The sequence below is a fragment of the Mytilus californianus genome, unplaced genomic scaffold (genome assembly GCF_021869535.1).
Source record: "Mytilus californianus isolate M0D057914Y unplaced genomic scaffold, xbMytCali1.0.p SCAF_3, whole genome shotgun sequence".
NCBI lineage: Eukaryota > Metazoa > Mollusca > Bivalvia > Mytilida > Mytilidae > Mytilus > Mytilus californianus.
In genome coordinates, this window is record NW_026262679.1 from 37,266,817 (window position 1) to 37,338,905 (window position 72,089).

General features: G+C 31.6%; 2 long non-coding RNA genes across 3 annotated transcripts; both read right to left on the reverse strand.

Annotated features, from left to right (window-relative positions):
- Positions 1-16,360: 16,360 nt before the first annotated feature.
- LOC127734493 (uncharacterized) lies at positions 16,361-20,673 on the reverse strand. The gene is made up of 3 exons (XR_007997627.1): positions 20,385-20,673; positions 19,115-19,224; positions 16,361-16,480 (listed from the first exon to the last, which is right to left on the reverse strand). It is a non-coding gene; the product is annotated as an uncharacterized LOC127734493 (long non-coding RNA).
- Positions 20,674-26,168: 5,495 nt separating this feature from the next.
- Positions 26,169-59,608, reverse strand: LOC127734492 (uncharacterized). 2 transcript variants are annotated; one of them, XR_007997626.1, is made up of 7 exons: positions 59,505-59,608; positions 58,912-59,032; positions 57,143-57,273; positions 31,622-31,763; positions 30,696-30,768; positions 30,287-30,350; positions 26,169-27,046 (listed from the first exon to the last, which is right to left on the reverse strand). It is a non-coding gene; the product is annotated as an uncharacterized LOC127734492 (long non-coding RNA). The 2 variants fall into 2 exon arrangements; XR_007997625.1 differs by having other exon boundaries at positions 30,696-31,763.
- Between the last annotated feature and the right edge of the window lie 12,481 nt (positions 59,609-72,089).

Genomic DNA, 72,089 nt, shown 5'->3' on the forward strand with positions numbered 1-72,089 from the left:
TTTACGTTCATGATATGAGGAAACTGTTAAAAAAAAAGAAAAAGATCCACAACTTTTAAATTCAAAATTTTGATTACAGAGAGATAACTAAATAGGCTAAATTTCTGAAACTTTTCCTTGTAAAGTAGTTCGGAAACATATGCTGTTAGGAAATTGACAGACCTAGCTAAGTGGAAATATATTTTTCTTAAAATTTGTAAGGGTTGAACAAGGGGAAAACGCTATCATGGGACAAGAATGAATACTTCATAGTATTTTGAAATAAAATGTGAAAAGATAGCTGAGCTCGTAAAAAACAGCTTTCAGAAACTAGAGACTCTAAAGAGCATGTGTCGTTCACCTAGGTCTATGTGCATCTTCAACAATGGGCACTCTCCAACATTGAAGACAAGAATATGATTCATGACTAAAATTTCGTTTTTGTTAATCTTGTATTGCTGATATTTTTTTTTCTGTTTACAGTTTCTCTCTATATCTTCTATGTAGTTTTTGTATTAAACACAAAAAGTGTAAAAATCGTCATTAAAATGGCAATAACTCAAATAAGGTGTCGTCTGACAATATAAGTCATAATAAATTATTGGTGAATCTTGTCTTGCTTATCATTTATGCTTTTTAAGTTTATATCTATCTATTGTAGCTTTCAAGATATAAGGCAAAACGCAAAAAATTGTAAAAATCTTTATAAATAATAAAAACTTCAATAAGGTTAGTCGATTGACGATTTCGACCATATTTGACTTATTTGTAGATATTGTCTTGTTGGTCATTTTGTGATCTAAAGAATTTTCATTTTACCCCAATGTTCTATTTGTAGCCATGTCGGTCGTGTTGGTTGGCAGGCGGGGTCATCAGACACATTTTAAAACTAAATACCCCAATGGTGATTGTGGCCAAGTTTGGTTGAATTTGGCCCTTGAATTTCAGATGAGAAGATTTGTAAAATTACTTCTCTAGACAGTTGGCATTTTCATTTTGGAATTATCTGTGCTCCTATTCTTACCGGATTGTTCGTTTATTCGTACGAGGCATAATTCGTGCAATTATTTATCTAGGAAAACTAAAAGAAGCTAGCATTATCCTTTACCTTCACGTTCCACTATAAAGATGATGTCCTTTTGCTGCTTAAGTTAGATGACTACGTTTATTGTATTTCCCAAAATTAATTCAAAATAAAAGATACCATGAATATAGTAAGTTTTACAGGTATTCAGGTCTACTTCATAGCTTTTTTTATTTTAAGAAATTGATCATGAGTGTTGGTTGAGAACAAAACTTTACGACAGAAAAGTTGGCTTCTTTTTTCTCACTGTGAACTTTGCTTTATTATGTAGCAACATTCCAGCAGCATTTATTTATGAAGTATATATTATATTATCTCCAAGTTGAAATGAAGGGACTCGGATTTCCTCTAAAATTATCCGTGACAGAGGGATGCTGTTTACAGACCGGGAAAATATTGAACAAAGGTTACTAAAGGGTAAGGTTGGATTGCTCTATTAGAAAGTTCAACATATACCTTCATGCTGTGGTTGATAGTTATGGAATATATCTGTGTCATAGGTGACCACAGATTTGTTCCACTTGTCTTTGTTACAATCTACCATAGACACCGTGTCTCAATTTTCCTTGTTTATGACATCCCGAATGCGACTAATCACCAGATTTTACTTATCGTGAAGCATCATGACTGATGCCACTAGTCATCAGGAACTGCTTACTCTCACCTGGAGAACCAGAGTTGGACCCCGGTTTTTTGTGGGGTTCGTGTTGCCTTTTTTTAGTTCTTTGTAGTGTTTTATGAATCTTATTCTTTTTGGTCATGGTGTTGGTCCTCTTTTTTCAACTAATGGTTTTTCAAAGCTCCCTTGATATCTCACCCTTTTTTTGAATTTTTAATCAATAAAACAAATATATATTTGTGAAATCAACTGTTATTATCATATGCAAATATCATCTGAATTTCTTCATTCAAATGAAATGTTTCATATGCAAATGAATCTGATAAATTGCATTGCTGCATCAAATTTTTATAATTACTGTAATAATCTGGACCGATCATTTATGGTCGTTTGCGATCAATGATGATGGTGTACTCTCAATCTAACTGTAAAAGGTTTAAACCCAGATTGTAAACCAACGTTATATTTATCTCTGGGATTCGTGATGATTTATCATTTTTTTAAAGAATCTTACACTGACTATCTTAGTGAAAAAAAAAGTCTTTTAAGATTGTGAAGAAGTGGTGACACTGTATTATATCATTCCTGTCAATTTCATGCAGATTATTAAAAAAAACAAATTTTTTGATAGAATGTTTCACTTTTATCACCTTCATCAAAATTATACAATATAAAAACTTTATTTATATTTTCTTTACTTTACACTTTTATCACCTTCATCAAAATTATACAATATAAAAACTTTTATTTATATTTTCTTTACTGTAAATTTACACTTTTATTACCTTCATCAAAATTATACAATATAAAAACTTGATTTATATTTTCTTTACTTTACACTTTTCCACATTATGGAATGATGGTCTGCATCTTCTCGTTGGTAATGTTTCTTCTACAGGAAGCATAAACTCAGATTTCAATGAAATCCTTTTTCACCGAAAACCAAACGTATTTCAAAAACAAATACATAATGATATAATGTTTTTATCTTTTTATTGACAACATATTTATTTAGTTTGAACAAGGAATTGTATATTTAAATATACATTACAATTCCTTGGTTTGAATGATTAGTATCTAGTATATCATCGCACTTCAGCGTCCCCATCGCACCTCCGAGTCCTACATATATACATCCACTTCATTTTAACTTTTTTGGATAGTTGTCTACTTGGCAATCATACACCAAACAGTCGGTATTCGAATGGGTACTAACTGTGTGACCCTGATATGTGACTTCTTCTTGTACTTATACGTAGTATACAGTCAGTCAGTCTACATTTAGTTTGCACTTTTATGTTGTCCACATCTATGATCAGATGGAATCATAGTTCTTTCACTATTAAATAACATGCCACTGACCAGTCGACTGTATTCTGTTGATCTGGCGACCTTCGGATGGTTGTTTCTTCAGAAAGTCCGAGTTATATTACACAGATAAAAGAACACACTTCATAATGTCATTTTCAAAGCTATAGACAGTGTACTGGCTTCCGAAGCTGCACAAAACTCCTTACAAATATAGATTTATTTCGTCTTCAAGCCATTGTTCCACTACTAAACTATCTATTCTACTTACTAGTACACTTGGTACAATCAAAAACCTGGTAATAAATTGTTCAAATAAGGCCTTTGAAAATAGTGGAATTAATCACTTTTGGAGTGTCAAAAATTCGTTGGGAGTACTTGATAAATTGCATGCTTATATTGGTGATTTCGAATCTGTTCAAAGTTTTGATTTTTCTACCCTATATACCACGTAACCTCATAATCTTATTAAGAAAAAATTCACACACCTTATTACATGGGCATTTAAAAAGTCGGAATGCGAATATATATGTTCAAACTCTTTTAGGTCATTTTTTAGTAACAACAAACAAAAGAACTATGTCAATTGGACCTGTTTTGATACTATAACTGCCCTTGAATTTTTACTATATAACATTTTTGTTCGCTATGGAGATTCCGTATATCGTCAGGTTATCGGAATTCCCATGGGGACTAACTGTGCACCACTTATTGCGGACCTGTTTCTGTATTGTTATGGGTTACAATTTATGACTAAAATCAGCAAAGACCCATCGAAACAATTTCTGATTAAAAAATTTGATAACACTTTTAGATATTTAGATGATATATTGGCTCTCAATAATGACGACTTCAGTATGTACATCAAAGAGAATTATCCTGCCGAACTGACTTTAAATAAAGCTAATACTAACAATGAACACTGCCCTTTCCTGGATCTTGATATCTTTATCTTTAACGGGAAGCTTAATACCAAAATTTATGATAAAAGAGATGATTTTTCATTTCCTATTGTTAATTATCCATTTTTAGATGTTGACGTTCCCTTGCCGCCATCTTATGGTGTTTATATATCTCAACTTGTTTGATTCGCTTGTGTATGTAACAACGTATTTCATTTCAACGAAAGAAATCTCTGTATTACTGAAAAATTATTACACCAGGGTTTTCGATATCACAAACAAGTCAAAACATTTACTAAATTTTATTATCCGGGTACAAGGACATCATTCGTAAATATAAATCAACATGCAGACATCTTATACGTTCAGGTATTTCACATCCAATACTTTATGGTAATATTCTTTACAAAGCACAAAAATGTCGACATTCACCTCAAAAGCTAAACAAACCTTTAAACAGACTTATTCGGAAAGGATATAGTTACGATACTGTTGTCAAGTCATTAAGGATTGCATATCTTGGTATTAATATTGATTCACTCATAGGGTCTTTGCATCGGAAATAAACACATTTATTCTAAAACCAGTTGTTGGCATGATACGGGTTATGTTCTTCTCATATATTTTATGATGGGGGTATGATACTAAACCCCTAAAGTAATGGGAGGGATTGTACTTGATTTTCATATGATGAAGACATAATCTTTCAATCAGTTTAATTGAGGTCTGGAGCTGGCATGTCAGTAACTGCTAGTAGTTCTTTGTTCATTTATGTATCATTGTCATTTTGCTTAGTTTATTTTGTTACCTATTCTGACATCGGACTCGGATTTCTTTTAAATTGAATTTTTACTGTGCGTTTTGCTATGTGTTTCTTTATTCTACATTGGCTAGATGTATAGGGGAGGGTTGAGATCTCACAAAACATGTTTAACCCCGCCGCATTTTTGCGCCTGTCCCAAGTCAGGAGCCTCTGGCTTTTGCTAGTCTTGTATGTTTTTTTAATTTTAGTTCATTTATATGTTTTGGGGTTTAGTGTGACATCCATTTTCACAGAACTAGTACACAATTTTATTTAGGGGCCAGCTGAGGACCACATCCGGGTGCAGGATTTTCTCGCTGCGTTGAAGACCCATTGGTGGCCTTCGGCTGTTGTCTGCTCTTTGGTCGGGTTGTTCATGCCAAGAAATCCTCGCTAAAAATTCCGGTCGACCTCCCAAGGCATCCATTAGTAGTTAAAGATTTGATTTCATTCAATAAATTAATTTATGACCCACGTGTACGTCTCACTTAAAACACAGCCATATACCAAATGGTCAAAATTAATCATCCATGTAATTTGCTCTATGGGATGTTTGCAAAATTTCAACGGAGGCAATTTCTTGGCATGATATCAAATAAAAACAATCAAACCATCAAATCTTGCTTTACTGTAAAAATTGTATTATTATTAATTAGTGTTCAAAATTGGTTCACATTTAACTAACTACTCTTTCTTCTGTATATCCTTTAGGTGCCTGACTGGAAACAATATGATATCCATTGTCCAATCAAATCTTTTTATATAGTAAACAGACTGTTACTCCGCCTATCCATTGAATTTAGGTCATAGCCAGAAATTAGTAGTACTTTTGAAGTCCCCTATAACAGTAGAAAAATCAATAAAAAAAAAAAAAAAAAAAAAAAAATCGGGAAAATTTCCCGAAATTTTCATTGTACTAATGAACTCAAAATCGTTAACTTTTTTTTTGTAACTTTTTTTAATTCCCGCATTTGCGCAGAAATCTACTTCCTTCTTCCGGTCTCGTTTGTCATGAGACTTTGAGTGAAATATATATTTATCAGTCCAGTAAAATATAGGAAGGAACACAATAACAATTTCATTTCTAATTATTCTTTGATATGAAAAAACGTTACCTGATGATAGCGTTTCTTTGTTTACATTGAATATGACGTCATAACTAAAATCCCTAACAACAGAACCAAAATCGGAAACGATACGGTATTTCCGTTTCTTTTTTAAACGATTTAGAACTTAAAATATGTTTGAATTAAAAAAAATAATTTATATAGACTTCGTCCCCTTTCACAGTTAATGCCTGCCTCAAATTATTCATAATATGTAAATGAGAATTGTACCACGTGATAATAGTTTGAACTGGACTGGCTTGATATCATTAAAATCTTTAAAACACGGATATTATAAGTTGCCCGTCACAGAGTCCTTGTTTAATATGAGGCAGGCGTTACCTGTAAAAGGGGACGAAGTCTGTATGAATTATTTTTTTTAATTCAAACATATTTTAACTTCAAAATCTGTTCAAAAAGAAACGGAAATACCCTTATGTTTCCGATTTCGGTTCTGTTGTTCGGAATTTTAGTTGTGACGTTATTTATGTTATGACGTCATATTCAATGTAAACAAAGAAACGCTATCAGGTAACGTTATTTCATATCAAGCCATTCAAGGAATTATTAAAAATGGAATTGGTATTGCGTTCCTTCCTATATTTTACTAGACTGATAAATATATATTTTACTCAAAGACTCATTCAAACGAGACCGGAAAAAGGAAGTAGATTTCTGCGCAAATGCGGGAAAATAATACAATTCATAACAGAAAGTCCGTTGGCAAATAGAAGAAAAAAAAGATTATGTTTGGCAAAGGGTACCGGGGTAATCCTCTTTGTGTTCAAAATATACATGAAATATTTGCCACTGCCCCTTGTCTCGGTTCTATGAATGTTTACCCTGAGTTTTCTATCTGTTACATGCCAAGAAATCCTCGCTAAAAATTCCGGTCGATCTCCCACGGCATCCATTAGTAGTTAAAGATTTGATTTCATTCAATAAATTAATTTATGACCCGCGTGTATGTCTCACTTAAAACACAGCCATATACCAAATGGTCAAAATTAATCATTCATGTAATTTGCTCTATGGGATGTTTGCAAAATTTCAACGGAGGCAATTTCTTGGCATGGGAGAAAGGAAGAAAAGACCATTCACAATTTGTCTTACATTTGTTTTTCTCTCTTTCAATTAAATAAAAAAAATATATAAACCTTTCAGATGTAGAGTTCATAAGAAGGAAAAATTCCCTGTGGAACACCCCACCCCCCTTTTTGTGCTCTCTATTTTCAACCCTCTAATCTAATTAAAAGTAAAACTTTGATTTCTAACCGATCTATTCATGTACCGGACCGGCAACTTTTTTTATTTAATAAGAAAATCTACAGTGCCGTTATACACATGCATGTTGATTGCTTGGAGTCCCCGCCCGAAAAGAAAGAACTGTCTAAATCCAAGATACTATATTCCTGAATCACGTGATTTTTACTACGTGGAGCTTAAATTAGAATAAATACCGAATATGGAAAGTGAAACTACAATTCATAACAGAAAGTCCGTTGGCAAATAGAAGAAAAAAAAGATTATGTTTGGCAAAGGGTACCGGGGTAATTCTCTTTGTGTTCAAAATATACATGAAATATTTGCCACTGCCCCTTGTCTCGGTTCTATGAATGTTTACCCTGAGTTTTCTATCTGTTACATGCCAAGAAATCCTCGCTAAAAATTCCGGTCGACCTCCCACGGCATCCATTAGTAGTTAAAGATTTGATTTCATTCAATAAATTAATTTATGACCCGCGTGTATGTCTCACTTAAAACACAGCCATATAGCAAATGGTTAAAATTAATCATCCATGTAATTTGCTCTATGGGATGTTTGCAAAATTTCAACGGAGGCAATTTCTTGGCATGATATCAAATAAAAACAATCAAACCATCAAATCTTGCTTTACTGTAAAAATTGTATTATTATTAATTAGTGTTCAAAATTGGTTCACATTTAACTAACTACTCTTTCTTCTGTATATCCTTTAGGTGCCTGACTGGAAACAATATGATATCCATTGTCCAATCAAATCTTTTTATATAGTAAACAGACTGTTACTTCGCCTATCCATTGAATTTAGGTCATAGCCAGAAATTAGTAGTACTTTTGAAGTCCCCTATAACAGTAGAAAAATCAATAAAAAAAAAAAAAACCTGAGTTTTCTATCTGTTACTATCTCTGTACATTAACCTCAGTTTCAGGTATAGAGATGTGATTTTTTTCTGTGACAAGTGCTTTTGACCATCCACAAGAACTTGCGGTCATCCGATGTTCAGTACTTCAGTACTTTGATTTTTTATAGTTATGCAAAATTTTCTCATATTTTTTAGTGAAACCATTTTGTAAATAAACGCATCGTTGTCGGAATAAAATTTAAAATATATCTTTTCCTTTTGTCTTGGTACCTCTTTAATAAATAAACATTTTTACAAGCTGACAACACTCTAACTTAATAGTTGACGCACACCAAAGCCATGCACCTATAGCAAATAACTTTGTCAGAAGATAAATAAAACAAATTAAAGCAAAATGATTTGTCCTTTTAATCATTGTAAATAAGAACAAAACATTTGATTATACATATTTAGCACTAGTCTTTACAATTGTTAATTACTTTAAATAAAAAGATTATGATTGAATTTGTTTAATGTTTAATCAGTTGTTATGTGAGTTGGCTCGTGTCGATCGTTTCACTGATATTCGGCAATATCAAAGAAAAACCGACACGTGCTTAAACATTGTTCAATTACTCATTTATTTTTTGGTTCAGTCTTTTTTTTTTATGAAATTTGGAATTTATGCATTAAATATCAATCTCTACCGTAATATAAAAACGATGTACATGAAACAGCACCCCTTCTAGTCCTTAGTGGCATATTATAAGTCTTTAATGGTTTTTAGACGTATCGCCTGTTTTGCAGCATCTGAGCTAATTTTCCCGGGGCATGTTTTTCAAGAGCGTGAACGACTATTTAAATTTGAGGGAGGGGGTTCAATCTGATTTTTGGTGGTACATGTACCACGCAAGCATCAAATAAAGGCAAAAAAACCTACTCAGAATTCAGGGGCGTTTCCAGGATATTTAAAAGAGGGGGCGTAGAATAAAATAACTGGCCGAGCCGAGCGTGACGAAAACATTTTTGGACCTTTTTTTTGCTAAAAAACATAAAATAATAGTGAAACACTAATGTAACGGTTCCTGACTTGGAGCATGTATATTTTTAAATAGTTGAAGTATCAGGGTTTGACATTTTGTATGCCGAATTCTCTCCATTAATTGTCTAATGTATATTAAAACGATTGGATGGGTCTTAACAGCAGTAGACCAGTACCGAGAAATTCAAAATTCTAGAGTATTGTTAAGGCGTTACCTAACATTTCAATAGTCCTAGGCCAGGATTTTGTGAACGGGAGACGTATTAAATTAATGTAAAATTTGTTTGCGTTATTTTCTTTTTCGTTGTACATTCTTCACTTTCACATCGCTAGTTCCAGGGGACGTTTCCAGGATATTTAAAAGAGGGGGCGTAGAATAAAATAACTGGCCGAGCCGAGCGTGACGAAAACATTTTTGGACCTTTTTTTTTGCTAAAAAGCATAAAATAATAGTGAAATGCACTAATGTAACGGTTCCTGACTTGGAGCATGTATATTTTTAAATAGTTGAAGTATCTGGGTTTGACATTTTGTATGCCGAATTCTCTCCATTAATTGTCTATGGTATATTAAAACGATTGGATGGGTCTTAACAGCAGTAGACCAGTAACGAGAAATTCCAAATTCTAGGGTATTGTTAAGGCGTTACCTAACATTTCAACAGTCCTAGGCCAGGATTTTGTGAACGGGAGGCGTAATTACGGTTGCCCTGTTTAAAGGGTCCATGGGGAAGCTCAGAAGCTCCTGGATTTCAACAATTAAGCATCGAATTATGAAGTAGCCAGACTGATAAATATCTCTCTATTTTAAATTAAGTTCTGATTTCGTTGAACGACACACATAATACAAGAAAAACAAACACTGAGGAAAAGGTTCTTTCGTTCTAAATATTGTAGGCTTAAATGTGGAATACATGATTAAAATGAAAATTGACGCCATTATACTACAGTACTAAAGTAATTTAAAAGCAATCATGTCACTGTCTAGTTCCGATAGGTGGTAAGTAATTTTGCCATGAAGTTCAAACACCATATTTATTTATGTACCATATACGGCATATGGTACATAAATAAATATGGTGCTTGAACTTAATGGCCAAATGTAGGTCAATGTCACTTAGTTACTCTGAACGCAAAACCTAAAATGAACACAGAAATACTGACGGACTCTCATTTTCAATGAATGGTTAGACTAGAGTGGATTCAATAGAACCATTTTACGCGGATTTCTCATGGTGTAATCGTTAATTATTTTATCATAATCGAGTTGAATGTCTCTGTGAACATATAGAAGAAGCAGAGCATTTAGACGATCCTCCTTCATGGTGCTTCTCAAATCATTCTTTATCAACTTAAGTGATGAGTTAGCTCTTTCGGTGGAGCTTGACGTGACGCTTGTCAAAGCAAGTAAGAAGAGAACTTTCATGATGTTGGGAAATAAAGCATGCCCTTACATCAGTTAAGGTTGATGTAATTTACTCTGGTTTGTCCGGTTGGTTTTTCCCAAACAACTTTCAGATTCTCATCTCTTACCTGAATGATTCGGGCGAAGGCATATCAGCATTGTAAAAATCATAAATATCATTCTCCATCTCTTGGGAGATAAGGTGAACTCAGGAAGGCAAAATTGACAGGGCACGAACAACAGAGACAGCCTCTTGACCAAAACGCATATCAAGTTGTTGAATTGGCTCATCAAGATAAGGTAAGTAGATTGCCCGTTTAAAGTATTCTTTATCTGATGTAGAGGGAACATTATTACGATGTGTCTGTCTAGCACAACGACGGGGCATTTTTAGCTAATCAAGTCCGGCCTTTACTGCCATGCCAGACGCACAACCAAGTCAAACTCTTGTTCATTTTTACGGGTTTCTTCGATGGATGATCTGTTTCACAGCTCCGATCATTTTATAACCTTCAACAATGTCCAAAGATGAGCCTTGAAGCTTAGAACTTACTCCACGTACATAATCAAAGAAGTTGTATACTGTATGGAAGCACATAATATATGTACTATCTGTTATTTTGGACAGAAGGCCATGAGCGTCCGTAATAGCCTTTCTGTCCCACGAACGTCCTTCATTGTAGCTTATGGCTTCTAAACACGCTACCAATGCCTCATACATTGTCGCGATGATGATACGTTGCGCGTGGAGAGATTCGTGTCAACCGTGCGGCACACCCGGCATTTTTCCCGGACATATTTCCTGCCCCATCCATAGTCTGCGATCTACATAACTGGATGTCCAAACCATTACTAGCGAGGGACTGAACGATAAGATTACAAAGTGATTCGCCAGTAGTTTCCTCCGCCAAAATAAATTCTAGCAGGCGTTCTACTGGAACTCCATCGACGACATAACGTAAAACCAGTCCTAATTGTTCCCAATTGCTAGTGTCTGATACCTCGTCGCATTGGATTCCATAGTATCCACCAAAGGCTGAGACTTCACATCTTCAACAATAGATTTCTGAATGTATGTCTTTATGCAAGTTAACAGCTCGTTCTGAGAAGTGTTTGATGTGTAGGTTGCTACTTTTGAACACGTTTCAAAATGTTGTTCTAGGGTTGTATCGCCCGCTTCTATTCTAAATTGTATAAGTTCTTCGAAATTACCCTTGTTCTTACTATTGCCTGCATCATCATCCCGATGTCCCCGATGCGCCATTCCACGCCCACCACAGATCTCTAAACACTTAAGCATAGATCTGATGATATCGCGGTTCTTAGCGATGATTGCGGCATTATTCGATTGCAGATTGACGTCGATTCTGAGCGACTGATTGACACACGATTTCTTAAATCCGTTCAATCTAACCACCGAGTCAGCGTGATAACCAGTCTGTGCATGCTTTTTCAAATCCATAGTGGCGTCTTTCCATTTATTGAATGGTTCTGTAACCAACAATCTTGGTCGGCGACCGGATGTGTTCGGAAAAAAACTTACAAGCAAGGCAATATAACCCATCTTTCGACTTTGAATAAGCTATGAATGGGAATTGCTCAAACCAATCGCGACAACCAGATCTTTTAAAAGTACCGCTTTTGCATCTTTTATCTTTATATAATTTAAACAGAAATTTAAAGCCCGGTTCCGGACACCGATTAGACAAAATCCTGAATTTTACATCATCCGATAGGGTATGTTCATCGATGACTCCAATATCATCTGATAATCGCGATCCCGAGGTATCGTCAACTGGAATTCCCGCAGTTTCTTTGTTTCGTTCATTGGCGAAGATAGATGACTCATCATCTCCAGTACCGGAAGTTTCATCGTTATTGTCATTATAGGACATAAATGAATCATCATTTCGAGTACCTGCAGTTTCAGCGTCATTTTCATTGATGGACACAAAAGACTCATCCAACACCGAAGTTTAGTTGTTGCTTCCGTTATCAGAGTGGAACGAAGACTCTTCATCAACTGGCATTTCATGGGTAGTACATTCTATATTTGGTATTTCAGTCTCATAGTCAGTTGATACTGGTGGATTAGACGCCCGGACGACTCCAACTACGCCAGAGTCGATCACTCTTAGTTTAGAATTAATAAGGGGTGTTATCTCAAACTGTGATTCAGCGACTCGGTCTGTGATCGATTTGTTTAAATCTTTGATATATGATATCAAGCTTGAACACGAAGCAAATGACAGTACAACAGCTTTACTGGATGGAACACATAGTCCCATGTCATTGCGACTGTGTGAATCAATACAATAAAGTACCCCTTGAGCCTTTTTTAAACCGATAGTTGAACCAGGATTACTCCCAAGTGTAATGAAAGAGGTTTCACTCTGTGATAATGATTGGTGTATTGCAGACTCTAAAGTAAATGTTAAAGCGTCAGAATTGTCCCTTTCCTGTTCCACAAGTCCATTCATCGGATCTTTCAATGTAATAGCGTAACTTTCGTTTTCAATACAAATATTCTCCGGAAACTCTGTTATTAGCATGTAGCCATCGGTAGAACAAACTTTATGGTACAAGTCAGTACCTCTTAGAAGAATATTATCTACTTCATCTCTAGTCTTTGGAATAGTATTATCCAACATGAAAGCCAATGAAATGCATGTACATTGTCGTCCACCGCCGTCTATATCACCTTGATGCATGGACCCTTTGCAAACCAGCCTAGAATGCAAGAACAAAATCGGCTAACAATTTGAATAACACGAACACGGATGATACACTTGACACATTTTTACGGAACTTCCCCATTTTTGCATTCTTGTTAAAGTTCATGTCATTGCTATACACGTAGCCAAATGACGGCCATCCGCCGTAAAAAATCAAATCCAATTACTGCCACAAAATTTGACGAAACATATATGAGGGTGGTAAAGGGTTATTTTTGTGCAACGTGATCGCCGTTTTTTAATTCACGTTCAACGTGTTCTGTTTATTTAATTTTAACGTGCATCGTGATTTTCAAATAATTATTTTTTGTGCTTGGTATTTTTCAAATAAAATTCAAAAACTTGGCAGGAATCGTCAAGAAAAACAAGGGGGATCGTTATAATTTTGTTTAAAAGCCGTAAACCATTTATATCATAAATGTGTATACTAAATCGGGAATATCAAGTAAAACAGAGAGTTTATATACTAGTATACAAGAAGAAAGTGACTCAGTCACAAGTCAAAAGTTTCACATCAAAGTCTTTATTTTTCGCGCAACGTTCATCGTGAAATTATGTCTTATTTCCCGGTTTTTTTTATGCGAGCACCCCCTTTTCGCACCCTCATATATAATGGATTTAATTTTATAAAACTAAACAACTGCATTGAACTGTGCAAATTTTATTGTATTAAAACCACAGGGTGGACGTGTTTGTGCTGTATTTAGACCCCTCTACCAAGAAATTTGTTTTGCATGCACACGTATAAAAATTGTGGTTTTCATGATCCACCTCAATCATAGGTTTGAACTTTGTTTTCAATTTAGTCTTGTACTAACTTATGATACCCCGTTCTACATATAGTCAAATCTGACCCCTTCCAAGGCAAGGCGAAAAAAACATAACCCCATTTCAGATAATTTAGCTATAAATGTAACCCCGTTTGTAGGAACATACCTGGTATCATATAAATAGTGAGTGCCCCTCCCCCTCCCATGGTAGATGTATAATGACCATTGAGGACGTGTCACACAAATCAACCATTTCATGTATAGATTTACTTACCTTTTTGGTTGTTTAAAAAAGGTGTCCAAGACACCTTGAGATAATTTAAAGGTCTTTTGACGCTTTTGTTTTGACGTCGACATCTTTGATGATTTCACTATATATCACGTCAACAACAATGGATACTAATCGCAGAGTCAAATACGGCGGAGAAACGAAATTTTACGGATCACACATCGGATGGGGGAATAAGTATAAAAAGAAATCAGTGTATGTGTTTAATTGTTGAATATGAAAAATTGCCATATTCAATACAATATTAGCAGATTACGATAGTTTTTTTTTTTTTTTTTTTTTTTTTTTTTGGAAAAGGGGGGGGGGGGCGTACGCCCATTACGCCCTAACCTGGACCCGCCCCTGGAATTTGTTTCATTTCTCCCTGATCAAAATATTTTTCTTCAATGTTGGGAATTTCCGAGTTTATTCTTAAAAAAGGGGGATTTTCCAGTGTTCAGACTATAACTCAAAACTGCTTTCAGCAGTTCTCATGAAACATTGGTGAATTGTTTATATCTAGTGATGTAAGCTGCTGCCTTTAGAATTTTATAAATTTTACATTTTACATTTCCAAGTTACGGGGTTTTATATATTAAAAAGGGGGGATTTTCCAGTTTTGGACAAAGTTTTCAGCAATTCTCATTAAACTTTGGTGAATTGTTTATATCTATTGATGTAAGCTCCCTTTTTGATTTTCATAAATTTTCTTATATGACATTTAGAAGTAATTGAACTTTATTCTTTGTAAATGTGACGCGCATATCATGCGCTCATGGCGCAGCTGTTTATTGAAGGTGGTATGAATATGGTTGCCTATAATTTCTTATTTACATCTATTTTATTTGAATTTAAGGGAATAGTTGTTATTTATATAAACAAATCCCACGTCGTTATATAACATGTACAACAATCAAACATCAACCCACGCCAAACTGGATGTAATTGAAAGACATCTAGAGGTCAATATAAAGTCTCGAACAAAAGACAAAATAAGGAAAAATATAGCGAATTTTTTAGAAGAAATATTATTACATGTATTTTCAATATTTAAAATATATCGTTTAAATTTTTTTGAGTTTTAGGTTCCACCTACCATTTTAGAAAACTGGGATTTCATTGCGGCTACCCAGCAAACACAAAAACATCTTTAAAATGTTGCGTCTAATGTCATGAAAATATCACAAAAAAACATGAGAAAAACATTAAATGTATGGTAGAATATATATCGCTAAAACGTTTTCTAATATATTTTCTAAAATATTTGCATAATATAATTAAAATGTTGTAAAGAAATATCATGATAATGTGAAAAACAATGGCGTATTAAACATTTTGATAATCTTTTAAAAAATATTTTCTAGAAATATTTTCTGAACGTTTGAAAAACATCATGAACATCAAATAATGTTATAAAAATGTTTTTTGGATGTTTTCTTGCAAGTGAGACTGTGCCTAAAAAATGTTTTCAAAATGTTTTAAGAAGATGTTTTTGGTTGATATCAAGATCATATCAATATAAAAATTTCTGTACTTTTGATTGAATAAATCAGTTGTTTTGCTAAGCATATGAAATTCACAATTCAAAGTCTCTAAAAACAAGAAGTATCTACAAATTTTGACACATCCAAAATGGCAGACACAACTCATCATGGTCAAGCCACTTACCAAATATGAAGTCATTCTGTTCATAAGCATTACTAATTAAAGTAATGAAAAATGTGAGAACATTCAACATTTTGAAATACAATGTATAAGCAAACAGGAAACAGGTGCCAGATACAAAAATGTTCACACATCACAGTTCATCACTTTCAAGCAGCTCATTAAATATGAACTCATCTTTATCAGCAGTTTTGGGAAAAACAGTGATGAAAATATTTGTCAGACAAAATCCGACAAATATAGGTGAACAGACGACAGACAGTGCAAGAAAGCCCATTATTCGAACCACAATGGTATAATGTTTAGTTTTTCACTCTCAACTTTTATTACCTATCTTATACACATCATGCATATGTCAACCTGAACATGCATGACATATATGCCATTGGACATTATGCAAACATTATACACATTTTTAAGTTCAAGTTACATTGACTAAAACTTGTGTCCCAAATTCAGATTTTTCAATACAACTTCTCTTTCTAAACTAAAACGCTACACTTCTAATAGGGTTACATCTTAAGTCAATAATCATTGATAATTGGTTAAAGAGATGAGAACAAAACACCATTTTACATCAACTATTTGATTTATTTAAGAATACATTGAAAAAGTCAATCAATTGTCTTATTCAAAATCACTTGGAATGTCTTGTAGTGTCTTATATCTTTTTCTTGCTGTGCCATGCTTCTGAAAAAAAAATTAATCTTACATTCATATATAATTTCTTGCACATTCCTTTATTATAGAACGATTCACGTTGCCTGAAGGATATACATCCCCTCCCCTTTAAAGTTTTGAAACAAATAACGATGATAGTCTGTCTGAAGGGGACGATAAATGGCTGACTGTGTTAAGAGAGAGCAATATGCCACGCTGAACTTCATTTAGTTATTAAAATCAAAGCGCTGTAAGCGCTGAGGCAGTTAACCAAAAACCAAGGCAAACGTAATTATGAAAACTATGGCAATGTTGCTTCAACATTTAACATTCATATATTGTACATTTATGTTTATCTAATGAATTAATTATTAAGGCAAATATTTTATATGTTATCAAACAGGAGGGGTGGGTGACCCCATGGACTCCCCCTATATTTCATTTGATAAGTTATATTGTCCCATACTTGAATATATATGGTTTAGGGGTGGGGATCCAAACCGTTCCAAAAGTTCCCAAACAGGAGGGGGTGGGTGACCCCAGGAACTCCCCTATATTTAATTTCATTTTAGTTATATAGTCCCATACATGAATGTATATGGTTGAGAGGTGGGGATCTCATCCGTATCAAAGTTATCAAACAGGAGGGGTAGAGTGGCCCAAAGGACGCCACCTATATATCATATGATTTGCTTACATTCAGGTATTATATAATATAGTTGCATTATTTGTGAAAATAAAGTAAGAAACTTCCAGCTACTTTAACCAGAGACATATAACCATCCAAATTTAGAAAACTATACCCCTTCAAAATTGCAGTAATATGTTTACACTTTAAAAGCATCTTACATGCATTATCAACATTTATCACTGATAAAGAAAATTTATACTGTGACCAGGAACATATATATTGTTAGATATACTGTGACCAGCTGTCACATTGTATTGGATTTTGACATTAAAATTTGTCAAAAGGTAATTTTGAGTTTCTGTATAAAATATTTTCTGCTTTTTCTTTCCTTTACATACATCTTTTGGTTTTCAATTCTAGTGTTTATATTCATTTACCATGCATAGATGTATTTTGTCACCTGCCTGGATTTTTTTTTAGTTGATTGCCAAAACCCGGAATTACCCATATCCGCTTCCAGAGTGGATCCGATATTATAATTGTCTTCACGGCATCCATTGTCATTGTGTTTACAATGTTGTATTTGTCAGTCAGATACGATTTTACTCGAATTTACACATTATTTGTCGGCGACTTTCTGTATAAAGCTAGCGGTTGAACAAAATGAACATCGCTGTCATAAATAATAATGATGAAAATAAGTTTTGAGATCGTTTATTTGGAGACTTTGGTGAAAAGGTTTGCAAAGTTATTTTTTATTTTCTTTCAAGTGGAAGGTCTGTCGGGCGTAGCTAGTAACCAAGTCGAAAGTCCTATTACAAAAGTGGAAGGTCGCGGACCTCGGACCACCGCTAGTTTAAACCCCTGCCTCCAAATTAAAAAGATACGAAAATTTCGTCTACTAATTTGAAATTGCCGCCAACAGCATGAACAGTTAAACTTATTATATAATAGACTACTGAATTAGTTGTACTACAATGTACGTATTGACGACAAACAATATTCCTACGACTTTTGCCATTTGGGAAATCTAAACTACTTGTCTTTAGAGATTTTCGGGGATTAAATATTTCATACAATTGTTCTTTGACATCTTAGCCAAAAGCACAGGCGATAATAAACTATATAAGGATTCCTAATGAGCACTACTTCCTATGTGCAACTTCAAAACTTTTGGGTGATTCGACGATCATTTAAGGTTTTTCTGGTCATATTTTTTGTAATCCAGAATTAAAAGTATTAAAAAAGTGTTCAATTAGTTATATATAACATAGTAGCCAGCTAGATAATAACAATGGCAAGTATTTTAGCATTTATTGGGTAGGACACAAATCTAGGGTGCTCGCATAATGCAGCTTAACTGCATAAAAAAACACATAAAAAACTTTAGACTAGATATGTGTCCAGTCAAGAGTCTTATTTCATTATACTCGTTGATTGTTGTCTATCATAATTATTTTCTTTTATTGTTTTGTATAAATCAGGCTGTTGTTTTTCTTGTTTTTTTTAGTTTTCATTAAATGCATTGTATATAATGTAGGGGCCTTTAAAAGCCCTGCTACATAATGTCATTAAACATCTTATTGTCCTTTTTGCATGTTTTGAGTGATAAACTCTGTAGAGTGACATAGTTTATAACTTGTCATTTATATCTAAGGGTATATGATACAGTCCTAGAAGTATACTATAGGCACATAATAACTTATTGAAGTGTTACGCATTGTTTTCGCAATGATGATAATAATATAACTTAACTTCCGAGAAACACACAGATGTCATTAAATGAGTTGTTTATATGTATTTGAAATACTTCAAAGGAAAGCAAATATGTTGTTTATGAAAGCACACTGTTGGACTAAAAGATTGATTTAAATAAACAACTTGTTTCTATTTTGTCACAAAAAAAATAATTTATTCAAATATCCAGATATCTTTTCTGTATTGTATGCCCTTAATCTTGAATGTAATGCATTGTTTATGCTAAATATTTGAATTAAATATGGAATAACAGTAATTCTGTATAAAAATCTTACTTCAAAAAAAAATTCTACTGAAAGGTTGTAGACATTCCAAAGAACCTGCGCCACTTCCAAATTGTAAACCTGCATATTGAACTTGTCCTTTGTGGCTTTTCTTTTAGCTCCTGTTAAAAAATAAAAGATACATTGTATGTACATTGTGTGTATGAAGCAATAAATATAATTTTAAGCAACAGTTTATATTATCTTGCTTGTACTGAAGTCTTACATAGTCTTTTTAATGTTCATTAAGCTGTTAAGGGAAATTTAATTTACTGTTTTGCAAATACATACATACACTGATTTTACTAGAAAAAAAAATCTCCATATTCAAATGGTGCTTATATAAGTGTTATTGTAACTTGTTTGTGTGCCTCGGAAACAAGGTATTGAATCATGCTTATTGCAATAGTTGTTGTTGGTTTAAGTCTGTCAAATTTCTTTTTCATAATGTGTATTTAATGTAGGCAGTTAGTTGTTTTGTTTCAATTGTGTTGAGAAAAATTTAACATTTGTTTTTCAAGGCTTCAAAGTGGACTATATGGCATTGGTTTTCTCAGTTTTGAAAGCCGTACAGTGACCTATAATTTCTTTTATCCAAGTCATTTAAATTCTGGTGGATAACTGTCTCATACACCTTATCGCTATTTCAGTATTTGGAAATCTGTCCCGCTTGAACTTTTTACGTCAGCATACGTCATACAATAATACACCTTATCGCTATTCCTGCTTGACCCGAGAATCTATCCTGCTTGAACTTTTGACGTCAAACAACAATCACTTTTCCATTGTGGCATCAGATATTTTTTATGATGACGTCAAAATTTTAAGGGAACTTGTGACAGTTGTGTGATGTCCAGTAATGGTGGACAAATAGCAATAAGGTGTATTACTTTCAATTGTGGTGTCAAATATTTTCTAATATGACGTCAACATTTTACGGGAACTTTTATATCCATGGCCAGTAATGGCGGACAAATAGCGATAAGGTGTATTGGCAATCAAACTGTGACAAACACACAAGCCACATATCTTTATAATTTTTTTATATCAATGAACAAATTCATAATTGGTGTACGTAGATGCTTGATGGAGCTACTTATAAGATAAATGTATAGACTATTTACAAGAATCACTCCAAACGTTTGCTTGCCTTGGGCAGGGGCCCCCCTTTTTTCAAAACCTTGATCCGCACCTCCAGAAACAGATGTAATTTGGTTCCCATTATGATTGAACACACACAATGAATGCACAAGTTTCATCTTAACAGATTAATCATTCTTACCAAGTGAGTATATATCGCGTAACAAACAATTTTCTTGGCTCTCTTTGTTGATATCCTGTCTTCGTTTCGAAATTCAAATTTCAAAATCATTTCCGGTGATAAAACAAAAGTCGATTCCGGAAAAGGTCGGTTTTCCGTAAATCATATAAACGATACGAAAATTGAACTTAGTACAGTTACAGTTTTCATTTCTTAATTTCTAAAATATACACGAACGAAATGAATAAACATTAAAGAAAGGTGATTGTTTATTAATACATTATTGCTTAATTTAATGTTGACTCTTTTGAATTTTAATATAAGAAGGAATAAAATCTGACTTCAACCGGGATCTTCAACTGAGATATCAATTAAGGATTTCAACCATAGTGTCTTGTTTGTCATGATATTGATGAAATGTAGTACTATATCTTATCCTGAAAAAAAACGAGCTAATTCCACAAAACGTTGTTTGTGGGGTTTTGAATAAAGTTTAAATAAAATGTTATTTTTATATCCGTAAAATGTTGAATAAAATATCAGTCAGATTATTAAGTAATGTGTATGTCAGAATATTTTATAGAAAACATTTAGCTGATATTTTTCAGATGTTTAATGTAAAACATTTTAATTTTACGTTATAAAACATTTTATGCAAATAGCAAAACTATATTTTCTGTAAAACATTTTTTTGCAGAATGTTTTTTGGATATTTGGAAAATATTTACTTTAAATGTTGTTAAAATATAAAATACCAATTGAAGAAAATATTATTTTTTTATATTATAAAATATCTACGGGATATTTTAGAACAATGTTTGAGAACATGAATAAAAGATATTAGCAAATAATATTTTGTTAATGTTGTAAAAACATTTTACTTAAATGTTAGAAATAAAACATTTCAAAAACAATAAAATAAACATTTTTTTTATGTTTCAATGATATCTTATTGAAATATTTTGTGAGAGACGTCCATATGACATTTAAAAAATGTTTTTAAAATGTTGTGTGTTTGCTGGGTAGTCTATTATATATATATAGAGGGGTATTTCATTGGTTGTAGATATGGAATCTTATTTTATCATAAAGTCAGATTTGAACACGACTCGAGGAATGAAGGTGGAGTAAAAGACCAAATGTCAGTTTTAGTCTTATATATGTACGTCAATTTAAGTCTTATATGTGTATACATATATTATTGATTCAGTGGTGATGGTAAATAGACACTGACAAGTCTTAGATAACATTTTATAGTTTTGAATGTTTCTTCATCAGTTAACTAAAATTAGGTGGAGGTATGTTCTTATTTCCGACAGAGGGGCACTCAACCTATATCAATTTGTGCATGAAGCGATTGATAGTTGCTAGATACTGAATGATTTTACCACAAATTTGTGAAAGTTTTAACCGGTGTATATATACTTAAAATAAGATAATAAAATTCATGTCTTTTTCAGGACTTCTGATCCAACCATGTAGTATGGCATGTTTGTGAGATATGGTTTTGGCCGATAGGATGTTCATGAAGGACCTGTAGTACAAAGTATATCACTGGATTGAGCTCTTTGTCTAAGTGTATTATTAAAGTGCTTTGCTTTGAGCTCAGTTCATTGTTATGCAATTCATTCTTTGTGAAATAAAGATTTGACAGACAACTCTCATGTACAAGGAATTGTCAAAGTAGTATCCATTCTATGTACAATGTAAGTAATAGGGAGATAAAAGCATTTTATTTAGATTTGAACCAAACATTTTTTGTCCATTAGCCAAATTTAAAAAAAAGCACAAATTTACCAAACAATGCTACTCGCGCTACTAGCAATATGATGCTAGGTTGTTTTGTTACACTTTATTTTTATACGACCGCAAAAACATTTTGCGGTCGTAAATTGGTATGACGTAGGCGTCGTCGTCGTCGTCGTCGTCGTCGTCCGGCGTCGTCGTCGTCCGAAGACACATTGGTTTTCGCACTTTAACTTTAGTTTAAGTGAATGGATCTCTATGAAATTTTACCATAAGGTTTAATACCACAAAAGGAAGGTGGGGATTGATTTTGGGGGTTATGGTACCAACAGTTAAGGAATTAGGGGCCAAAAAGGGGCCAAAAAATAAGCATTTTTGTAACTTCCAGACATAACTTGTGTGTTAGTGTATGGATCCCTCTGACATTGTACCACAAGGTTCCATATCACAAAGGGAATGCTGGGATTGATTTTGGGGGTAATTGCCTCCAAATCTTAGGAATTGGGGGCCAAAAAGGGGCAAAAAACAAGCATTTTTCTAGTTTTATGACAATAACTTGTGTGTAAGTTTATGGATCTCTCTGACATTGTACCACAAGGTTCCATATCACAAAGGGAATGCTGGGATTGATTTTGGGGGTAATTGCCTCCAAATTTTAGGAATTAGGGGCCAAAAAGGGGCAAAAACAAGCATTTTTCTAGTTTCATGACAATAACTTGTGTGTAAGTGTATGGATCTTTATGAAATGGTACTATAAGGTTCCATATCACAAAGGGAAATCTGGAATTGAGATTAAGGGTAATTGCCCAAAACGTTTAGGAATAAGGGGCCAAAAAGGTGCCAAAAATAAGCATTTTTCTAGTTTCCAGACAATAACTTGTGTTCAAGTGTATGGATCTCTCTGAAATTGTACTGCAAGGTACCATACCACAAAGGGAAGGCTAGGATTGATTTTGGGGGTAATTGCCTCAAAATTTTAGGAATTAGGGGCCATAAAGGGGCAAAAAAACAAGCATTTTTCTAGTTTCAGGACAATAACTTGTGTTCAAATGTATGGATCTCTCTGAAATTGTACTGCAAGGTACCATACCACAAAGGGAAGGTTGGGATTGAGTTTGGGGGTGATGAATCATAAGGGGGTTCAAAAAATTTGGGGGGGTTTCCTTTTTATTCTTTAAAATTTTCCATTTTAAATTGGTTATTTCTGATTTATATATAAAAGCAAATAATAATGATATGGTTTGAATAGGTTAATTAAAATTTTTTAAGTTCTTAGACCACATTCATTCCGTGTCAGAAACCTATACTGTGTCAAATATTTAATTACAATCCAAATTCAGTGCTGTATCAAGCTTAAATGTTGTGTCCATACTTGCCCCAACTGTTCAGGGTTCGACCTCTGCGGTCTTATCAAGCTGCACCCCAGCAGAGCATTTTATTATACATCTGTACTGCGCCTACTGACGAATCAGTCCTGAGTGTAAATGGTCATTCAGTATGTTAAAAAAAAGACCAAAATTTATAAGGCCTATCTGGACTAATTGATTTCTAAAACTATATTTCATTGTAAATGTTCAACATTTATTATTCATTTGTTTATTTCTTAATTTGTGTGAATTAACAGTAAATGTTAATTACTACACTTTCATACCACAACAAAACTGCCTTACTGTATTGCCAGGTATCACTTATATTTGTATCCATATAACAAAAAAAATTGAAAAGAGAATATTTTTGCAATACCTTTTTAGCTCACCGGGGCCCAAAGGGCCCCATGTGAGCTTATGCCATCACTTGGCGTCCGTCGTCGTCATAAACTATTTCAAAAATCTTCTCCTCTGAAACAACTGGGCCAAATACCTTCAAACTTTAACTAAATGTTCCTTAGGGTGTCTAGTTTATAAATTGTATCCAAAGTTTTGATCCATCGACAATCATTGCCGCCATGGCTAAAAATAGAACATAGGGGTCAAATGCAGTTTTTGGCTTATATCTCAAAAACTAAAGCTTTTAGAGCAAATGTGACATGGGGTAAAATTGTTCAATTGGTCAAGATCTAGCAGCTCTGAAATTTTCAGACGAATCGAACAACCCATTATTGGGTTGCTGCCACCGAATTGGTAGTTTTAACAAAATTTTTGCAGTTTTTTGTAATTATTTTGAATATTATTATAGATATATTTAAACTGTAAGCAGCAATAATGTTCAGCAAAGTAAGATCTACAAAAAAGTTTATTTGACCATAATTGTCAATTGACCCCTTAAGGAGTTATTGCCCTTTAAAGACAATTTTACACAATTTGTTCATCAAGTTTGCTAACATTTAAAAATATTCTCCTCTGAAACTACTCTGCCAATTACCTTCAAACTTTAACTAAATGTTCCTTAGGGTATCTTGTTTATAAATTGTATCCGAAGTTTGTATCCATCGACAAACATGGCCGCCATGGCTAAAAATAGAACATAAGGGTCAAATGCAGTTTTTGGCTTATATCTCAAAAACTAAATCTTTTAGAGCAAATGTGACATGGGGTAAAATTGTTTAATTCTTAAGCATCAGTGGCCAAGTCTTTCTAAACTAGATACTCTAAGAAGCATTCAGATAAAGTCTGGTAAATTTGGCCTTGTAATTTCAGATTTTTTTAAGTTTAGGATGGAGGATGTTAAGTGTTGGTATTAAGCTACTTTTCAGCATTTTTTGTGTATTTTGTATGAAAATGAATGTTGTTTTTTTTGTTCAACTGATACACAATACACAATCAATAGGCAATACATAATCTGTTCCTTGAACTGCTTTTTCAAATCAACATGTGACACATTAGTCCCACAACATACATGTACACATATACTGGCCTCTAAAAACACTGCAAAGGATCTCATTTGTGTAGAGAGCACAATGTAGCACAAAAGTGAATAAAAAAACCACGAAGGACCTAAACAACGTGTTTTTATCCCATATGTATGCAGTGTGCGTCTTTCGAAATATTAACTTGAATCCATTTATACAATTTCTACAAGTTCATAAGTTGTGGCTATCCCTTTTGTCTCGATCAGAAATAAAATAGTCATAAACTAAACTTAACTGAGTGATTGAAATAAAATCATGTGAAACACTCCTAATTTCAGAAACCTCTTTCCTGTTACTGGCATTGGCCGTCCAGATTTAATCTAGATTTTTAGATCTAATACCAGGTAATTGAGCAGATACACCTGCATGCAGAAAAAAAAAACAGTAAATGAAATACCAAAATTAAAAATGAACGAGTAGAGGAGTTGCGATGACAAGAACAGGACTGACTGACGAACGGACAGACAGACGGACGGACAGATGGGTCAAAAACATTATATCCTCCGCAACTTTGTTGCGTGGGGTATAAAAATCAAAATCTAACTTGACCTGTACTTTTATGGTCCATGACATTCTCAAATAAATTTCATTAACGAGACTTATAATTCATATAATATTACTATAACTTCTATAATCCCTTAAATATTTAGGCTTAAACAAAACTAACAATATATTCATGTTCCTGATAACCCAGACAGCTCATCTGGACACCAGATTTTAATGATTTTTAAAACAATATCCATGTATACAAATTGTAAGCATATATACATAAAAGATAATCATAAAAATTATAATTGATGAAATGCTTCTATGCTGTATTTCAAGTTAAATACTAAATAATGACAAAATCTCTATCATCAACAATCTCCCTGCCAGGAACAACCATGACAACCAACTAAAACGAGTGAACTTGGTCAAACTTCTTTAAAAACTGAATTTGTAGTGGGAAAATGTTGGAAACCTGAGTCCAAAACCTAATGCTCTAAAGACCGTCTCAGGAAGTATACTTTAGTTTAGTTTAGTTTAGTATGGCGTTCATTGTCACTGAACTAGTATATATATTTGTTTAGGGGCCAGCTGAAGGACGCCTCCGGGTGCGGGAATTTCGCTGCATTGAAGACCTGTTGGTGACCTTCTGCTGTTGTCTGTTCTATGGTTGGGTTGTTGTCTCTTTGACACATTCCCCATTTCCATTCTCAATTTTATTTAGACAGTATAAAAAAATGTATAATTATTAAGAACAAAACAATTGATAAAAATATAAATTATATTAAACTCAGCTAAAAGATAAAAGAAGAATGTGTCTGAGGACACAATGCCCTTGCTCAAGCTTTGCAATTTTAAAAATTGAAAAAGGAGCATAACTCTAGAAAAGTAAGTGACTCACTGCCCAAATTTGCAACTTTCCAACTGATAAAGGGGCATACCTCTTAAAATTTAGTGCAGAAACAAAAATGGGACAAAAGGAACAACAAAAGGACAGAAGGACGTCCTTTCCCTATGGCAGGGGCATAAAAAAACGAAAAATACGGAAAAGATATATATTTAACAATGGTGAAAGCCAAAATATACATTTCATTTTTTCTTTTTTTTTTAAGATTCTCCATCCTTAACTTCTGGAAGTGTTTTGACTAGACACCGACCATTATTAATATATCTAAAAGAGTAGGTCTTCAAATAAAATTGGTCCATTTCAATTCATTTTCAAAGTACCAATTAAATCTAGCCACAGGGGAAAAAAAATAATGAAGACATGATTGAATCTGAACTATGAACTCAAAACAAAACTATACATACCAAAAACCAATTCAGTATCAATATGCATGACAAAAAAATTGTCAAGAATGGACATGAGTAGAGCTACCTGAATATATCCTTTGGTTTTAATGGTAAAAAAAAGAGAGATTTTAAAATTCAAAATAAGTTATCTATAACTTACAATCTTGTTGAAAATGGAGAATCTTTACACTATTTGTTTTTTTGTAAAAAATTATAAACATTTTCTCAAACATACACAAAAATTGGCTAAATTACATTCTTTACTGGTACAGTCACCCAATCATTTTCATGCAGCCACAGTTAAAGTAACCTGAAAAAGAAATATTCATTCTTAAACATATCTGTCAAAACTATGTGAAAATAATTGAAACAATATTTAATGCAAAAGAATAATTACCTGGGCATTACAATTATGATGCATATAACATTTCTTTACCTAGCTTTAAAGTGCCTTGTGGACATAACTTTTAGACTACCAGTCTTTGTTGGCAAAAAAAGATGAAAAACAAGTCGTTGTTTGTTGTCTATCATATTTGTTTTGTTTATTGTTTTATCCTATATCAAGTCCAAGGATCCGGAAATTTTTCCAGACAATTTCGGTCATTTTGAGATGTTTGAAAAGTTGGTGCCCCTTTTCAAATTGCCGATATCAACTTGACTATATTCATAGCATCAACGAACATGACGAACTTGTATTGCTGTTTCATCTCATTTACTAAGTAAATGTCTTACCATTACCATGAAGGACAGTTTAGGGAAGGCAACAGTCTAAAATTGAAATGATTTTAATGACTCAAAATGGTTAATTTCTCAGACATTGCTAACGTTTCTTTCAATTTGACAAAAGTTAAAACCAGAAGTTTGCGATATTTTAAAGTACGAATAATTCCGGATTCATTTCCGGGATTTGTTTTGTTTATCAAATTAACAGGAAATCACCGGCTTTTTTATTTTCTTACCTTTAAAGGTGTTTGAATATAACAGATAATAGTTGCACTCGTTTAATTTAGCATGAAATCAATTTGCATTTTACGATTAAATATTAAATTTGCTGAAGACAATTTCACGCATGCATATTCCATAGTAAATAAAGCACATGTGTTACTCATGAAAAAATACTTTTTTCTACGTAAATTTAGATTTAATTTTTAAATCAGAATTGATGACTGTCTTTGATGAAAAGTAAATAAATAATGAATACACATGTCAGGGAACTTTAATGTTTTAAAGATATTATTCTGAGCTTGTGATCACTGTCAGGTGTGAATTAAAACCACAGGTAAAATGTGATTAGTGATCATTAGCCAATGTTTCCCGGAGGCATTGGTATAGATATTAGGAGGGCCCTCAGGATTATCAAACTATCTAGTGGCAGTTTTATTACAGGAAAGGGATAATAAACAAAAACAAGTGATCACAAGTGCAAAATGGCGATTACGAAATCCGATTTCAAACATTGAGTCAATGAAATGACCCAAATTACTTCTGTAAAAAAATAAAATTTGTCCTAAATCCCAATTACTCGTTTAGGACAAATAGTTTCATCTTAGGACATGACTGGCAAATATGATCGTTTCCGGACCCTTGATCAAGTCATTGGTTTTTCTCATATGAATTATTTCACATTTTGTCATGTTGGGGCCTTATATAGCTTACAATACAGAATAGGTTTTGCTCATTGTTGAAGACCATAAAATGGCATTCTATAGTTGCTAACAGCCTTGTCGTGTGGTTATTGGTTGATTAATATCTCGTTGGCAATCATACTACATTTCTTAATTTCTATATAGTGGGATTAATTTAGATAAAAAAAAAAACAGAGAGAAGATATCCAAAATTCAAATCTTTGACTTCCTTTACTTGTATCTTGATACCCCCTTCCGAATTATACATACACTTATAACATGAATAAACTGTTATCACAGAGATATGTCTCAATTTTTTGTAATTTTGATTATGCAAATGTTGAAATTAAAATGGCAATACTTAACAAGTTAGGCTAATATTCAAAGTCAATGAACCATGACTGAGGTACATGGCTAAACCATCTTCATGTAAATGAGATGCGCCAATGCTAATACAACTGCACACCAAATATCATTGACTTATTATAAGTTGTTCCCTTTAAACAAACCTAAACACAATCATTAACTTGTAAACTATATAAAAGTTTCAAAGTCAATGAACCATGAAGAGCGGGTGGAGCTATATAATCTCCATGGAAACGATACTTATAAATGCCAATAAATTTGCATACCAAATATCATTAACTTAACATTATCTTAAACTGATCTTACCACAAACTAATATATGTAAACTAAGCAAGTTTCAAAGTCAATAGGCCATGACTGAGGAGATGGGGCCAAATATTCTCCATTGAAATGAGATGTGCTAATGCTTATACAACTGAATACCAATTAACATTTGCCTACCACTAATGGTTCCTCTTGAACTGACCTAATCACAAACTAATACATGTTAACTAAGCAAAATTTTCAAAGTCAATAGACCATGACTGAGGGGGCTGAGCCAAATAATCTACATGGAAATGAGATGTGCCAATGCTTATACAACTGCATACCAAATATCATTGACCTACCCAGGGACTTTCTATACTAACGGGACTGGTCACTTATAACGATGTCTATACAAATTATCAGACTGATCTCGGCCGTAGCTGATGTCACGTGACTTTATAGCAAATCATTTCCCATTTACAGAGTGTTCTTCATAACTATATGTTCAAGTTTAACAAAAACTCGTTTTTATGAAATTTTATACATTTTGTCATTGCAAAATGTTGTTTTTCAAAAGATTTCTCGGATCGTTTTTTAAATATTGATCTTTGAACTTTGAGGTATTTGTTCGTTGAATTTTCAGTAGCCGCCATCTTGTTTGATATGGTAAACCATTTTACACACGTGGGATGTTCTTTAAAACGATACGTCCAAGTTTAATAATTCATCATTCTTTCAAAATCTTATATTTTTTGTCATCGTAAATGGCTATTAGTCAGATTTTATATTAACAACTAATAATAATTATATAATTACAATGAACTGTGAAATACACAAATAACTACTAGCATCGTATATCAGAGATACGAAACTAAGTTGATTGTTGGGTGGTAGCTTTAAACAGGCGGCTTAGTAATCAGTTAAAATCAATCGAGACGAGTCCCGTTAGTATAGAAAGTCCCTGACCTACCGCTAACAGTTCCTCATAAAATGACCTAATCACAAACTAATACATGTAAAATAAGCAAAAGTTTCAAAGTCAATAGACCATGACTGAGGGGGCAGGGCCAAATAATCTCCATGGAATTGAGATGTGCCAATGCTAATACAACTGTATACCAAATATGATTGACCTACAACTTGTGGTTCACCACAAACTAGACCTAATCACAAACTAATACATTGTTGACACTGCCGCCGCCCCCGGAAACAGCATACCTAAGTCTCGCTTTTTGACTCTGTCAAGCGAGACAAAAATCTAGTGACATGCTCTAAGTTGAATAGTTCATAAATCTATGTACTAATTCTCTTACCAAAAAAGTCAACTCCAATGGCCATTCCCAACCTCAATCCTTACGGACAAGCTGTGATGTTAACCTGAAATATAAAATGCTTCATCATCAAAAATTGTTTAAACTGATCATTGTTGGTATACTTATATATATTTAATATAAACAATGGTAGTCTATAAATGTGTAATAGATGTTGAGAACATGTGTATAAATTGTGTAATTATAAATCGTCTAAAGCTATCCAGCAACCCAGCAAACTTTTTATGTAATTACATCAGATCCTAAGATTTACTTATATAATGGTAGCTGATAAACGAAAGAGTAGACTTCTGACCAACTCCTAAAAGCCTAGAGAATTTTCCAAAGAAATTTTATAATACATTTGTTTTTTTTTTTCTCTTCAAAACTGGAATAACATTCTGGTACTTACCTTCCTTTTAGATGTATTAGACCCCAAAGTTTTATAATCCAACACCATGAAAATCATGTCACAGAAAGGTTACCTAAAAAGGAATTAAAATGGATACATTATTATATATTTTATAAATCCATTTCTGTCAACATAAACATTTACTAAATATTGTTTTGATTTCTTACTACATGTTCACAATAGTATAACATCAACACCTAAGTTTGTAAAATTAATATATAAAGATGGAAAACTAAAAGGAAGTCAAAGAATAATGATTTGAATATCAACTGCATTAAAATCTGCATATTTTACAGAGTTATCTCCCATTGAATTAACAAATCTTGGAAGCTCTATTCCAATCTCAGGATTTACTCTTGCTTTTTTTTTTAGAAAATCTTGTTAATATACTTGGTACAACTTGTTTCTTTAAATATTAAACTGGTAAAATAATTCTCGGTCGGGTAGATGTTTTCACAATTTTTAGTTTTCAGTTTTCTAACTTGGAAAATATGTTCTCACCATTCACAATTGGCTACTGTGAGAAAAACATTTATAATGTCTAATACAGTTATCTTTTAATTTTTTTTGTTTTAATTATCCTGATAAGAATTCAACTGGCCAATGTACATGTAATGGTGTATAATATCATACCATTAGTATTTGCAAAACTTTCTTAAAATGGTGTTGATACTTTATAAAGGTATTTAAGTTGATTTCTTCTGTTTGTTTTATCCCATTAAAATCAATAGTCAATACCATATTATATTTCTTTAAAACAAACAATTACACACATAGGACATATAAAGACCATCAGAAATAATAAATACAGTATTGTAACCTATATATCTCCGTAAGAACTCTGTAATGGAAACAATTAATAAAGATTAGTGATGTTTGAAAAATTGTTGTCACTTCTATCAAAGCAGGCTCTCTTAAAAGCTTACAGTAGATTTAGCTTCATCTGTGATAAAAATAAAATATATAAGGTATTATAGAGTATAGAGTTACGGAAATCTATATGCCACTCTTCCTGGTCTGTTAGCCATATTCAAGGTCGACAACTGAAACATCCTCTCTAAGCTGAATCTGCAAAAATCCAAAATTACAAATTAAACATCTGTGAGTGAACTCTGAAATGAATTAAAGAACCTTAGTGAGGGCGCTCACATACCCCACGTCCTCACATTGTCATTGGAGAAATAAAATATGTGTAAGAAAAAAAAATTGAATCATAATTTCCTGTCAATATGCACATCTACATAGTATGTCCTTATTATCTACAAAGTTTCATGAAATTATGTTGTGTGGTTTCAGAGGAGTTGCGATGAAAAACTGTTGCAGAAGACATTGAAGCAAATAAGTTCAAAGGGGCGTAACTCCTAGAAAAAATATTGAATCATAATTTCCTGTCGATATGCACATCTACATTATAGTATGACCTTATTATCTACAAAGTTTCATGAAATTCTGTTGTGTGGTTTCAGAGGAGTTGTGATGACAAACTGTTGCAGTAGTACATTGAAGCAAATGAGTTCAAAGGGGTGTAACTCCTAGAAAAAAAATTGAACCGTAATTTCCTGTCGATATGCACATCTACATAATATGTCCTTATTATCTAAAACGGTTTCATGAAATTCTGTTGTGTGGTATCAGAGGAGTTGTGATGACAAACTGTTGCAGTAGTACATTAAAGTAAATAAGTTCAAAGGGGCGTAACTCCTAGAAAAAAAATTGAACCGTAATTTCCTGTCGATATGCACATCTACATAGTATGTCCTTATTATCTAAAAAGGTTTCATGAAATTCTGTTGTGTGGTATCAGAGGAGTTGCGATGACAAACTGTTGCATAGTACATTGAAGCAAATAAGTTCAAAGGGGCGTAACTCCTAGAAAAAAAATTGAACCGTAATTTCCTGTCGATATGCACATCTACATAGTATGTCCTTATTATCTAAAAAGGTTTCATGAAATTCTGTTGTGTGGTATCAGAGGAGTTGCGATGACAAACTGTTGCAGTAGTACATTAAAGTAAATAAGTTCAAAGGGGCGTAACTCCTAGAAAAAAAATTGAATCGCAATTTCCTGTCGATATGCACAACTACATAGTATGTCCTTATTATCTAAAAAGGTTTCGTGAAATTCTGTTGTGTGGTTTGAGAGGAGTTGCGATGACAAGAAACAGGACTGACGGACTGACAGACTGACAGACGGACGGACGGACGGGTCAAAAACATTATACCCTCCGCAACTCGTTGTGTGGGGTATAAATATAAATACACTAGTCAACAAAAGTAACGATACACAAGTTTGAACTCTAATTTATCATAAAATATAATAAAATAGGAAAAACTGTTATATTATCTAATGAAAAACATTCATTTGCAAAGCAAATGCATATGATTAAAAGAATGTGACCAAAATGGAAAGTGAGAAACTACCGTGTTATATAAAACAGGGGTCAAATTTATTTTGCGGAACATAGATTTTATTACAAATTTATTTTATTGAACATAGATGTTCCTCAAATAGTCAAAAAATATCAAAGAATCTTATAGGCTACAGTTCCGCAGCTACCTTACCATCAGTTCTTTGAAGAAACCTATATAAAAAATAAATATATATACAACAATATACATGAAAATATATAAAATGAAATAAATCAACCAATCTTACTATAAGTGCAGAACCATAGCTCTTAATTAGGTCCTTATGATATATTATAAAGACCTAAGAGCTATGGTTCTGCAGCTACCTTACCATCAATTCTGTGAAGAAACCTATATAAAAAATAAATATATATACAACAATATACATGAAAATATATAAAATGAAATAAATCAACCAATCTTACTATTAGGTGCAGAACCATAGCTCTTAATTAGGTCCTTATGATATATTATAAAGACCTAAGCGTTATGGTTCTGCAGCTACCTTACCATCAATTCTTTGAAGAAACCTATATAAAAATAAATAAATATACAACAATATACATGAAAATAAATAAAATGAAATAAATCTACCAATCTTATTATTAGGTGCGAAACCATAGCTCTTAATTAGGTCCTTATGATATATTATAAAGACCTAAGAGCTACGGTTCCACAGCTGCTTTACCATCAATTCTTTGAAGAAACCTATATAAAAAATAAATATATATACAACAATATACATGAAAATATATAAAATGAAATAAATCAACCAATCTTACTATTAGGTGCGGAACCATAGCTCTTAATTAGGTCCTTATAATATATTATAAAGACCTAAGAGCTATGGTTCTGCAGCTACCTTACCATCAATTCTGTGAAGAAACCTATATAAAAAATAAATATATATACAACAATATACATGAAAATATATAAAATGAAATAAATCAACCAATCTTACTATTAGGTGCGGAACCATAGCTCTTAATAAGGTCCTTATGATATATTATAAAGACCTAAGAGCTAAAGTTCCGCAGCTTCCTTACCATCAATTCTATGAAAAAACCTATATAAAAGATAAATATATATACAACCATATATACATGAAAATATATAAAATGAAATAAATCAACCAATCTTACTATTAGGTGCGGAACCATAGCTCTAAATTAGGTCCTTATGATATATTATAAAGACCTAAGAGCTACTGTTCCGCAGCTTCCTTACCATCAATTCTATGAAAAAACCTATACAAAAAATAAATATATATACAACCATATATACATGAAAATATATAAAATGAAATAAATCAACCAATCTTACTATTAGGTGCGGAACCATAGCTCTTAATTAGTTCCTTATGATAAATTATAAAGACCTAAGAGCTACGGTTCAGCTGCTACCTTACCATCAATTCTTTAAAGAAACCTATATAAAAATAAATAAATATACAACAATATACATGAAAATAAATAAAATGAAATAAATCTACTAATCTTACTTTTAGGTGCGGAACCATAGCTCTTAATTAAGTCGTTATGATATTTTATAAAGACCTAAGGTTCCGCAGCTACCTTACCATCAATTCTTTGAAGAAACCTATATAAAAATAAATAAATATACAACAATATACATGAAAATAAATAAAATGAAATAAATCTACCAATCTTACTATTAGGTGCAGAACCATAGCTCTTAATTAGGTCCTTATGATATATTATAAAGACCTAAGAGCTAAGGTTCCGCAGCTACCTTACCATCAATTCTTTGAAGAAACCTATATAAAAAATAAATATATATACAACAATATACATGAAAATATATAAAATGAAATAAATCAACCAATCTTACTATATGGTGCGGAACCATAGCTCTTAATTAGGTCCTTATGATATATTATAAAGACCTAAGAGCTATGGTTCCGCAGTTACCTTACCATCAATTCTTTGAAGAAACCTATTTAAAAAATAAATATATATACAACAATATACATGAAAATATATTAAATGAAATAGATCAACCAACCATACTATTTATAGCTGTGGAACCATAGCTCTTTGGTCCTTATATTTATTGAACATAGATGGTCCTCAAATAGTCAAAAAATATCACAAGGACCTAAGAGCTACGGTTCCGCAGCTACCTCACCATTAATTCTTTGAAGAAACCTATATGAAAAATAAATATATATACAACAATATACATGAAAATATACAAAATGAAATAAATCAACCAATCTTACTATAAGTTGCAGAACCATAGCTCTCAATTAGGTCCTTATGATATATTATAAAGACCTAAGAGCTATGGTTCCGCAGCTACCTTACCATCAATTCCTTCAAGAAACCTATATCAAAAATAAATATATATACAACAATTTACATGAAAATATATAAAATGAAATAAATCAACTAATCTTACTATTAGGTGCGGAACCGTAGCTCTTAATTAGGTCCTTATGATATATTATAAAGACCTAAGAGCTACGGTTCCGCAGCTACCTTACCATCAATTCTTAGAAGAAACCTATATAAAAAATAAATATATATACAACCATATACACATGAAAATATATAAAGTGAAATAAATCAACCAATCTTAATATTAGGTATAGATCCATAGCTCTTAATTAGGTCCTTATGATATATTATAAAGACCTAAGAGCTACGGTTCTACAGTACCTTACCATCAATTCTATGAAAAAACCTATACAAAAAATAAATATATATACAACCATATATACATGAAAATATATAAAATGAAATAAATCAACCAATCTTACTATTAGGTGCGGAACCATAGCTCTTAATTAGTTCCTTATGATAAATTATAAAGACCTAAGAGCTACGGTTCAGCTGCTACCTTACCATCAATTCTTTAAAGAAACCTATATAAAAATAAATAAATATACAACAATATACATGAAAATAAATAAAATGAAATAAATCTACTAATCTTACTTTTAGGTGCGGAACCATAGCTCTTAATTAAGTCCTTATGATATTTTATAAAGACCTAAGGTTCCGCAGCTACCTTACCATCAATTCTTTGAAGAAACCTATATAAGAATAAATAAATATACAACAATATACATGAAAATAAATAAAATGAAATAAATCTACCAATCTTACTATTAGGTGCAGAACCATAGCTCTTAATTAGGTCCTTATGATATATTATAAAGACCTAAGAGCTAAGGTTCCGCAGCTACCTTACCATCAATTCTTTGAAGAAACCTATATAAAAAATAAATATATATACAACAATATACATGAAAATATATAAAATGAAATAAATCAACCAATCTTACTATATGGTGCGGAACCATAGCTCTTAATTAGGTCCTTATGATATATTATAAAGACCTAAGAGCTATGGTTCCGCAGTTACCTTACCATCAATTCTTTGAAGAAACCTATTTAAAAAATAAATATATATACAACAATATACATGAAAATATATTAAATGAAATAGATCAACCAACCATACTATTTATAGCTGTGGAACCATAGCTCTTTGGTCCTTATATTTATTGAACATAGATGGTCCTCAAATAGTCAAAAAATATCACAAGGACCTAAGAGCTACAGTTCCGCAGCTACCTCACCATCAATTCTTTGAAGAAACCTATATGAAAAATAAATATATATACAACCATATACACATGAAAATATACAAAATGAAATAAATCAACCAATCTTACTATAAGTTGCAGAACCATAGCTCTCAATTAGGTCCTTATGATATATTATAAAGACCTAAGAGCTATGGTTCCGCAGCTACCTTACCATCAATTCCTTCAAGAAACCTATATCAAAAATAAATATATATACAACAATTTACATGAAAATATATAAAATGAAATAAATCAACTAATCTTACTATTAGGTGCGGAACCGTAGCTCTTAATTAGGTCCTTATGATATATTATAAAGACCTAAGAGCTACGGTTCCGCAGCTACCTTACCATCAATTCTTAGAAGAAACCTATATAAAAAATAAATATATATACAACCATATACACATGAAAATATATAAAGTGAAATAAATCAACCAATCTTAATATTAGGTATAGATCCATAGCTCTTAATTAGGTCCTTATGATATATTATAAAGACCTAAGAGCTACGGTTCTACAGTACCTTACCATCAATTCTATGAAAAAACCTATACAAAAAATAAATATATATACAACCATATATACATGAAAATATATAAAATGAAATAAATCAACCAATCTTACTATTAGGTGCGGAACCATAGCTCTTAATTAGTTCCTTATGATAAATTATAAAGACCTAAGAGCTACGGTTCAGCTGCTACCTTACCATCAATTCTTTAAAGAAACCTATATAAAAATAAATAAATATACAACAATATACATGAAAATAAATAAAATGAAATAAATCTACTAATCTTACTTTTAGGTGCGGAACCATAGCTCTTAATTAAGTCCTTATGATATTTTATAAAGACCTAAGGTTCCGCAGCTACCTTACCATCAATTCTTTGAAGAAACCTATATAAGAATAAATAAATATACAACAATATACATGAAAATAAATAAAATGAAATAAATCTACCAATCTTACTATTAGGTGCAGAACCATAGCTCTTAATTAGGTCCTTATGATATATTATAAAGACCTAAGAGCTAAGGTTCCGCAGCTACCTTACCATCAATTCTTTGAAGAAACCTATATAAAAAATAAATATATATACAACAATATACATGAAAATATATAAAATGAAATAAATCAACCAATCTTACTATATGGTGCGGAACCATAGCTCTTAATTAGGTCCTTATGATATATTATAAAGACCTAAGAGCTATGGTTCCGCAGTTACCTTACCATCAATTCTTTGAAGAAACCTATTTAAAAAATAAATATATATACAACAATATACATGAAAATATATTAAATGAAATAGATCAACCAACCATACTATTTATAGCTGTGGAACCATAGCTCTTTGGTCCTTATATTTATTGAACATAGATGGTCCTCAAATAGTCAAAAAATATCACAAGGACCTAAGAGCTACGGTTCCGCAGCTACCTCACCATCAATTCTTTGAAGAAACCTATATGAAAAATAAATATATATACAACAATATACATGAAAATATACAAAATGAAATAAATCAACCAATCTTACTATAAGTTGCAGAACCATAGCTCTCAATTAGGTCCTTATGATATATTATAAAGACCTAAGAGCTATGGTTCCGCAGCTACCTTACCATCAATTCCTTCAAGAAACCTATATCAAAAATAAATATATATACAACAATTTACATGAAAATATATAAAATGAAATAAATCAACTAATCTTACTATTAGGTGCGGAATCGTAGCTCTTAATTAGGTCCTTATGATATATTATAAAGACCTAAGAGCTACGGTTCCGCAGCTACCTTACCATCAATTCTTAGAAGAAACCTATATAAAAAATAAATATATATAGAACCATATACACATGAAAATATATAAAGTGAAATAAATCAACCAATCTTAATATTAGGTATAGATCCATAGCTCTTAATTAGGTCCTTATGATATATTATAAAGACCTAAGAGCTACGGTTCTACAGTACCTTACCATCAATTCTTTGAAGAAACCTATATAAAAAATAAATATATATACAACCATATACACATGAAAATATATAAAATGAAATAAATCAACCAATCTTACTATTAGGTGCGGAACCATAGCTCTTAATTAGGTCCTTATGATATATTATAAAGACCTAAGAGCTACGGTTCCGCAGCTACCTTACCATCAATTCTTTGAAGAAACCTATATAAAAATAAATAAATATACAACAATATACATGAAAATAAATAAAATGAAATAAATCAACCAATCTTACTATTAGGTGCGGAACCATAGCTCTTAATTAGTTCCTTATGATATATTATAAAGACCTAAGAGCTACGGTTCAGCTGCTACCTTACCATCTATTCTTTAAAGAAACCTATATAAAAATAAATAAATATACAACAATATACATGAAAATAAATAAAATGAAATAAATCTACTAATCTTACTTTTAGGTGCGGAACCATAGCTCTTAATTAAGTCCTTATGATATATTATAAAGACCTAAGGTTCCGCAGCTACCTTACCATCAATTCTTTGAAGAAACCTATATAAAAATAAATAAATATACAACAATATACATGAAAATAAATAAAATGAAATAAATCTACCAATCTTACTATTAGGTGCAGAACCATAGCTCTTAATTAGGTCCTTATGATATATTATAAAGACCTAAGAGCTACGGTTCCGCAGCTACCTTACCATTAATTCTTTGAAGAAACCTATATAAAAAATAAATATATATACAACAATATACATGAAAATATATAAAATGAAATATATCAACCAATCTTACTATTAGGTGCTGAACCGTAGCTCTTAATTAGGTCGTTATGATATATTATAAAGACCTTAGAGCTATGGTTCCGCAGTTACCTTACCATCAATTCTTTGAAGAAACCTATTTAAAAAATAAATATATATACAACAATATACATGAAAATATATAAATTGAAATAGATCAACCAACCATACTATTTATAGCTGTGGAACCATAGCTCTTTGGTCCTTATATTTATTGAACATAGATGGTCCTCAAAAAGTCAAAAAATATCACAAGGACCTAAGAGCTACGGTTCCGCAGCTACCTCACCATCAATTCTTTGAAGAAACCTATATGAAAAATAAATATATATACAACAATATACATGAAAATATACAAAATGAAATAAATCAACCAATCTTACTATAAGTTGCAGAACCATAGCTCTCAATTAGGTCCTTATGATATATTATAAAGACCTAAGAGCTATAGTTCCGCAGCTACCTTACCATCAATTCCTTCAAGAAACCTATATCAAAAATAAATATATATACAACAATTTACATGAAAATATATAAAATGAAATAAATCAACTAATCTTACTATAAGGTGCGGAACCGTAGCTCTTAATTAGGTCCTTATGATATATTATAAAGACCTAAGAGCTACGGTTCCGCAGCTACCTTACCATCAATTCTTAGAAGAAACCTATATAAAAAATAAATATATATACAACCATATACACATGAAAATATATAAAATGAATTAAATCAACCAATCTTAATATTAGGTATAGATCCATAGCTCTTAATTAGGTCCTTATGATATATTATAAAGACCTAAGAGCTACGGTTCCGCAGCTACCTTACCATCAATTCTTTGAAGAAACCTATATAAAAAATAAATATATATACAACAATATACATGAAAATATATAAAATGAAATAAATCAACCAATCTTACTATTAGGTGCGGAACCGTAGCTCTTAATTAGGTCGTTATGATATATTATAAAGACCAAATAGCTACGGTTCAGCAGCTACCTTACCATCAATTCTTAGAAGAAACCTATATAAAAAATAAATATATATACAACCATATACACATGAAAATATATAAAATGAAATAAATCAACCAATCTTAATATTAGGTATAGATCCATAGCTCTTAATTAGGTCCTTATGATATATTATAAAAACCTAAGAGCTACGGTTCCGCAGCTACCTTACCATCAATTCTTTGAAGAAACCTATATAAAAAATAAATATATATACAACAATATACATGAAAATATATAAAATGAAATAAATCAACCAATCTCACTAATAGGTGCGGACCCGTAGCTCTTAATTAGATCCTAATGATATATTATTAAGACTTAAGAGCTACGGTTCCACAGCTACCTTACCATCAATTCTTTGAAGAAACCTACCGGTATATAAAAAATAAATTTATATACAACCATATACACATGAAAATATATAAAATGAAATAAATTAAGCAATCTTACTATTAGGTGCGGATCCATAGCTCTTAATTAGGTCCTTATGATATATTATAAAGACCTAAGCGCTATGGTTCTGCAGTTACCTTACCATCAATTTTTTGAAGAAACCTATATAAAAAATAAATATATATACAACAATATACATGAAAATATATAAAATGAAATAAATCAACCAATCTTACTATTAGGTGCGGAACCATAGCTCTTAATTAGGTCCTTATGATATATCATAAAGACCTAAGAGCTACGGTTCTGCAGCTACCTTACCATCAATTCTTTGAAAAAACCTATATAAAAAATAAATATATATACAACAATATACATGAAAATATATAAAATGAAATAAATCAACCAATCTTACTATTAGGTGCGGAACCATAGCTCTTAATTAGGTCCTTATGATATATTATAAAGACTCAAGAGCTACGGTTCCACAGCTACCTTACCATCAATTCTTTGAAGAAACCTATATAAAAAATAAATATATATACAACAATATACATGAAAATATATAAAATGAAATAAATCAACTAATCTTACTATTAGGGGCGGAACCATAGCTCTTAATTAGGTCCTTATGGTATATAATAAAGACCTAAGAGCTACGGTTCCGCAGCTATCATACCATCAATTCTTTGAAGAAACCTATATAAAAAATAAATATATATACAACCATATACACATGAAAATGTATAAAATGAAATAAATCAACCAATCTTACTATTAGTGCGGAACCATAGCTCTTAATTAGGTCCTTATGATATATTATAAAGACTTAAGAGCTACGGTTCCACAGCTACCTTACCATCATTTCTTTGAGGAAACCTATATAAAAAATAAATATATATACAACAATATCCATGAAAATATATAAAATGAAAATAATCAACCAATCTTACTATTAGGTGCGGAACCATAGCTCTTAATTAGGTCCTTATGATATATTATAAAGACTTAAGAGCTACGGTTCTGCAGTTACCTTACCATCAATTCTTTGAAGAAACCTATTTAAAAAATAAATATATATACAACCATATACACATGAAAATATAAAAAATGAAATAAATCAACCAATCCTAATTAGGTGCGGATCCATAGCTCTTAATTAGGTCCTTATGATATATTATAAAGACCTAAGCGCTATGGTTCTGCAGTTACCTTACCATCAATTCTTTGAAGAAACCTATATAAAAAATAAATATATATACAACAATATACATGAAAATATATTTAAATGAAATAAATCAACCAATCTTACTATTAGGAGCCGAACCATAGCTCTTAATTAGGTCCTTATGATATATTATAAAGACCTAAGAGCTACGGTTCCACAGCTACCTTACCATCAATTCTTTGAAGAAACCTATATTATAAATAAATATAAATACAACAATATACATGACAAGAAATGATTGTAACAGGATGCTGTTACGAAGTCTCCCAAACGAAGCTCCCATAATTCGTAATTCCCAGGGTTGCCTGACATTGGACAAAGTCCAGTGAAAATTGGTTTGGTCCAGTAAAGTTATATGCATTAGTGATGCCTGGGAACTAACCCTGTATATCATTCAAATCATCTTGGCATGACAAACCAGAATATATATGGTTTAGGGGTGGGGATCTCGACCATTTACAAGATACTAAAACATTGGGGGTGGGGGGAACCCCTGGGGACTGACCCTATACGTCATTCAAATGTTCGAGACATGACAAACAGGAATATATATGGTTTAGGGATGGGGATCTCAACCACTTACAAGATATTAGAATTTTCTTAAATGGCAGGGGGTGAGGTGACCCCTGGGGACTAACCCTATATATCATTCAAACCATCTTCGCATGACAAACCAGAATATATATGGTTTAGGGGTGGGGATCTTGACCACTTACAAGATATTAGAACTTTCTTAAATGGCAGGGGGTGGGGGTGACCCCTGGGGACTAACCCTGTATTTCATTTGATGTGCTTTATCATGACAAACCAGAATATATATGGTTTAGGGGTGGGGATCTCAACCATTTACAAGATATTAGAACTTTCTTAAATGGCAGGGGGTGGGATGACCCCTGGGGACTAACCCTGTATTTCATTTGATGTGCTTTATCATGACAAACCAGAATATATATGGTTTAGGGGTGGGGATCTTGACCACTTACAAGATATTAGAACTTTCTTAAATGGCAGGGGGTGGGGGTGACCCCTGGGGACTAACCCTGTATTTCATTTGATGTGCTTTATCATGACAAACCAGAATATATATGGTTTAGGGGTGGGGATCTCGACCATTTACAAGATATTAGAACTTTCTCAAATGGCAGGGGGTTAGGGTGACCCATGGGGACTAACCCTGTATATTATTTGATGTGCTTTATGATGACAAACCAGAATATATATGGTTTAGGGGTGGGGATCTTGACCATTTACAAGATATTAGAACTTTCTTAAATGGTAGGGGGTGGGGGACCCCTGGGGACTAACCCTGTATTTCATTTGATGTGCTTTATCATGACAAACCAGAATATATATGGTTTAGGGGTGGGGATCTCGACCATTTACAAGATACTAGAACTTTCTTAAATGGCAGGGGGTGGGATGACCCCTGGGGACTAACCCTGTATTTCATTTGATGTGCTTTATCATGACAAACCAGAATATATATGGTTTAGGGGTGGGGATCTTGACAACTTACAAGATATTAAAACTTTCTTAAATGGCAGGGGGTGGGGGTGATCCCTAGGGACTAACCCTGTATTTCATTTGATGTGCTTTATCATGACAAACCAGAATATATATGGTTTAGGGATTGGGATCTCGACCATTTACAATCTTGTAGTTCTGCAAAGTAAAACTTATTGGTTTTGCTCAGTTTTCATCAAGATATTAGAACTTTCCCAAATGGCAGGGGGTCATGGTGACCCATGGGGACTAACCCTGTATATTATTTGATATGCTTTATTATGACAAACCAGAATATATATGGTTTAGGGGTGGGGATCTTGACCATTTACAAGATATTAGAACTTTCTTAAATGGCAGGGGGTGGGGGTGACCCCTGGGGACTAACCCTGTATATCATTCAAACCATCTTCGCATGACAAACCAGAATATATATGGTTAAGGGGTGGGGATCTTGACCATTTACAAGATATTAGAACTTTCTTAAATGGCAGGGGGTTGGGGTGACCCCTGGGGACTAACCCTGTATTTCATTTGATGTGCTTTATCATGACAAACCAGAATATATATGGTTTAGGGGTGGGGATCTCAACCATTTACAAGATATTAGAACTTTCTCAAATGGAAGGGGGTCAGGATGACCTCTGGGGACTAACCCTGCATATCATTCAAACCATCTTAGCATGACAAACCAGAATATATATGGTTTAGGGGAGGGGATCTCGACCATTTACAAGATATTAGAACTTTCTTAAATGGCAGGGGTGGGGTGACCCCTGGGGACTAACCCTGTATTTCATTTAATTTGCTTTATCATTTAGAACATTTTCAATTAAAAAGATTGTATCTATCACAAACGGTTTTCAATTTATAATCATTTGAAAATTTTAAAAAATAAAATCCCATAGGGTTCTATAGTAAAACCCTCCTTTCTTTTTGCCCCTCAAAGTACCCCTTTATAAACCCCATTGCACAAACAAAACCCTGATTGCACCACTAAACATGTTAGTCTAACATATTGTGAAACCCTAAGTTAATCTGACAAGCGGTTTTGGAGAACGGGTGCAGACAAGTTCAAATTTAAAAGCAGCGGAAGAAGAAGAAGAAGAAGAAGAATAATAATAATAATAAGAAACTGAGCAAAACCAATAAGTCTTCCCAAACTTCGTTTGGAAGACTTAAAAATATATAAAATGAAATAAATCAACCAATCTTACTATTAGGTGCGGAACCATAGCTCTTAATTAGGTCCTTATGATATATTATAAAGACCTAAGAGCTACGGTTCTGCAGTTACTTTACCATCAATTCTTTGAAGAAACCTATTTAAAAAATAAATTTATATACAACCATATACACATGAAAATATATAAAATGAAATAAATTAACCAATCTTACTATTAGGTGTCGATCCATAGCTCTTAATTAGGTCCTTATGATATATTATAAAGACCTAAGCACTATGGTTCTGCAGTTATCTTACCATCAATTCTTTGAAGAAACCTATATAAAAAATAAATATATATACAACAATATACATAAAAATATATAAAATGAAATAAGTTAACCAATCTTACTATTAGGTGCGGAACCATAGCTCTTAATTAGGTCCTTATGATATATTACAAAGACCTAAGAGCTACGGTTCCGCAGCTACCTTACCATCAATTCTTTGAAGAAACCTATATAAAAATTAAATATATATACAACAATATACATGAAAATATATAAAATGAAATAAATCAACTAATCTTACTATTAGGTGCGGAACCATAGCTCTTAATTAGGTCCTTATGATATATTATAAAGACTTAGAGCTACGGTTCCACAGCTACCTTACCATCAATTCTTTGAAGAAACCTATATAAAAAATAAATATATATACAACAATATCAATGAAAATATATAAAATGAAAATAATCAACCAATCTTACTATTAGGTGCGGAATCGTAGCTCTTAATTAGGTCCTTATGATATATTGTAAAGACCTAAGAGCTACGGTTCCACAGCTACCTTACCATCAATTCTTTGAAGAAACCTATATAAAAAATAAATATATATACAACAATATACATGAAAATATATAAAATGAAATAAATCAACCAATCTTACTATATGGTGCGGAACCATAGCTCTTAATTAGGTCCTTATGATATATTATAAAGACCTAAGAGCTACGGTTCCACAGCTACCTTACCATTAATTCTTTGAAGAAACCTATATAAAAAATAAATATATATACAACAATATCCATGAAAATATATAAATTGAAATAAATCCACCAATCTTACTATTAGGTGCGGAACCATAGCTCTTAATTAGGTCCTTATGATATATCATAAAGACCTAGGAGCTACAGTTCTGCAGCTACCTTACCATCAATTCTTTGAACAAACCTATATAAAAAATAAATCAACCAATCTTACTATTAGGTGCGGAACCATAGCTCTTAATTAGGTCCTTATGATATATTATAAAGACTAAGAGCTACGGTTCCACAGCTACCTTACCATCAATTCTTTGAAGAAACCTATATAAAAAATAAATATATATACAACAATATCCATGAAAATATATAAAATGAAAATAATCAACCAATCTTACTATTAGGTGCAGAACCGTAGCTCTTAATTAGGTCCTTATGATATATTGTAAAGACTTAAGAGCTACGGTTCCACAGCTACCTTACCATCAATTCTTTGAAGAAACCTATATAAAAAATAAATATATATACAACAATATACATGAAAATATATAAAATGAAATAAATCAACCAATCTTACTATATGGTGCAGAACCATAGCTCTTAATTAGGTCCTTATGATATATTATAAAGACCTAAGAGCTACGGTTCCACAGCTACCTTACCATTAATTTTTTGAAGAAACCTATATAAAAAATAAATATATAGACAACAATATCCATGAAAATAAACAAAATGAAATAAATCCACCAATCTTACTATTAGGTGCAGAACCATAGCTCTTAATTAGGTCTTTATGATATATCATAAATACCTAAGAGCTACGGTTCTGCAGCTACCTTACCATCAATTCTTTGAAGAAACCTATATAAAAAATAAATATATATACAACAATATACATAATGAAATTAATCAACCAATCTTACTATTAGGTGTGGAACCATAGCTCTTAATTAAGTCCTTATGATATATTATAAAGACTTAAGAGCTAGGGTTCCACAGCTACCTTAACATCAATTCTTTGAAGAAATCTAAATAAAAAATAAATATATATACAACAATATACATGAAAATATATAAAATGAAAAATCAACTTATCTTACTATTAGGTGCGGAACCTTAGCTCTTAATAAGGTCCTTATGATATATTATAAAGACCTAAGAGCTGTGGTTCAGCAGCTACCTTACCATCAATTCTTTGAAGAAACCTATATAAAAAATAAATATATATACAACAATATACATGAAAATATATAAAATGAAATAAATCAACCAATCTTACTATATGGTGCGGAACCATATCTCTTAATTAGGTCCTTATGATATTTTATAAAGACCTAAGAGCTACGGTTCCACAGCTACCTTACCATTAATTCTTTGAAGAAACCTATATAAAAAATAAATATATATACAACAATATCGATGAAAATATATAAAATGAAATAAATCCACCGATCTTACTATTAGGTGCGGAACCATAGCTCTTAATTAGGTCCTTATGATATATCATAAAGACCTAAGAGCTACAGTTCTGCAGCTACCTTACCATCAATTCTTTGAAGAAACCTATATAAAAAATAAATCAACCAATCTTACTATTAGGTGCGGAACCATAGCTCTTAATTAGGTCCTTATGATATATTATAAAGACTTAGAGCTACGGTTCCACAGCTACCTTACCACCAATTCTTTGAAGAAACCTATATAAAAAATAAATATATAGACAACAATATCCATGAAAATATATAAAATGAAATAAATCCACCAATCTTACTATTAGGTGCAGAACCATAGCTCTTAATTAGGTCCTTATGATATATTATAAAGACCTAAGAGCTATGGTTCTGCAGCTACCTTACCATCAATTCTTTGAAGAAACCTATATAAAAAATAAATATATATACTGTAAATTCAGAAATTATTGCGTGCATTTATTATTGCGATTTTGTCATTTTAGACTAAAATGCAATTTTAATTTTTGCGATATTGAGAAAAATCCTGTTTAACTCATATAGAAATTTTCAAAATGTGAGTTTTAATTATTGCGATTAAAACCCGTTCGCATTTTTCGCAAAAATAAAAACATCGCAATAATTTCTGAATTTACAGTACAACAATATACATAATGAAATTAATCAACCAATCTTACTATATGGTGCAGAACCATAGCTCTTAATTAGGTCCTTATGATATATTATAAAGACCTAAGAGCTACGGTTCAACAGCTACCTTACCATTAATTCTTTGAAGAAACCTATATAAAAAATAAATATATAGACAACAATATCCATGAAAATATATAAAATGAAATAAATCCACCAATCTTACTATTAGGGGCGGAACCAAAGCTCTTAATTAGGTCTTTATGATATATCATAAAGACCTAAGAGCTACGGTTCTGCAGCTACCTTACCATCAATTCTTTGAAGAAACCTATATAAAAAATAAATATATATACAACAATATACATAATGAAATTAATCAACCAATCTTACTATTAGGTGCGGAACCATAGCTCTTAATTAGGTCCTTATGATATATTATAAAGACTTAAGAGCTACGGTTCCACAGCTACCTTTCCATCAATTCTTTGAAGAAATCTATATAAAAAATAAATATATATACAACAATATACATGAAAATATATAAAATGAAATAAATCAACTAATCTTACTATTAGGTGCGGAACCTTAGCTCTTAATTAGGTCCTTATGATATATTATAAAGACCTAAGAGCTATGGTTCAGCAGCTACCTTACCATCAATTCTTTGAAGAAACCTATATAAAAAATAAATATATATACAACCATATACACATGAAAATATATAAAATGAAATAAATCAACCAATCTTACTATTAGGTGCGGAACCATAGCTCCTAATTAGGTCCTTATGATATATTATAAAGACTTAAGAGCTACGGTTCAACAGCTACCTTACCATTAATTCTTTGAAGAAACCTATATAAAAAATAAATATATATACAACAATATCCATGAAAATATATAAAATGAAAATAATCAACCAATCTTACAATTAGGTGCGGAACCATAGCACTTAATTAGGTCCTTATGATATATTATAAAGACCTAAGAGCTACCGTTCCGCAGTTACCGTACCATCAATTCTTTGAAGAAACCTATTTAAAAAATAAATATACCTACAACCATATACACATGAAAATATATAAAATGAAATAAATCCACCAATCTTACTATTAGGTGTGGAACCATAGCTCTTAATTAGGTCCTTATGATATATTAAAAAGACCTAAGAGCTACTGTTCCACAGCTACCTTACCATCAATTCTTTGAAGAAACCTATATAAAAAATAAATATATATACAACAATATTGATGAAAATATATAAAATGAAAATAATCAACCAATCTTACTATTAGGTGCAGAACCGTAGCTCTTAATTAGGTCCTTATGATATATTGTAGAGACCTAAGAGCTACGGTTCCACAGCTACCTTACCATCAATTCTTTGAAGAAACCTATATAAAAAATAAATATATATACAACAATATACATAATGAAATTAATCAACCAATCTTCGTATTAGGTGCGGAACCATAGCTCTTAATTAGGTCCTTATGATATATTATAAAGACTTAAGAGCTACGGTTCCACAGCTACCTTACCATCAATTCTTTGAAGAAATCTATATAAAAAATAAATATATATACAACAATATCCATGAAAATATATAAAATGAAATAAATCAACTAATCTTACTATAAGTTGCGGAACCTTAGCTCTTAATTAGGTCCTTATGATATATTATAAAGACCTAAGAGCTATGGTTCCGCAGCTACCTTACCATCAATTCTTTGAAGAAACCTATATAAAAAATAAATATATATACAACCATATACACATGAAAATATATAAAATGAAATAAATCAACCAATCTTACTATTAGGTGCGGAACCATAGCTCTTAATTAGGTCCTTATGATATATTATAAAGACTTAAGAGCTACGGTTCCACAGCTACCTTACCATTAATTCTTTGAAGAAACCTATATAAAAAATAAATATATATACAACAATATCCATGAAAATATATAAAATGAAATAAATCAACCAATCTTACTATTAGGTGCGGAACCATAGCTCTTAATTAGGTCCTTATGATATATCATAAAGACCTAAGAGCTACGGTTCTGCAGCTACCTTACCATTAATTCTTTGAAGAAACCTATATAAAAAATAAATATATATACAACAATATACATAATGAAATTAATCAACCAATCTTCCTATTAGGTGCGGAACCATAGCTCTTAATTAGGTCCTTATGATATATTATAAAGACTTAAGAGCTACGGTTCCACAGCTACCTTACCATCAATTCTTTGAAGAAATCTATATAAAAAATAAATATATATACAACAATATCCATGAAAATATATAAAATGAAATAAATCAACTAATCTTACTATAAGTTGCGGAACCTTAGCTCTTAATTAGGTCCTTATGATATATTATAAAGACCTAAGAGCTATGGTTCCGCAGCTACCTTACCATCAATTCTTTGAAGAAACCTATATAAAAAATAAATATATATACAACCATATACACATGAAAATATATAAAATGAAATAAATCAACCAATCTTACTATTAGGTGCGGAACCATAGCTCTTAATTAGGTCCTTATGATATATTATAAAGACTTAAGAGCTACGGTTCCACAGCTACCTTACCATTAATTCTTTGAAGAAACCTATATAAAAAATAAATATATATACAACAATATCAATGAAAATATATAAAATGAAAATAATCAACCAATCTTACAATTAGGTGCGGAACAATAGCTCTTAATTAGGTCCTTATGATATATTATAAAGACCTAAGAGCTACCTTTCCGCAGTTACCGTACCATCAATTCTTTGAAGAAACCTATTTAAAAAATAAATATACCTACAACCATATACACATGAAAATATATAAAATGAAATAAATCAATCAATATACTATTAGGTGTGGAACCATAGCTCTTAATTAGGTCCTTATGATATATTATAAAGACCTAAGAGCTGCTGTTCCGCAGCTACCTTACCATCAATTCTTTGAAGAAACCTATATAAAAAATAAATATATATACAACAATATCCATGAAAATATATGAAATGAAAATAATCAACCAATCTTACTATTAGGTGCGGAACCGTAGCTCTTAATTAGGTCCTTATGATATATTGTAAAGACCTAAGAGCTACGGTTCCGCAGCTACCTAACCATCAATTCTTTGAAGAAACCTATATAAAAAATAAATATATATACAACAATATACATGAAAATATATAAAATGAAATAAATCAACCAATCTTACTATATGGTGCGGAACCATAGCTCTTAAGTAGGTCCTTATGATATATTATAAAGACCTAAGAGCTACGGTTCCACAGCTACCTTACCATTAATTCTTTGAAGAAACCTATATAAAAAATAAATATATATAGAACAATATCCATGAAAATATATAAAATGAAAATAATCAACCAATCCTACAATTAGGTGCTGAACCATAGCTCTTAATTAGGTCCTTATGATATATTATAAAGACCTAAGAGCTACCGTTCCGCAGTTACCGTACCATCAATTCTTTGAAGAAACCTATTTAAAAAATAAATATACATACAACCATATACACATGAAAATATATAAAATGAAATAAATCAACCAATCTTACTATTAGGTGCGGAACCATAGCTCTTAATTAGGTCCTTATGATATATTATAAAGACCTAAGAGCTACTATTCCGCAGCTACCTTACCATCAATTCTTTGAAGAAACCTATATGAAAAATAAATATATATACAACAATATCCATGAAAATATATAAAATGAAATAAATCAACCAATCTTACTATATGGTGCGGAACCATAGCTCTTAATTAGGTCCTTATGATATATTATAAAGACTTAAGAGCTACGGTTCCACTGCTACCTTACCATCAATTCTTTGAAGAAACCTATATGAAAAATAAATATATATACAACAATATACATGAAAATATATAAGATGAAATAAATCAACCAATCTTACTATATGGTGCGGAACCATAGCTCTTAATTAGGTCCTTATGATATATTATAAAAACCTAAGAGCTACGGTTCCGCAGATACCTTACCATCAATTCTTTGAAGAAACCTATATAAAAAATAAATATATATACAATCATATACACATGAAAATATATAAAATGAAATAAATCAACCAATCTTACTATTAGGTGCGGAACCATAGCTCTTAATCAGGTCCTTATGATATATTATAAAGACTTAAGAGCTACGGTTCCACAGCTACCTTACCATTAATTCTTTGAAGAAACCTATAGAAAAAATAAATATATATACAACAACTCCATGAAAATATATAAAATGAAAAAAATCAACCAATCTTACTATTAGGTGCGGAACTGTAGTTCTTAATTAGGTCCTTATGATATATTATAAAGACCTAAGAGCTACGGTTCCGCAGCTACCTTACCATCAATTCTTTGAAGAAACCTATATTAAAAATAAATATATATACAACAATATACATGAAAATATATAAAATGAAATAAATCAACCAATCTTACTATATGGTGCGGAACCATAGCTCTTAAGTAGGTCCTTATGATATATTATAAAGACCTAAGAGCTACGGTTCCACAGCTACCTTACCATTAATTCTTTGAAGAAACCTATATAAAAAATAAATATATATAGAACAATATCCATGAAAATATATAAAATGAAAATAATCAACCAATCCTACAATTAGGTGCTGAACCATAGCTCTTAATTAGGTCCTTATGATATATTATAAAGACTTAAGAGCTACGGTTCCACAGCTACCTTACCATTAATTCTTTGAAGAAACCTATATAAAAAATAAATATATATACAACAATATCCATGAAAATATATAAAATGAAATAAATCAACCAATCTTACTATTAGGTGCGGAACCATAGCTCTTAATTAGGTCCTTATGATATATCATAAAGACCTAAGAGCTACGGTTCTGCAGCTACCTTACCATCAATTCTTTGAAGAAACCTATATAAAAAATAAATATATATACAACAATATACATAATGAAATTAATCAACCAATCTTCCTATTAGGTGCGGAACCATAGCTCTTAATTAGGTCCTTATGATATATTATAAAGACTTAAGAGCTACGGTTCCACAGCTACCTTACCATCAATTCTTTGAAGAAATCTATATAAAAAATAAATATATATACAACAATATCCATGAAAATATATAAAATGAAATAAATAAACTAATCTTACTATAAGTTGCGGAACCTTAGCTCTTAATTAGGTCCTTATGATATATTATAAAGACCTAAGAGCTATGGTTCCGCAGCTACCTTACCATCAATTCTTTGAAGAAACCTATATAAAAAATAAATATATATACAACCATATACACATGAAAATATATAAAATGAAATAAATCAACCAATCTTACTATTAGGTGCGGAACCATAGCTCTTAATTAGGTCCTTATGATATATTATAAAGACTTAAGAGCTACGGTTCCACAGCTACCTTACCATTAATTCTTTGAAGAAACCTATATAAAAAATAAATATATATACAACAATATCAATGAAAATATATAAAATGAAAATAATCAACCAATCTTACAATTAGGTGCGGAACAATAGCTCTTAATTAGGTCCTTATGATATATTATAAAGACCTAAGAGCTACCTTTCCGCAGTTACCGTACCATCAATTCTTTGAAGAAACCTATTTAAAAAATAAATATATATACAACAATACACATGAAAATATATAAAATGAAATAAATCAATCAATATACTATTAGGTGTGGAACCATAGCTCTTAATTAGGTCCTTATGATATATTATAAAGACCTAAGAGCTGCTGTTCCGCAGCTACCTTACCATCAATTCTTTGAAGAAACCTATATAAAAAATAAATATATATACAACAATATCCATGAAAATATATAAAATGAAAATAATCAACCAATCTTACTATTAGGTGCGGAACCGTAGCTCTTAATTAGGTCCTTATGATATATTGTAAAGACCTAAGAGCTACGGTTCCGCAGCTACCTAACCATCAATTCTTTGAAGAAACCTATATAAAAAATAAATATATATACAACAATATACATGAAAATATATAAAATGAAATAAATCAACCAATCTTACTATATGGTGCGGAACCATAGCTCTTAAGTAGGTCCTTATGATATATTATAAAGACCTAAGAGCTACGGTTCCACAGCTACCTTACCATTAATTCTTTGAAGAAACCTATATAAAAAATAAATATATATAGAACAATATCCATGAAAATATATAAAATGAAAATAATCAACCAATCCTACAATTAGGTGCTGAACCATAGCTCTTAATTAGGTCCTTATGATATATTATAAAGACCTAAGAGCTACCGTTCCGCAGTTACCGTACCATCAATTCTTTGAAGAAACCTATTTAAAAAATAAATATACATACAACCATATACACATGAAAATATATAAAATGAAATAAATCAACCAATCTTACTATTAGGTGCGGAACCATAGCTCTTAATTAGGTCCTTATGATATATTATAAAGACCTAAGAGCTACTATTCCGCAGCTACCTTACCATCAATTCTTTGAAGAAACCTATATAAAAAATAAATATATATACAACAATATCCATGAAAATATATAAAATGAAATAAATCAACCAATCTTACTATATGGTGCGGAACCATAGCTCTTAATTAGGTCCTTATGATATATTATAAAGACTTAAGAGCTACGGTTCCACTGCTACCTTACCATCAATTCTTTGAAGAAACCTATATAAAAAATAAATATATATACAACAATATACATGAAAATATATAAGATGAAATAAATCAACCAATCTTACTATATGGTGCGGAACCATAGCTCTTAATTAGGTCCTTATGATATATTATAAAAACCTAAGAGCTACGGTTCCGCAGATACCTTACCATCAATTCTTTGAAGAAACCTATATAAAAAATAAATATATATACAATCATATACACATGAAAATATATAAAATGAAATAAATCAACCAATCTTACTATTAGGTGCGGAACCATAGCTCTTAATCAGGTCCTTATGATATATTATAAAGACTTAAGAGCTACGGTTCCACAGCTACCTTACCATTAATTCTTTGAAGAAACCTATATAAAAAATAAATATATATACAACAACTCCATGAAAATATATAAAATGAAAAAAATCAACCAATCTTACTATTAGGTGCCGAACTGTAGTTCTTAATTAGGTCCTTATGATATATTATAAAGACCTAAGAGCTACGGTTCCGCAGCTACCTTACCATCAATTCTTTGAAGAAACCTATATTAAAAATAAATATATATACAACAATATACATGAAAATATATAAAATGAAATAAATCAACCAATCTTACTATATGGTGCGGAACCATAGCTCTTAAGTAGGTCCTTATGATATATTATAAAGACCTAAGAGCTACGGTTCCACAGCTACCTTACCATTAATTCTTTGAAGAAACCTATATAAAAAATAAATATATATAGAACAATATCCATGAAAATATATAAAATGAAAATAATCAACCAATCCTACAATTAGGCGCTGAACCATAGCTCTTAATTAGGTCCTTATGATATATTATAAAGACCTAAGAGCTACCGTTCCGCAGTTACCGTACCATCAATTCTTTGAAGAAACCTATTTAAAAAATAAATATACATACAACCATATACACATGAAAATATATAAAATGAAATAAATCAACCAATCTTACTATTAGGTGCGGAACCATAGCTCTTAATTAGGTCCTTATGATATATTATAAAGACCTAAGAGCTACTATTCCGCAGCTACCTTACCATCAATTCTTTGAAGAAACCTATATAAAAAATAAATATATATACAACAATATCCATGAAAATATATAAAATGAAATAAATCAACCAATCTTACTATATGGTGCGGAACCATAGCTCTTAATTAGGTCCTTATGATATATTATAAAGACTTAAGAGCTACGGTTCCACTGCTACCTTACCATCAATTCTTTGAAGAAACCTATATAAAAAATAAATATATATACAACAATATACATGAAAATATATAAGATGAAATAAATCAACCAATCTTACTATATGGTGCGGAACCATAGCTCTTAATTAGGTCCTTATGATATATTATAAAAACCTAAGAGCTACGGTTCCGCAGATACCTTACCATCAATTCTTTGAAGAAACCTATATAAAAAATAAATATATATACAATCATATACACATGAAAATATATAAAATGAAATAAATCAACCAATCTTACTATTAGGTGCGGAACCATAGCTCTTAATCAGGTCCTTATGATATATTATAAAAACCTAAGAGCTACGGTTCCACAGCTACCTTACCATTAATTCTTTGAAGAAACCTATATAAAAAATAAATATATATACAACAACTCCATGAAAATATATAAAATGAAAAAAATCAACCAATCTTACTATTAGGTGCGGAACTGTAGTTCTTAATTAGGTCCTTATGATATATTATAAAGACCTAAGAGCTACGGTTCCGCAGCTACCTTACCATCAATTCTTTGAAGAAACCTATATTAAAAATAAATATATATACAACAATATACATGAAAATATATAAAATGAAATAAATCCACCAATCTTACTATTAGGTGCGGAACCATAGCTCTTAATTAGGTCCTTATGATATATTATAAAGACCTAAGAGCTACAGTTCCGTAGCTACCTTACCATCAATTCTTTGAAGAAACCTATATAAAAAATAAATATATATACAACAATATACATGAAAATATATGAGGAGTGATAACAGAAAAGAGTCATGCCCACTGACCTGAAGGAAATTTAATATTTTATGAATTAGATTAGGGATCTCTCAAAGAATTCAAGTAGGAAAATAGGTGATGAGGTATGAGGTGAGATACCTTCCCTCTATATAATATATATCAGTGACCGCTGTGGATAGTAAACTTGAAATTGACAGAAAATAGCAACTACAAATTATTTTTAGTATATTTATGTTCATACAACAGAAAAACGCAAAAATAATTGAAATTAATAGAAAACAAAAAAATAAGAGATTCTGGAAAAAAGGGGGAGTGTTAAAAATAAATTGTCCTGTCCCAAGTACCTTATAGGTAAATAGACTCCAAGAAAAAAAATTATAGTACCCTATTGCATAATTTTTAACCAACAAAAAAATACTCACCACATATAATTATAGATGAGGTTTTTGCCGTAACCCTTTGGTAACTACAAAGATAGCTGTTTCACTGTACACATTGCTTGCTCTTCAAGGTCATTGAATACTGTTCTGCTCTGTTCAGTTGTTCGGTTCCTCTAAAATATCAGATAAGTATAAAATATTTGAAAGGATGGAAACTTAAAACTTTATTTTATTTATAGACTTCTTTATAAAATGTTTATTTAATCTAAGACATTCATATAAAAATAAGGAGATGTGGTATGATGAGACATTACTGTCCACCAAAGTTCAAATGAAGTAGATGCAAGTCATTATACTGGCAACTGTAGTACGGCCTTCAACAATGAGATAAACCTAAATCATATGGTCTGGTTTAAAAGGCCCTAAGACACTAAAAATATGAAACAATTCAATTGAGAAAACTAACAGCCTAATTTATAAACAGTTTACATAAAAACAAATATGACAAAAATGAACCAAGGACAACCACTGAACTTTCAGGCTCCTGACTTGTGACAGGCACATAAAGAATGAAATGTGTCTGGGTTAAACATGCATGTTTGTAAGTGTTCAACACTCCCCCTAACCTGGGACAGAGGTGTAACAGTACAACATCAAACTATAAAAATTAGTTGAAAAAGGCTTTACCCATCAGATGGATTATTACAGTAACAAATAGAAATACATCTAACAAAAACGGGTACTTATACATCCCAAAACCAAAAAGGCACAAAGTACAGATCTGCGAGTACTCGCAGTTACTGACAGCTAGTTCAAAGCCAATAAAACTAATAAAAAACATATCATAGGGAACATGTGTACTTAAGTTTCAAGTTCAACTTCATCAAAAACTACCTTGACCAAAAACTTTAACCTAAAAACTTTAACCTGAAGCAGGACAGACAGACGAACGAACAGACAGACGAACAAAAGAACCGACAGACGAATAACCGACAGATGAACGAACCGACAGACAAATGAACGAACAGACCCACAGACCGAAAAACATTATGCCCATAAATGGGCATAAAAATCATGTATCTAAGGCTTAAATATCAATCAGTTCACATCCAACATCCAGTGGATTAAGGGTAAAGACGTCAATAATAGTCAGAGAAAAACATGACCTTGTGCAATGCCAAACTATAGGTATTGACAGATTGTAGAACCGTGAAAGTACACATGTGTAATATTTAGTATGGTTTTAATTCATTGATGACAAAATCAATATTTACACCAATAAAAACAATATTCAAAGATTTATTTACACTGTTGAATAGGTAACCTTTTAGAATAAGTTTATTTAAAGGATTGATAAGTGTACGTAACCCTGATTGTTTATGTTTTCTTTAGTACAAAAAATTCTCCTTTAATCAATGTCATATTTCAATCAATTTCTAATATATCTATCTCAACAAGAATAACAACATATCCAATATATAATATTAATATTATTCTGTAAAACTTAAACCATAAAACATTTCTTTGCATGTAAATATCATTAAGTAAGATTAAGGTTATTGTTCCGTGACCTATTGCGGTTCATATGGATGTAGATGTAGATGGCTATAAATTATATAATACATGGCAAATATTTGTAAATACTGAATATCAGCTCATAACTAAAGCAAAGAAACAGACAGATATTATTATGTTGAAAAGATATGTTATAATTTATATCTGATTAATCTTTTTAGCTACAAGTATCCAAAAGGTAATTAAAAAAAACAGGGTTTGTAAAAGTTTTTTTGTTTTTTTTTAAACTATTATACCTGTATACACTGTGTCTACCATTGTTGAAAGTCTATATAATGGAGTTGTAAGAATGTCTGGCTATCCTAAATGCATTTGAATACAAAGTTAGACGACTGTAAGTTCATAGTACTCCAAAAACTGAAAAGAAACATTTAATATTAAAACAGGTCATAAAAGTTTTCACATACCGGTAGACTAGAACAATCTACTTGCTGATGAGAGAAGTCAAACTCGCTGCAATACATTTGGATTTTCATTAAGTCAAATGACCCTAGAAATATTAATAAATATAAGATTTTCAGATCCAGGATTTTGAAAAGGGGGGGCCCATAAATGTAGCTCCATAAGGGGAAGGGCACCCCCTTAAATCAGCCTCTGCTTTTGCAAAACTTGTAAATTTGTAGACATGTACGAACATTTGGAAGAGTGTTTAATATATAAACTAATGTGAAGAAACTGTAATAGTCACCATTTTGTTTCACATCCAACCTTATTATGCATGAAAATTTTGTGAAATCTTTTTGATTCTATAAAAGTAATTTTCTAGAATTAAAAGCTTTCAAATCCCAAAGAGATCGCATTGAAGCAAATAATTATAACTAATTAATACCTTAAACTCCTCATAAACCTCTTTAGTGTACCAACAAAATTCTAAGGAAATAATCCATGTCTTTATTCAAGGAATTAAAGATCAAACTTATAATTTGGAGTCAAATTCTAACCTTTTGATCACATGATCATACAGGAAATAAAACTGTTCACTCACATCTACTCACTTCACACTTGAGTAACTGGCTGTGTACAAAAATAATTTAACCTGACAAAGGTATTTCACCAAATTATGTAACAGAATTTTGTTCAGATAATAAAACATTCCCCTAAAGGGAAAAGTTTTAATATAAGTTGTACAACTTTGCCCCCAGCGTAGCTTAGTAAAAAACAGTACAGGGGTGTGTAACAGGACACTTTGTATGAAGATACACAGACTCTTTTTATGAATAAGTCACTGGTGCATTCATTGAGTTCACTTTTATCTTTTATCACTTTATCCTTAAGGTACACCTTGTGACCTAATTACCTTGATTTATAAATATAATTTATCAGGTTGGGAACAACCCTCCAAATGAGGGATATCCCTTAAATAAAGGACTGTCCCCCAGACAAGGGGTCATTTTGCTGTTGTAGAAAAGAAAAAAGAAAATCTTAGCTTTTTTAACTTAAAAGTGGAAAAATTCATTATTTTTGGAACAACTTTTCTAAAAAAGGGGTCCACTTATTTTTAATAATAAAGAAGATATACATTCAAGTCCATCAATATTACTTCCGGTTCCGGACAAACTATGATAAACAATTCCTAAATATAGAAGGACAAAAGTTAAGGGAATGGTTCCAAGTAATATATAAAGACTCCTTATATTGATAACATCCACCACAACAGCCAATTATCACCATCCTGCCCATTATCTACATTCTTTGACCCAAAACTTGTCAAGTCATTGTAAAAACTAACAATAATATGACATCTTAATTTTTGACGATCTACCTAAAATTGCCATTGAGTGTGTTACTCAATCCAATCTTTGGATGCCCGACACTGAATTTATTAAGTATAAGTTGCCTGATCAACCAAAACCTCCAACAGGCATTGCTATCAAGGCACCTTTTGAAAAACTTTATCACAATTTGTACAGGCCAGCTGCGTGTATGGTAGCATTCTAAGTTGAATCAAAAGATCGGTTTCTGCTTTGGATAAAAACTTTTGCTTTTCGCTACCATTCCCTATTTGGGGCTCTTGACAACTATACTAATGCAAGTGGACAGACAAAAAAATACTAAAGAGGGCAACATAGGTGTCAGAAATAAATACTGACTCAAACAAACTATATATACTTACATTTCATTTATATATAATTAATATATATCCAACAACCTTTCTCATAACAGTTCAAGGAACACATTATTTATCATGGGCAAAAACAGAGTTCCAATATCTTTAATCAATTGGTGAACACAATATAGTCTTCTTGATTCATCAAACACAGAATACACTTTTTTCACAACACAATTAGACCAAAGTGAGACAAAACCTATGAAAATGTCAACCCTTAGAATTGTAACGCCAAGAACACGATACTGTGATAAATAAACAATCTACTGAAAATATTCTTGCATCATTGCAACTATTAGAGAGTAAACTATGTGAAGTGTCAAACACCTGTGCAGGCTTAAAAGATGACAACCCTACAGATAACAATTAATAACTATGATAGCAAAATGTTAGAACTAAATCAAAATCTTGATGACCTGAAAGAAAATCAACAAAAATTAGAAAAAGAGCTTCTTGTGTTATCATTTAATCAGATGAAGAAACAATTTGTAAGTTCAGCAGTCCTTGACAAGAAACTTGTAGACTTTGAAAAGTCAATTTTGACAAAAATAAATTTACAAAGAAACGAAGTTATACTTACACTGTCACATTAAAGGAAAATTCTGACTTAAGAAAGTGTTGACAAATTTGGATTGAGTCGTCAAACTCAAAACTATGAACACAAAACGAGGCTCTTGAGGAGCAAAATCGGTTTTTAAACAAGAAACTATCTGATCTTGAAAAACAACTTCATGAGATCAATAACATTTACCTGAAATTGAATACAAGGCAACCATAAGCACACACAACCGATTTACAGGGCTTACAACACAAAATGATGACATGACAGATATAAGTGAAAAAAATCAGAGATGAACAAAAAGTAAAGAAAGATGATGATAACGGTTCATGAAAAAATCAGAGATGAACAAAAGGTAAAGAAAGATGATGATAATTTTAACAGTATTCCTAAAGAAAAAACATACAGGTATGCTCAAGATCTAGAAATAATTATTGACTCTCATGGAAAGTCTATTGTCCTAAAAACTGTACAGAAACATACAATCCAAAATCAAGGTTCTTGGACCAGGAATGAAGAATATAAAAGGTGCAAGGGAGACTATTCTTTAAACAACCAACAAAGACACCAGACATATTGTATTAGGTGTGGGAAGCAATGACTTGAGTATTTAAACAACTACTGTATGTGTAAATGAAATGAAAAACCTTATAGAAAACACAAAAAACAGTCATACTCGTTCCCACATACATGTTTTATCAACATTTGATCGTGTGAAACAGCCCCATTTCAACAAAAAAGCAAAAGAATTCAATGAAGAAATAAAGAAATATTGCGAAAATCAATCAGATGTTAAATTCATTTTGAACAGTGACATAAGTGGTATTAACACGTCCATTTTTCAAGAGGATGGCATTTATTTTAATCAATCAGGCAAAAAATGCCTCGTCAGAATCTTAAAAAACACATTTGAACCCAGTATTTAGACTTAAACCTTGTAATGAGTACAAAACTTCTATTTCTACAAGTAAAACACAAAACGGAAACTTAAAACATAAACCACTACCATGGTTGACAAAACAATGACAATCAGTCTTACAGGCAAAACTACATGTACAATGAAAACCACTATAACTATTATACCGGTAGTCAACAATATCATAACGCTAACAAAAAGTGAAATGAACCTACTTCTCAGTAGACTCAGTGAGTAGACTAATATTGAACTTGCACAATAATTCAGCTATAGATTTAACTGAAAAGCTATATAGTACAGTACAATTAGCCATATACTTTAATTAAGGCCAATTAGAATAATAAGCATTTATTATAGTTATTTTTATTTTTGTACAAAAATCACAATAGTAATGTTTTAATTTTTTATTTATGTTGCTTGCAAATGTCATTAATTACATGTATATTGTAGTATACACTCTTTAAAAGTATAGCACATTACATACATATTGCTATCAATGTTTTATGATACATAAAATTAGCACACATCTCATGAAACAGAAAAATTTAGATTTACTTCCCTAATGTCCCATGTTTGAAACTCATTATTGTGTTTTAAGTTAAAGTAAAAGAAACTTATATATTTATATGTTATTTTGATAACTAAATGAAATAGAAAATATACACATTACACATATATATCAATGACTTATATGTCCCTGCATATATTAACAAAAAAGATCTGTAAAGTAATAATAATGGAGTTATTTCCCTTTCCCCGTGTCCTTTGTAAATAGATTTTTGACTTACTATATGAATATTGCCTATTGGAATATCCATGGTTTAAATGAAGATAAATTTCAGGATGATTTGTTTATTGAAAATGTTTGTAAATATGATATAGTTTTTTTTTGCTGAAACTATGTAATTTCTGAAATAAAATTAACAGAACAACTTCTCAATATAGTTAAAAATAGATGGAACTTTCCTCAATTTAGAGAAAGACATATTTTTATGTTTTACTTACATCAAACCATATAATAATAAGGATTTTCTGAATTGACATTCACAAAAATGGAAAATGATATTTCTTTTTTTCTATCTTAAGGTGAGGTGATTTTAAGCGGTGATTTTAATGCACGCACAGGTGGGGTTAAATGACTTTATTCAAAATGATGGTGTTAATGACAATTTTACAGACTGTCCAGTACCTGAAGATTATACACCTGATTTACCCTTAGAGAGAAATCAATTAGATCAAAAAAACAATTTACATGGGAATCTACTAGTTGATATTTGTAAGTCCTCTCAAGTGAGAATTGTGAACGGAAGATTTCTTGGTGACTCACTTGGCTACTTTACAATTTGTAATAGTAATGGTAAGAGCACAGTAGATTATATGCTGACATCATAGAATTTATTTTATACCATCAATAACTTTATGGTAAAACCACCTACTGATCTATCAGATCATTGTTTAATAGCATTGAATATTTTTAATTTTAAACACCCTAAAGAAATAAAGAAGGAAGAACTTATATGGTTGACAATAATAGTTTTAATGATACTGACTTCTTATTGACCAAAACTAATGAAATGTATTTAGAAGCCACAAAAAAATCAGTTTCTTTCAAAGCAAATTTTAAAAAATCCATCATACTGTACAATAAACTTAAAAATAAACTAGAAAAGGTTTTTTTCAATCCTTGATAAAACAAATAAATGATAATAAAATTCGTAAGGGTTCCGCGGAACCCAGTGTCTCGCCTACTTTTTCTGTTAATCGCAGGCTCAACAAAAATTAGGAAGTAAATCAATAAAAACATTCCTCTTGATACTATCTTTTGATTGTAAGAAGCTTCTGTCCAAGTTTGGTAAAAATCCAGGATAGTTTATGAATCTATTAAATGTTTAAAAACTTTAACTGCAGACTGAATGTAATGTTAACTGGAAGAAAACAAAATTTCCTTCTAGATACTAGCATTTGATCATAAACAAACTTCTGTCCAAGTTTGGTACAAATCCAAAATAGTATAAGAAAGTTATTAAAATTTTAAAAACTTTAACCACAGAGTGAATGTGTTGTTTCCTGGCAGAAAATCTAAGTCCATTTAAAAGTAAAATACGGAAAAAATGGATTTATTTTTTTACTAAATTTCCTTCTAGATACTAGCTTTTGATCATAAACAAGCTTCTGTCCAAGTTTGGTACAAATCCAAAATAGTATAAGAAAGTTATTAAAATTTTAAAATCTTTAACCACAGAGTGAATGTGTTGTTTCCTGGCAGAAAATCTAAGTCCATTTAAAAGTAAAATAAGGAAAAAGTGGATTTTTTTTTTTACAAAATTTACTTCTGGATACTATCTTATGATCATAAACAAGCTTCTGTCCAAGTTTGGTAGAAACCCAGGATAGTTTAAGAAAGTTATTAAAATTTTAAAAACTTTAACCACAGAGTGAATGTAATATTTCCCGGCAGAAAAACTAAGTCCATTTAAAAGTAAAATACAGAAAAAATGGAATTTTATTTTTACAAAATTTACTTCTGGATACTATCTTTAATAATGATCATAAACAAGCTTCTGTCCAAGTTTGGTAGAAATCCAGGATAGTTTAAGAAAGTTATTAAAATTTCAAAAACTTTAACCACAGAGTGAATATTTGTGGACGCCGCCGACGACAACGATGACGACGACGACGGAATGTAGGATCGCTATGTCTCGCTTTTTCGACTAAAGTCGAAGGCTCGACAATAAATCCAAAGAACACCAAAGAATTTTGGGGTAGCATTAATAATTACAAAAAAAAAAGAACAATAACTGTGAACCTGCTATTTCTGCCAATGAATGGGAGATTCATTATAAAAATTTACTAAATGTTTCAAGTGAAAATGATAAAACTGATACTAATCAAAATATAGAGAACAAAGACCATAACTGTACTAATACATCCCTTAATGTCCCTATTACATGTAAAGAAATCAAAGACAGTGCATTAAGAAGTTAAAAAAGGGAAAATCTGGAGGTCCTAATCTGAAAATTAATGAGTTTATAAAGGTAGGGTCAAACACTTTAGTTTTACTTCTGACAAAACTTTTTAATAAGATACTTAATTCAGAAAAATATCCCAAATTTGGAACATTTCTCTATTGACATCAATTTATAAATCTGGTGACCCATCTGATTGTGGGAATTATAGAGGATAATAAGCATAACAAGCTGTCTTGATAAAAGTATTTACTTCCACATTACAAAAAAGACTTAAGTGATTTTCTTGAAACAAATAATTTATTATGTTCAAATCAAGGTGGTTTTAGAAAAAATTACAGAACTGTAGATCATGTCTTTATTTTAAAAACAATAATAAACAAATATTTGTTTAAATGCAAAAAGAAACTATATGTGTGTTTTGTATTTCTAATTTTAAAAAGGCTTTTGACAGTGTCTGGAGATCAGCTCTATTCTTAAAATTACAAGTAAAGATAAAGGAATTCGAGGCAAATTTTATAACATACTGCATGACATGTACACTAATACGTTATATTCATGTAAATATCAGAATATGTTTACTAAGCCTTTTCTTGCTAATCAAGGAGTCAAACAAGGAGACAGTTTAAGTCCTACTTTATTTAATATATTTGTCGATGACATAGGAAAATACTTTGATACCAAATCAACTAGACAAGTGCAGTTAATTTACATGATCAAAAATTGAACCATTTATTGTATGCTGATGATTTGTTATTGATATCTGAATCTACAACTGGTCTCCAGAACTGTCTTGATTCTTTGCAAAAATATAGTGCTGAATGGAAACTGGATGTGAACTTTAAAAAAACAAAAATTATAATTTTCTCCAAAAAAAAAGTAATTCAAGAAAATTTCTACTTTTATTACAGTTCTAATGCAATCAAAATCGTTGATTATTATAAAATTAGTTGATTTTCATAGCTCTGGAAAATTTATACAGGCAGTGTCAAGCCTCTCAGATAAAGCTAAGAAAGCATATTTTGCATTGGTCTAAACTCCCATACAGTGAAAACTTGTCTGCTAAAACTTGTCTCCAGCTTTTTAACTCAATGATAATTCCTATTTTAACTTATGGATCAGAAGTATGGATATCAGAATCCAAACCAAATTTTGAAGCTTTAGACAAAAGTTAATTTTAAACACATAACTCCATATTTAAAAACATACTTAGGGTTCATGGAAAGTCTTCCAATCTAGCATTTCGGTGTGAATTGGCTACATTACTTATTAGCATTAAAAATGTTATCAACTTATGTATAAATACTATGTGCGTCTCAGTGATATTGGTGAACAGTCTGGTGGTCCACATGAAATTCTCAAGGCTGCTTTTGAAGTGGACAAAACTCTAACAAGTAGAGAAAATTCATGGTCTAATAAATTATCTGAATTATCAAAATATATTGGAATATATCCTTAAACAAGCATTGTAATATTAATTTCAAACAGAAACTAGAAGATTTCTACAAAAATAAAATTATATTTGAACTATCTAAAAAAAAAGATGGAAACTGTGGCAAACTTTTATTTGTTAGTAAAATTTATACTAAATTTAAACAACAAGAATATTTAAACTATAATGTTCTTAAATATCTCAGAAAAAAAGTCCTCAAATTAAGAAAAAGTGCACACTCATTAGCAATAGAAACTGGTAGGTATGCAAGACCAATAATACGCTCTAATGAGAGGTTTTGTAAATTTTGCACGGGACATATTGAAAATGAGATACATTTCTTGATTGAATGTTCTCAATATAACAAAATTAGATCTAAATATAAAATCAATGAAATAAATTCAAATAATTCGAATGAAAATTTTATCAAAATTTTAAATCCCAATTCTGACAAGAACTAAAACCAATTTGTATGTATATTGAAGAAGCTCTTGATTTGAGAGACCACCATATGCATACTGTTTCATCGGATAATAATCCTTTATAGCCGCTTGTGCATATACACATATATCTTATATATAGAGATGACTGTGTTTTTAAGTAAAATTATGAAAACTTAGAATAATCATGATGTATATGTGTATGGTATCATGAAGAATTCTGAATGTTAGGCCAATTAAAATTAATTGATAGATTTTCATCCCCGCCTGCCCCAATTTTTTTTATTTTAAAAAATTTACGATTTCCGGATTTTGTTCATTTCCGTTACCGGAAACCACTGATAATTTCGTTTCATTCATAACTTCCTGTAGCAAATTTTGGTTTTTGTATTTCTTCGAGTAATTTAACCAAAATGATTAAGTTTATATTCTGCTGCTCTATGATGACAGCATTATCTTCCAAGAAAAGAGATTGCTTACGAGAAGGGCATGAAATATACGAGTAACAGTCGGTGTCCAAGAACGCAAATCGCGGTCAGTGATTAGAAACCTGTGGATTTTTTAATTTATACAATGACTTTGTGTCAGGAAATTTGGACTGTGAATGATATCCAAAGCATAAGAATCGTGGAACACATTGCTGCAATAAAAAAAAATGACTGAGAGAAAGAAATTGACACAAGCACGAACTTGTGCGATCTAAGACCATATATTGAGTACAAAAAAGTCGGCTAACGTAATGCTATGTCTTAAAACTTTTCCAGAAACACAGGGTTATCTGTACTCAGAGTAAATTTTGAGGTGAAAATGCAGCCATTTTATCCAAAGGGTCCACATGAACCTTCAAAGCATAAACCATAGTATTTGCAACACAGTTTGCAGAGGTGGATTTAGGGGGGGCCTGGGCCCCCCCTTTTTGGGGAAAAATTTGGTTGGTTATATAGGGATTCACTGAAGCATGACTGGAGCGGGCCCCCTCTTAGGCAGTCAGTGGGCCCCCACTTGTGAAAAATTCTAGATCTGCCACTGGTTTGAGTTTTTATTTCACTCTGTACTCATAATACTTGTAATGGGCACTACAAAGTACTACTTAGAAAGCAAAATAAATTTGATGTAGGTAGTCTAAAAGAGAACATTTCTCCACCTTTTTGCTATTTAACTAAAAATTGGTTTCTAAAACCGCAATCACATGTAGAACAGTGGTTGCCAATCTGAAATCTTTATTAAGAATTTGAAAAATTATGTAGAATTCCTTATATATACATGTTATAAGCTTAATATTACCCTTGCATATGAACAGTCTGATTGAAACCAGCCCCCACTATCTACAAAGGCAAATTGATAGTGGGGGCTGGTTTTAATCAGACTGGCATATGAAAAACACGTCACAAAAGGGTTTCAGAGGAAATAAAAATAAAATCCTCCCACCCGCCCCATTTTTTTCAAAAATTTGGATGAAAATCTACTAATTAATTTTAGTTGGCCTTATATGGTATCCATAGACCATATCTAGAATTGACTTATGACTTGTTGTTACATTGATCTTTATTTCATTTATAGTAGATGTTATTGTTGAATATATATTATTGTCTGTACTTGGATCACGCCTCTATTGTGCTCTTTCCAATAAAATTTTGAATTGAATTGAATTGAATATTACAAAATTCTTGGACATGTTTTAACCATATAATACCAGATAGATGTATAGTTCTTTGGGAAAATATACTTCAAACAATATAAATATGTACCCTTTTGTACTAAGAAGTGGCTTTTACAAAAAAATATTTTTTTATCACTTGAAATGTACCCCTCATAAAAGGGATAGTCATTACATTGAGGGGTTGTTCCCAACCTGTTTATATGAAAAGTGTTCATAAGAATTATATTTATAAAAAGCTAACTATGTACCAAAATGCTGAAATTAAATAATGTGTCAACGAAGTTACTGACTACAAGAGTACTTTAACGATAAAATATTTCCATGTACAAACCTCTGACAGGGACGTAAAATGAAAAAAAAATGTATGTCACGTGATCAATATGTGGGTCTACTCGAAAAGAATAGTAAGCTGGTTCTCGGCTGACTACTACACTTTGTTCATAGTTTTAGTGTAGCGTAATACAAGCGGATTCCAGTTTAAAAGAATAGAATCGAATAGAATCACACTCACAGGCACTTGTCTCAGAATTTGTCCGCCTATATACCTTAATATAACGTTATATTAAGGTATATAGGAAATTTTTTTTCTGAGACAAGTGCCTGTGAATAGAATAGAATATTTTTATTTCCCAAATTACAGAGCCCATAAAAAGCATAAAATCAGTTGCAATTTGTTTGTACGTATTTATGCTTTTATCTTGGTGTGGAGGGGATATATAAATTCAGGGGTGTAGGGTACCATACCAATTAAAGTGAGGGACAAAACTATACGCCCCTCTCCCATTTTGTCATTTTTTTTTTAAATATTAAGTGACTACGAAAGAGGACATTGGCTTATTTCTAGACTATTAGACTATTATGATATAAAATATGGATTACATGTAAAGGTCTTTTTTTTTGCTTGCCACTATAAGAAATCCCCCCCCCCCCCCCCTTTTTCTCAACTTTTCTAGTCCTACTTCACTGATATGTATAAAAGGAATAAGCAAACATTTTACTCGCACATAGCTGATAGAATTAAGAAGCGCTAGTGTTAACGCAAAATCCCTAATTTATTAAAGACTAAATATCTCCAAACATCGTGATACATAAACCAGTACGCATTTTTTTTTAATTTTTTTTTTGTGTTTAATCTTTTTCATTATGGTGCAATCGTCTCAAATTTGTGTAATTTTCTAATTAAAAACGTCGTACAAGTCAGATACAAAACAAAAGCAGAGACATATATACATGTATATATGTCTCTGACAAAAGAAACAAAATAAACTGGATGGTAACAACCAGCCGTTATTTTCTGCACTTGTAGTCCGGTCAAGGTCCTCGGCTATCGCCTCGGACTTTACCTGACTACTCGTGCAGAAAAAGTATACGGCAACGGTTGCTAACGGCCAGTTTTACCTTTGTTCTGTATCTAATACTAAAACCTAAAACCATGAGGCTCCAAGAACCTGCATTGTACTCTTGTAAACTATGCATGCTATTGGCAAAAGCATTTATTAATAATAAGTACATATCTTTGTAAGCATCATGCAGTGGGGGATACATGACAATGTCACTAAATTCATTTTTTTGGTCCTAAATTATAATGAGAACACAGGTAGCTAGATGAGTAAAATTCATTATTTTCCCTGTATAATATGCATTGCCATGGCAACAGCTACACAACATTTTGCCTGAATTATGAGTTTTTAAAGTACGATGGAAGTAAAGTTCATCAATTAAAACAATATGGATTTTAACAAAGTTGACTAAAACACAAAACACCACACAATTCAAAAATGTTAAAAATTCAAATTTACTTATAGTTTATTTCCATAGCAGCTTGTAACTTATGCAGAGTATAAGTGTTGTTTATTCAGACGGGATGGTTTCTTCCATGAGATGGGGCAGTCTGTTCCATTATAAGGTCAAAGGTCATGCCTAATTTGGTCTGTCTGATATCAAGGATTAGGTTCTCAGATTACAATTGCAGGCTGCCAGCTTCTCACTTTTGATTTTGCTGTTGAATACAAAGGACGTTTACTCAATAGGAATAAGTTTTCAATTTCATTTTACAGTTTTACTAATTACACTGATTTTCTGCTGTTAAACTTGAGACTTTATTGTGGAAGATTGTCTGGACTGGAAATCGGATTTATATAACTTTATTTTCATTCTCCTGCCTTGGAGACACAAGGTATTTTACACGACTTTATTTCCTAAGTGTGATTACGATTATTCAGAAGAACTGTAGACAATTCTTTAAAACCTCATCGTAAATTAGTGATCTCGGACATAATATTCATTGCAGTTTAAATTCGTCTTTCCAATCACTTCTTGACATTCAATATTGGACTATTATTTCCCGAAATTTGAGAACTTGAATCAGTTTTATTAAACAGTTTCGTAATTTTACGGCTATAAAAACTTCAGTAAATAACATGGCTTCTTCAACCAGACGTAACCGTCGTTCAAGATACAGACAACATCCATATAACAACGAAGAAAATGCAACACAAAGCTCGCAATGGGATATGGAAAATCCAGAAAATTGGACAGGTGCAAGATTTCGGGACGAATTACGGAAGTTAGGAATTAACATTCCAAAAAGCTGGTCTAAAACAGTACTTAAACAACTGTATCTAGACAACAAGGAGCGCCTATGCACTGACGAAATTCGAGAAGGTGCAACCGTCGCAGCGGATGACCATATTAGGCAACCGAGAGAAGTACTTCAAGACCCGCCCACAGATGAAAGAAGTTCCGCCCCATCACCGCGCATGGATAGTGTAACCGGAAACGACGTACGTGCGGACTCCAATGTAAACAATATGGCCGCTTTGTTTACATCAACAATGGTTAACACGTTTACACAGTGTATGGCAAGCATGCAATCATCCGTTTCCAACATTAGACCAACAATGGATTCCTTCACCAAGACCTACGATCTAGCTAATTGGTACGAACAAAGAAACGCTTCTGATGTCCCGCTTATCCCAGTTTCTGGTTCAACCCAAAGAACCGCCGCACATCTCAACTTCAGCTATAGTCCGTCGACAAGTGCCTTACCGTTTTCTCACCATAACAGTGCCGAAATGGATTCAACAAGAAATGGAGTGCGATCGGATTCTTTCACCAATGTTGATATTGTGTCGCCCAATATTCAAAGAAATATTATTGAGGGTAAGGACATTAATCTCACTTCATTGCTAATATCCAATTACGAAAACCCTCAAGCACACAGTATCACTGCTGATGAAATAAAAGTTAATCTATCAAGCAAGCCTGACCCCCGTCTTAACAGGAACCTGAATATACAAGATTTTATTCAGACCTTTGGCAAATATAAGCGAAT